This window comes from Equus przewalskii, chromosome 30, assembly GCF_037783145.1.
Source record: "Equus przewalskii isolate Varuska chromosome 30, EquPr2, whole genome shotgun sequence".
NCBI classification, from domain to species: domain Eukaryota; kingdom Metazoa; phylum Chordata; class Mammalia; order Perissodactyla; family Equidae; genus Equus; species Equus przewalskii.
Window position 1 is genome coordinate 7,599,753 of NC_091860.1, and position 60,948 is coordinate 7,660,700.

A 60,948-nucleotide genomic window follows, 5' to 3' on the forward strand; every position below is an offset into this window, starting at 1 on the left:
TCGTCTTGTAACTCCAGTGCTGGTTACAGTACCTTAGCACATGGTTGTTGAATAAAGAAGTGGAGAATGAGAAAACCGGAAGCTCTGAAACTTAGCAACAATAGCAGTTAATTCAGTGTGCAGCCCCGGGCAAATTATGTTTCATAGTCATCTTGTATTTTGTATTGTGGTCTTATGTAGATATTTTTCATTCTTCTTAACACTTACAAAGGTCTTAACCTTTTTTTTTTTTTTTTACTAATTTATACTTAGTTAACTTTAAAGTATTTTAGATAAAGACTATAATTCTTTCTTCTTCTTTCCAGCTGCTGCTGAATTTGAGCCTGGACCCTGCAGAGCTTCTCCTCTGGGATCTGCTGATGAGTCAAATCTAAATCAAGATCTAGTTTTGAAAACATCACAAGAATATGTACAGATTTTGAAGAAAAATTATATGATCTGAAAAATAAATAGCAAAAATTTATTTACTGGGCTGTTTACATAATATTTTGTTTCTCATTAAACATATGATGTGCTAATCTTAAGGGAAAATATTTTTGTGTCATATGTGTATGATAATTATTTATACAGTATTTTAAACTCTGTTTCTTGTCATCTAACTAACTTTTAAGCAAATTTTGGGAAGGAAAACCAGCACTATTGAGTTTTACATACTCAAACTGCCCACATGCCAGCTGTTTGAACAACACTCAAACAACCAAGTTGTCATTAACACTTTAATGGTGTTAATTGATAGATTTTTTTGTATTTTCCAATTTTTATCACTATATATAGACCTAAAGACATCATTTGATATACCGTTGCTGTGACTATTGCTAGTGTTTGGATGTGTCACAATTGTTATAGTGCCATAAAACTTATTATATATAATTTTAATTTAATTTAAATTTGTTTAAAGATTGGCACCTGAGCTAGCATTTGTTGCCAATCTTTTTTTTTCTTTTCTTCTCCTTCTCCCCAAAGCCCCCAGTACATAGTTGTATATTCTAGTTGTAGGTCCTTCTGGTTGTGCTATGTTGGACGCCGCCTCAGCATGGCTTGATGAGCGATGCCATGTCTGTGCCCAGGATCTGAACCTGCAAAACCCTGGGCGACTGCAGTGGACCACGCGAACTTAACCACTAGGCCCCGGGGCTGGCCCCTATAATTTTAATTTTAAACACCGATTCATAGATCTTTCCTCGTAGAGAAATAATATTTGCCTAAGACTGTTTAGCTTTTCTATTTATTTATTTTTTTAATTTACTTTTCGAAACAGTCTTAAAATTAGAGAAAGTTCCAAGTTTTAGTAAAGAACATTTTCCCCCTGAACCATTTGAGAGTAAATTGCTAACATTATGCCATCATCCCTGATTCCTTTAGTGTTCATTTCCAACAAGTCAATACCTTCTACATAATTACCATACAACCTTCACAATCAGAAAATTAACACTAAAGTATTCCGTCATTTAATCCTCATATTCTTTTCAAGTTTTACCACTTGTCTGTGGCGTCCTTAATAGCACAAAGATCCTGTTCAGATCCATGATTGCATTTAGTTGCCGTGTCTCTTAGTCTCCCTCAGTCTGGAACACTTCCTCAGTCTCTCCGTGACTTTCATGACCTTGAATCTTTTGACGGGTCTGTTCCAGTAACGTAGACCATCCCTCAGTGGGGATTGTTCTGATGTTTCCTCACGACCGGTTCAGACCACACCTTTTCACAAGAGTATCGCAGAAGTGGTCCTGAACTCTTCTCATCGCGTCCGATCATGTGACCCACAATTCTGATTTGTCCCAGTACTGCTGGTGTGAATGCTGACCACTGAGGGTAGTATCTGCCGGGTAATGTTAGTTTTTCACTTTACAATTAATTAGTATTTTGGGGGGGAAGTAATTCGAGACTATGTAAATACCTCTGATCCTCATCAAACTTTGTATTTATTTATTTACTTGTATCAATATGGATTCATGGTTTATTTTATTCAATGGGCTATAATTTGTTAATGTTATTTTTAAAAATTTGCTTTTCTGGGGCTGGCCCCGTGGCCGAGTGGTTAAGTTCGCGCGCTCCGCTGCAGGCGGCCCAGTGTTTCGTCAGTTCGAATCCTGGGCGCGGACATGGCACTGCTCATCAGACCACGCTGAGGCAGCGTCCCACATGCCACAACTAGAAGAACCCACAACGAAGAATACACAACTATGTACCGGGGGGCTTTGGGGAGAAAAAGGAAAAAATAAAATCTTTAAAAAAAAAAAAAAAAAATTTGCTTTTCTTTTAGAAACGTTCTGTTTTGACAATTTCAGATTTATAGAAAAGTTGCAAGAACAGCATGAAGAATCCTAGGATATCTTTCCCCAAATCTTAACATTTTACTATATTTGCTTTATCTTTTCTCCCTTCTCTTCCCCTCTTTTTAGATAAATATAAATATAGGTATATAATATAGATTTTTTTTCTGAACCATTTGTAAGTTGCAGACACGATGCCTCATTATTCCTAAATACTTATACTTTAGTGTATATTCCTGAGAACAAGGAATTATCTTACATAACTGTAGCATAATTATCAAAACCAGGAAATTAAAATTGCTTCAATATTAATATCTAACATATAGACCTTACTCAAATTTTTCCATGTGTCTCAATCATATCCTTATGGGCAAAGAAAATCCAAGATGCTGTGTTGTGTCCAATTGTCCTGTTTCTTTAGTCTCCATTAATGTGGGACAGTTCTTCAGTCTTCTTTTGATTTCCATGACATTTACATTTTGAAGAGTATAGGTCAGTTATTTTGTAGACTTCCTCTCAGGTGGGGTTTGTGTGATGTTCCCTCATAAGTAGATTCGGGTTATGCCATTTCAGCAGGAATGTCACATTAGTGATGCCGAGTTCTCCCCAGTGCAGCAAATCTGGAGGCACATGCTGGGTCCATTGCTGGCGATGTTGACTTTGATCATTTGGTTAAGAAGTGTCTGCCAGGTTTCTCTATGGTAAAATTACTATTTACCCTTTGTATTTCATAAATATCTTGCGTGGAGCTACTGTGAGACTTTGGAAATATTTGGTTACTCCTCAAAACTTCACGCACTAGGTTCAGCATCCAGCGATGATTCTTGCTTGAGTCAATTATTAATATGATGTTTGCCAAACGGTGATTTTCTTATGCTGTCATTCCTTCTACATTGATAAAAAAATAAAACAAAAACCAACCAAATAAACAAAGGAGGGAGAAGGCAAAGCTTATTATTTTGGTGCATAAAATGTTCCAGGTTTGGCTAGTGGTAGCCATGTCAATCTGACTTCATGTCTTTTTGACTTGTCCCCATCATCTTTGAGCGCTTCCTTACTCTCTGGTACAATATGTTCCAAGCCCAACTTAATTATTGATGGGGTTCAGGGCAGGCTGCCCCAGGATGCACCACTCTGGTATGTGGATTATTTCGAGCTGAAGATGACAAAGGCTCAGAAGACTCAGGAAGAACATTTGACCCTCCCCCTGAAACTGCCTAAAAGAATTTAGCATAGAAGGCCTATTCCGGGACGGAGCTCATACCATATGATAGCTATAGTATAATGTAAAATACGTGTGGTAGAAAGACACCAACAAACCCATTTTTTTGGCCCAGCAAAACCTGTTTAACAAACATTTGCATTTCCATCTCCATGGAAATTGTTTCCCCCCCCTCTGAAATCCCAAATCAATACCCCAACATCCTCCTTGTCTGTAGCTGAAGACATTTAAACAGGCAGCGTTGGCCAGACGGCTGAGTTGCTCAGTTTTTCCTGAGTTTCTCCCATGGATACATGTTATTAAACTTTGCTTGATTCTCTTCTGCTAACCTGCATTTTTGATTATTTGACCAGCCATGAGAACCTTAGGGAAAAGTGGGGGGGAATTCTCCCACTTCCCCTACAGTTTTGGCATAGCCAGCAGGATCTCCACTGGCTGGCAACTTGCCTTCTCTGGCTGGCAGGACTGCTTCCTCCAGGGACCGCTGCAGATGAGGAGATCCTGGGTTGCCTGACGAAAGCTGGCAAAAGGTAAGATTTCTTACCCCATCAGCCTCCCAGAATCTCTATTTGCGGGGTCCAGTGGAAGCAAGTGGCGAGAATTTTTTTCTCTTGCTAAATTTAGATTGGCAAGAGAAAACATTTGGGAAACGTTTCTTGTGCAAGTCTGGTAAATTTGGTACAGTACTCTTGGCTTTATTGCTCCTCTTCCTCCCTGAGATAGCCACTGTGTTTTTTCTTTTGTGTCTTGTGTCATAAGAAGGAAATACCATAGGGTAGGACGCAGGCATAGGCCCTATAAGCCTGTTATCCAGGCTGGCCCCACAGGCTGGCGAGTTTGCAGTCTCACCAGACTGGTGTCTATCTAGACAAACTGCTGTGGGTTAACATGCACGTGAAGTGAAAGCTATTGCTTAGGGCATCTCGGAAACCAAAAAGCCCGCAAATTTGGTGGGCGTGGGTCAAGTCGTTAAGAGCCATTAGGGTGCTCACCATCTCAAGAAGTCTCCTGTGGAAGAATGGATCGGGGTAGATGACACAGGTCCCCCACTGACTTCGAGAAAACATCCATGCAACAATGAGATACTCTATAAAACCATACACATTCCCCAACCCTGCAGCATCTCCCTCCTAGGTATTATTCTGGCTCCAAGAGATCCAAGGCTTAGCTAAAGCTGTCATTGGGCATATAAGAAAAAAACACGATAAGGTTTTCCCTCCCATCTTCGTCTATGTCTTGAGAGCTTGGCTTCTTGACCAGTGCAAATATTCTCCTTGGTCTCCATCATACGGCAGGTGCATTTACCAGGGTGCACCTTGACGGCCAGTCAAATAGACTGGGTTTCCGAGCTCTCTCTCTGTTCTGCTATGCCAAGCTCTCAGGGGAATCTGCTATAAAGGGTCCAGTCCATAAGGGCCTTTATCTTCTCAACCTTCGTTACTTGATCGTGCTGGAAAAATCCCATTCCAGTAGCACTGGTATCACAGATTAGCAGGTCTGGGACTGAAGGCGTCCCAGGCTCTCATGGGAGACTGGAGACACTGTTTTCACTACACCATCCCTACCACCAGTGCAATGAAGGTCTTTCCTTTTTCTGACTATTTCTGGGAGTACACTTTGGGATCGTGGGGGCCACATCATCTGCGTCCTCTCCAGGGACCCCTCTTAGAGATTTATTCTAAGCCCGGAAAGTTATCTCTGGGTCTTTCCTTTAAAAGGCTTACTGGAGAGGAAGATGGGCACGGATGTTAGCTCAGGGCCAGCCTTCCTCAGCAGAAAGAGGAGGATTGGCAGTAGTTAGCTCAGGGCTAATCTTCCTCAAAAAAAAAAAAAAATAATAAGGCTTATTGGATTGAGTCACTATTGGAATAAATATACAAATGGAGATCCCAGTCGTCAATGGCCAGACGATGGATGGATCTTTTGAATTGGAAAAATTTCCATGTTTGAAAAATATTTTAGAGAGCTCTCATAACAAGCAGCTGCCTTATTGGTATTTATAGGAAGATCAAATTGAAAAGAAACCCCCCAAAATATAATAGCTAGCCTTAGGGAATCTTTTAATAAAATGAAAGAACAGAAGTCAGACTTAGAACAAAGATTAAGAGGCAAATTTAATGAAAATTCCCCTTCTCCTCCCTCCTACGCTCCCCTATATCCCCAGCTCCCTGTCCCTGATTCCCCGGAAGATCTTTTGCGTCTCTGGGCCCCTGGTTCAAACCCTCCCCCTCAGGACTCAGCTCCTCAGCCGGCTCCTCAGCCAGTTCCCTTGGATCTTAGAACGCCAACTTCTCCAAAGGGCATTCAGCTGCCTGTTTTAACTTCTCTCTCTTTAGAAGACTTACGGGGGGCACTCAGGCCTGACCTCCTAGAGAGAGGTATACAGGTTACCTGTGTAAATGCTGAAAGCCGGGAAGTGAATTCAGCAGAAAAAGCCAGGAAAGGCAGAAAGGTTCCCTCTGCTGTCCCTTACAACTCCTCCTACTTTCCAGGGCTCTGTCATCAGGCTCTGCCAGCTTCAGGGGTTCCTATGCAGCGTCCATTGCAGATGTCTCCTGGACCTCTGCTGCAGAGAATTCGCGTCCCCTGGACAGCACCCAATCTATTAAATTATAAACCTCTCCTTCCTCCATTATCAGAAGGTCGTACTAAATTTAGAGAGGAATTAGAAAGATCAGTGGCTCTTCATAACCCCACCCACAGAGATCTGGACTGGCTGCTGATGGACGTTCTTCCGGCCCCTGATTACACTGTAGTTATCAGACGGGCCAGATGACCCCCTGCAGAAAACCCTCCTCACAGGGGAAATAGATGGCCAGACCCTCTACGGGTCCTGCACATGACCAGGAAGTGGCCCTGCTAGAGGCTGGTATTCAAAGTTTAGTGGGAGCAACTTCAGAGGCATTTCCTCCTAAAGTTAATTGGTCAAAAATTGAATTATGCACTCAGAAGGAAGGGGGACATGCAAAAGCCTTTGTTGAACATTTTATAACTTTCAAACTTTATAAACTTTCAAAGGCACACTGCATTAAACCTGGAAGCCCCAGAACATAGGAATCTCCTAATTTCTGCTTTAGTTGGAAATTTTCTTCTTGATATAAAAAAACAAATTCAAAGCAGTGTGGTTGCTCCGTCAGTGCAATCACTAAGCGTAATAATGGAGGCTGCTACACAATTCTCTGCAAATAGTCAGCAGGAAAGTAAAAGAAAAAGAATTAAAGGCAACTCTTCTCACCTTACAGGTTGAATGTTTTGAGAAGCAAAAGGCAACTCTGAGAGTAAACTAAAGCCACTCAGAGGCCTCCCTATTGGTCTCCAGACAATTGCAGGTGTTGCAAGAAGCCAGGGCGCTGGAAAAGAGAATGTCCCAGTCTTAAGAGAAACGAAAGTTTAAAAAATGTCCTCGCTTGGCCCCAGAACCCCCAGAAGGCTGGTTTTTCCCCTCCTGGGGGCATTTCTCCCTTAAATGATGGGCTCAGCCTGATCCTCAGTCACACCCCTGAGCCACCATTAACCTTAAAATAGAGGATCCGGAACTGGATTTTTTAGTTGATACTGGTGCAAATTTTCCTACTATCCATTTGGAGGATTTATCTCTGCCTGTCACCTCTGAGTCTATTCAAGCTGTTGGAGTCCCTGGGCAGCCTATTTCGTTGCCCATATCAGCGCACTCCAATATCTTTAGGTCCCCTTAACACTCATCCTGCCTGTCTAGTCTCTGACTGTCCACCAGCAAACCTCTTTGGCAGAGATTTGTTACGTAAATTTAATGCCTCTATAAATTGTAATGAAAAAGGTGTTTTTATCTCCTTTCCCTCTGATCAAACCCCAAGTCTCCTACTTTCCTTGCTACAGACTTGTCCTGATTTGAATTCTTCTGAAGAGGATGAGTCTTTAACAGAGGTCCCAATTAGTCTCTGGGCTACACAGGAGAATGAGGTAGGATTGTTGCTTAGTGCAGAACCCGTGCACATCACCTGGAAGAATAATAAACTATTTCCATCAGTAGACCAATGCCCGCTCTCCAGAGATGCAGAGTGAGGAATTGAACCCATAATAGACTCCCTTTTGCAACCGGGTGTACTAATTTTTACTTCCTCACCCTGTAACACTCCAATCTTGCCCATAAAAAAAAGAAGGCAAATTTTACTCAGACAGGAATGAAATCTATAGATTTGTACAAGACCATAAAAAGCCATAAACTCTTTTGTAATTCCTCGGCATCCCATGGTCCCTAATCCAGCTGTCATCCTGACCTCAATACCTGCTGCTGCAGCCTGGTTTACAGGTGTTGACCTCTGCTCAGTTTTCTTTTCAATCCCGTTACACCCAGACTCACAATTTCTTTTTGCATTTACATGTGAAGGGAGACAGTTAACGTGAACTCGCATACCTCAGGGATATTGTGAGTCCCCTCAATATTTTCCCAGGTCCTTAAAGCTGACTTGGATTCTGTAGCCCTTACTCAAGGCTCCACTCTTGTTCAATATGTGGATGACCTTCTACTCTGTAATCAGACTGAGCAGGGAGCCCTTACAGACCCCTCATTCTCCTGAAGGCACTCGCTGAATGAGGCCATAAAGCTTCCAGATCTAAACTTCAGTGGGTGCAAACGACTATTACCTACCTAGGGCATGACATATCTCAAGGCATTCAAAAGCCAACCCCCAAACGCCTTGAGTTAATTTTGTCCATCCTTCTCCCCAAAACGAAAAAACAGTTATGTACATTTCTAGGAGCAGCTGGTTACTGCCGCCAATGGGTTCCTAATTTTGCAGCCCTTGCTAAACCCCTGTATGCTCTTCTCCCAGATATCACCCCAGAGCCTATCTCCTGGCCTTCAGAGGCACTAAACTCCTTTGAAACCTTAAAATTAGCTTTGTCCATGCCTCCAGCTCTCAGCTTACGTAATTTTGACAAACCTTTCCATCTACACTGTCATGGAAATGATGGAATTGCTACAGGCACTCGAGGACAATCTTTTTCCTCTCAGATGCCCTATAGCATATTTCTCACACCAACTAGACCTTGTGGCACCAGGTATGCCCTCATGCTTACACACAGTGGCCACAGCTGCTACCTTGATTGACAAAGCCAGTACTTTAACATTAGGGTCACCCATTCATCTCTATGCTCCCCATGCTGTGTCCACTGTTTTGCAAGTTCATAGGACACAACATCTCTACATGGCAATAGACCATCTGTGAGCAGACTCTTTTGACTAACCCTTCCATCTTCTTATGTTGTTGTAACCCTTTAAATCCAGCTACTTTACTGCCCCTTCCTGATGATGGAAAGCCCCACTCCATCCCATGTGATTGCCCTGCAACTATAGAAATGGTCTCAAAGCCACGAGAGGATCTCTTGGACATCCCTTTAGACAATCCAGACTTAATTCTGTTTTGTGATGGCTCCCGTAAATGAAATTTCTGGGGAAACATAATGACTGGTTATGCCATAGTTCCCCACAAGAAATGCTTGCAGCTTATTCTCTGCCCACTGTAAAATCAGCCCAAGCTGCTGAACTCATAGGTCTTACTAGAGTTTGCACATTAGGAAAAGAGAAACTGTCACTATTTACACAGACTCCAGATATGCTTTCGGAGTCTGCCACATGGTTGGCACAGTTTGGAAATCCTGTGGATTCTTAACTTCTGCAGGAACTCCTATTGCTAATGGACACTTAGTCGCAGCCTTATTACGACCTATTCACCTCCTTTCTAAAATTGCTGTTGTTCATTCTTCATCCCACACTAATGAGACTGATGTCACACCTTTAGGAAATGACAGGGCTGACAGAGCTGCTAAACATGTGTTACTGCACAAAGGGCATGCTCTGCTCGCTGCAAGACAAAAGCCAGTCATCAAGAGGTAAGATGGTGGCAAAGGAAGGGCATTTTATAACAGCTTGCTAGCAAGAGGGAAGATTGCCGACCAATGTCCCAAAGAACCATCCTTAAAGGGGGCACAGAATCTTAAAGCAGTTATATAGGCCAGTGGGTTATAGGGGAGGGGGTCAGGAATGCTGACGCAGGAGTCGCCACACCTGATCTTTCAGTTGTCATTGATGATGGCTATCAGCATAGACTCTTTGTCCAGGGGTGATCACATTCCTAAGGAATTCAAAAAAACAAGGTCACTGCCTTATTGCAGCTAGGAGGTACATACACAAGCAGGGGTCATAAAATCTAGAGAGCAGGTGGCTCTCCTGGAGGGTGCCTATCCAACTGGGTTAGTTAGTCAGAGGTCATTCAAAGTTACAATATGTTTTCTTTCCCACAATATGGCTTCCCTTATGTTGACCTTGTGTTGAGCTAGTATCACATGCAGCTGACAAAAGACCCCTCTATCATTTTTCCACCCAGTTTCTAAACCTGCCTTTACCCTGACTGATATTATTAACTATCAGCCAAATGCCCCACAATCTGAAAAAGAAAATAGGATACAAAAGGGTGCCAAACAATTATCAGATGGATTATATATTGGGCCAAATAGACTCCCTGTAGTTCATTTTCTTTTGACTTTTTGGCTTGCACTTATCTCCCAGCAAATGGGACATATGTGCAAATGGGGGACAGTTAAGGAACTAAAAGACAATTGGTTTTACCGTCGCATCCATAAAATTTCTGAGCAAAGTATTTCCCAGTGCACTGCCTGCAAATCTTACCAAGTTTCTGGGAGTAACCAGCAAACCCCGGGAAGCCCTCCCAGGCCCACGCCGCCCTGTGCGGCACTCCAAAGGACTTTCTAGACTTGTCCCCAGCCTTAGGCTGTTCTCACTGTTTGGTTGCCATCTGCATGGTTAGTGGATGCACTGAATGCTATCCAGCTAGAGATGCAGACGCCACAACAGTGGGAAAGAAATGAATAACCGCGGTTCTTCCTCGTTTTGGCATCCCTTTGCGGATTGGATCAGACCAAGGAAATCATTTTACAGCAGAGATAAACCAGTTGCTTGTAAAAATTCTGGGGTACTCATTAAAATTTCATTCCCCGTATCGCCCTCAGTCATCAGGGCAAGTGGAATGTAAAAATCTAGACATAAAAAGGACAGTAGGAAAGGTCTGCCAAGAGACTGGACTTAAATGGCCAGAAGCTCTGCCCTTGGCCCATGTAAAGATTTGAAATACTCCAAATAGGAGACACGGATTAACTCCTTTTGAAAGAGTTTTTTGACACCTGATGCCTATGGCATCTCTAAACCTTCCATTCCTGGGTTAAATGAACATTATGGGAACTTAAGGGAACAATTTGTTGCTATGACTAGCTATATACAGAAATTAACTAGTCTACTTGAAGCATATCATCAACAGGTCAAAGAGGCACGGCCCCCACTTTCTGACAAGCCTTGCCATCCCTTTTGACTAGGAGATCGAGGTACATCAAGATCTCTAGAAGAAAACACACGTTGTCAGCTCACTGGGAAGGACCTTATGAAGTCCTACTCACCACCTACACTGCCGTCAAAATAAAGGAAAAATCTTCATGGATCCATGCAAGCCATGCCAAAATAGACCCAGGACATCACTCTCAAGACAAATGGGAGACAGTCCCCATGGGTGACCTTAAACTAAGGATTTCCAGGGCCAATACCCAGGCCCTAGATGCAGCCAGCCTCATGAAGCAGACAGCTTTTCCCAAGATCATGGATCAAGAAACCTTGCTTACACCTTTTTCTCCCTCTTGCATTTAAAAACTCCCTACACACTCACACACAAACTATTAGTGAATATGTATTCCTTTTAATCACTTATTAGAAAGTTGACTGGAGAGTGCTGGTCTCTATCTACCCTACTTCCCCTCTCTACGTCTCCACTATGGGCTCTTTTCCAACCTGTGTCTTGCTCTTATCCTCTCTTTTTCAACAGGTCGAGCTCAGACCAAACACCCCTTATGCTAGTTTATCAAGCGTTGGCCACACTATACTTATTTCCAGGACTGGGGAATTGGTTTAATGGAGTGTGCAGACATGTGCTACGATTTGTTCTTTTCTGCTTATTTATCCTCATTCTAATCTATGTTCTTCTCTCTCTTTGCAGATTTCTTATCACTCAGCTACTAACTCGATTTCTCTCTCCACAGTCACCAGCTCAGCTTTTAATATGTGAAACTTCCAGGGAAGTTCCAGAGGAGAGAACTGCTGGGGTTCAGGGCAGGCTGCCTCAGTATGCGCCACATTGATATGTGGATTATTTCGAGCTGAAGACAATAAAGGCTCAGAAGACTCAGGAAGAACATTGGAGCTTCCCCACAAACTGCCTAAAAGAATTTAGCATAGAAGGCCTATTCCGGGACGGAGCTCATACCATGTGATAGCTATAGTATAAAGTAAAATAGGTGTGATAGAAAGACACCAACAAACCCATTTTTTTGGCCCAGCAAAACCTGTTTAACAAACATTTGCATTTCCATCTCCATGGAAATTGTCTTCCTCCCTCTGAAATCCCAAATCAATACCCCAACATCCTCCTTGTCTGTAGCTGAAGATATTTATTCAGGCAGCGTTGGCCAGACGGCTGAGTTGCTCAGTTTTCCCTGAGTTTCTCCCATGTATACACGATATTAAACTTTGTTTGATTTTCTCCTGCTAACCTGCTTTTTTGCTTATTTGACCAGCCATAAGAACCTTAAGGGAAAGAGTGCGGGGGGGGGGGGGGGCGGAATTCTCCCACCTCCCCTGCACTATCATTCTTCCTCTGACCTTCACCCTGACATCTAAGTGCTGCTGAAGAACACTACTCAGCGAGCAGCCATCCAACTACTTTTATGCAGTTAATTGGCATGCCCTTTCTTCACAATGATGCTTTCAAATCTCCTCTCGCTATAAACTCCCCACTCTATTTCTTCCCTCCCACACGTACCAGACGATCTTATTTACCATGAGAAACTCTTGAAAGATTTGCCTGTTTCCTCATTAACAGTTTATTCCCGCCTTCTCTACTACGTCTTGTCCTGCCCCCACTCCCCCAACTACTCTAAAGTCACTGATGACTTCCACGTTGCTAGATCAAAGCGACACTTTTCCAGTCCCTGTCTAATTTCTCATTCCTCTTGGCATTCAATATAAAATGACCTCCTCGAGACACTCTTCTTTTGGCTGAGCTGGGCTTTTAATATTCTTTAACTTTATCCCGAATGCACACACAAGGTGTTCCGATAGAGACAGCGTTCTTATTGAATATCCCACAGTAAATAACATGTGCATTACTCCCCTTCTCAGTCTTCCCCCTGGGGTGACATGGTGAGATCTGGTCAATTGCCCTGCACCAGTAGGTGAAGGACAGAAGACTGACTTTCCCTGCTGCTTGTGAAAGGGCAGGGTCAGCTGCCCTCCTCTCCTGGGAAGGCTCTCCTCCTTACTCCAGCCCTTTGGTATGTACATAAAATCTCTCCAGGAGCCAGACCTAGAGACCTCTCCAACTTCCTGGGCCTCATTCCTCCTTGAAATGTAAATACCTAGGGAGACAGTGCACCTCAGAGGACCTACTCTGGGCTGTAACTATTTGGTTCTCCTAGGGATTATTATTAATCCTTGCAGCTCAGGGCAATTAACTAGACAAATGGCTGAACATCTAACTCTCACCCTGCATGAAGCATCTTATAGGGTTAGGGTTTTTCACAGAATCACCAAGAAATCCCAGGAAATTTTATTTCCCCATAATTCCACCCCTCGGTCCTGAGAGAGTTTTAGCCCCTGGGGAATTTTCCTAATGTTAAGGCAAATAATCCATAATCAATCTATAAATCAAAACTTGGGGTGAGTTTATTATGAGCCAGGTCTGAGGACTATAGCCCAGGGGACTTCCTTCTCCAAGGATGGAAGCACACCAAAGAAGTGGGCTGTACAGAGTGGTTGTGTATGTACATCGCATATGACAGGAAAATCCCTTTTAAAACAGTCATAAGATTGCTTTGCTAGCATAGCAGGTCAGTAATTCATCCTTAGTTTCCAGGAAGAGATGCTTATCCCTAAGGAAATGCCGATATGGGGGAAACCGACTCCTTATCTTTAAGGGCATCATTCTTGGCTTTGGGACATTGTAAATGTTTAAAGCAGATGTACAATGCATGCTCACCAGACCACATCAGGCCTTTCCAGAAGAACAGGCTCAAGCTGAATTAGTTTTAAACCAAATGGCTTCCTCATAAATTCCAATATATCTTAGTGTTTTTCATTCATTTATCATTAAGTGTTTGCCACAACACCAACCACTCTAACATGTCAAACTTAAATTGGCATTAGTGGTCACCAAATCCTTATGGCTTATCTTAGGCAGCATTTAATCAGGACTATGATCAGCTGGACCCTGAGCAACAGAAAGAGATGAACCTGTAGCCTTGGTCTCAGCAAAACAGCCAAGATGTCAGATTCAGGCATCTAAATGAGTCCTCAAAAGCATTAGGGTCTCTCTTGGAAAGCCAGGTGGCTTCCTCCTCATGTTTCTGTATTAACCTTTTCTCCCTGGCCCAAGGTACATATCCAAGGACAGCTACCTATGCTAATAGTTTGCACAGACTTGGCCTCTGCCTGTAAGGAAGGAATCTAGGGCAAACTCTGTTATTCATGTAACAATAGCCAGTGAATTAAAACTCACTTGCATGCCTTTTAGGCTGAAGTGAAGTCACTGTTCACTTCAGCAAAAGTCAGGGACAAAAGCCTTTCCAATGGAATATCTCCCAAAGTAGGTAAACCACCCACAGTGTACATGTCTCGGGGCTATGTGCACAAACGGGTGTTTCCTTCAGCATTTGAATGTTTCTGATAAACGTCCCTATGTGTAAATCATAGTGTTTTCACTAGAGAGCCAAGTTACCGCCTGCCTTTCCCACACACAACACAGGATTCTCAGAGGACACGCATGACTCCCCAGGAAATAGAGTGTCCAGTTGTTAGGAGCTGCGAGCTGGGCATAGATGAGTCAGGCAGCACAGTGGACAGGGCCCCAGCACGGCCTCCACCTCCCAGTGACAAGGAAAGTTGAGTGCCACCTTCCCCGGAGTTCAGTCTGAATAACTGAGGTCAGTTCAGCCCTGCTTTCAGTGGGGCTGCCTGAAGGCAGGCAGTTTCAAGCAGGTCTGCTGGCCCTCGTTGGGGAGGGGAAACTTTACCCCCATCCCTCTTGGATCTTTTGACTGGTCTAATAATTAAATTGACACAAGACAGAGTAATTGGGGGGTGGGGGGGGGGCAGAAATTTGATTTCATATGTACGGAGGTCTCATAGATATGGGACACAAGTAGTGAGCAAAGCTAAAGTTTAGTTAAGAAAACTAAAGTGTTTCTTTAGATAAAGAAGCAACAAATTTGTGAAGAACTGACAAGACAAAGAAACTTAGGCTTGGGTGCTAATTAGTGAAGAAAGTTAGCAGAGCTTGTTTACATAGCCTCCTCTGCCCTGAATTCTGGATCTCTGGCACTAAGGATGTCCTGCTACTTCCTGGTGCAGGGGGGCTACTTTTCACATGGGAGATTTATTTCCTGTTCTCAGGGGGAAAGAGACGAGCATCAGAGTGTCCTTCTTGCACCGGTTGTTTCTTAAGTAGCATTAATTCAAAATGACCAATATGCCACTTTGGCATTTTTGGGGCAGCCTGCCCTGAGCCCCATCAGCTTCCTCTTCTGAAACTTTCCTGGCACTTTTGCATATTAAAAGCTGAGCCAGTGGCTTTGGAGAGAATAATCAGGTTAGTAGCTGAGTGGTAAGAAATCTACAAAGGGAGTAAAGAACATGGACTAGAATGAGGATGAACAAACAGAAAAGAACAAATTGAAACACATTTCCCCATAGCCCATTAAACCAGTCTCCCAACCCTGGAATAGATCAGTCCAATGAACAGGCTCTGCTTCATTTATCTCATGGAAAGTGTTAACCTTCTTTTTTTGACAGACGTAAGTTACACACTACTTGTCCTGTTTCATTTACACAAAAGCAACCTTTTCCACCAGTGATCACACCAGCACCTCCTTGCTGGGTAGTCAGTGTATCTAGGGCAGGACAATTTTGGAGCACAACAGGGGCTAAGCTGTTAACTTCGGACTGGAGTATTTCCAAAGTTTGCTTAGTGGTGTTGAACTCTTGTTCTTTTACCACAGGAAGATTTAAGATGGCTCTTTCTGTTTCATAAGTTCCAAAGCTTGGAATAAGGTCCTCAACACCGAAAAGAACTTAGAGTGGTGACACACAAGCGTGTTTTCTATCACTTCTCGTCCAAAATGTTTATGCGGCACAACTTTCGGAACAAAGAAGCCTAAGTTTGTAATTTGGCTGTATTTAAAATGGAGTATTTGGTGACAGAATGAGCCAAATGTCTAAGTCCACATTGTCCTGACCATTTAGATGGGAACCCTTTATATCTCTTGCCACCACATAAGATAAAAATTCAGTGTGATTTAAAGATAGAGTCGGAGTTGAACCTGTAACTGCCCAGATTGGAGGCATTCTGTGACCTCTGCTACCAGTAATGTGAGGACCCAGACAGCTCCATTTTCCAGGTACTCCTGTCAGTCTGTAAGAGCAGAACATGTTACAAAATATCTGATACAGGAGGCCCTCAGTCTGGCTTGGGCAGCTGTAAAGCTTGGTTTTGTCACCTGGCCAAGTTGGTGCAGATTTTGGTCCACCCTTACACAGCTTTGGGTGTTGGGCCGTCTAATCAGGGGAGAGGCTGAGACACCCCAAGTTGCACTAGGATGGCTGTGAACCATCCAGAACATTTGGTGATTTGGCAAACATCTGTGCTAGAGTCGCTTTTAACCTCTGTCACAGATTTGAAGATGCCATCTATGGAATCAAACAACAGGGTCTAATCACAATATTATCCTGGTTTGTCACCCAGGAAAGGTCCAGTGGCATGTCTGTTTTCAATACAGAGGGAAAATTTTCACCTATTGTCTTTATCTGAGCAAGGACAGTCCTTGAGCTTCTACAGAGGTTTTCTGGGGCCCAAGTAACTCCCCAGAAGAAGAGGCAGAGCGATGTTTTTCTAGTCATGGTTCATCCACCTTCTGTACCTAGTCCACCAGGATATGGAGACAGTGGAACCTTCATACACTGTAGATGGGAATGTCAAATGGCTTGGCCTCTTTGGAAAACAGTTTGGTAGTCTCTTAAAAAGTTAAACTTACTGTACAACCCAGCAATTCCACTCTTAAGTACCTTCCCAAGGGAAATGAAAACATATGTCCATACCAGTGCTTGAACATGAAAATTCATAGCAGCGTTGTTCGTGAGAGCCAAAAGGGAGGGACTCTCCAAATGTCCATCACGTGGTAAGCAGATGGACACAATGTTGTCTACCCACACAGCAGAGTACTGTTCAATGAGAGAATAGACTACTGGTCCATCGACAACATGAATGAACCCCCAAGATGTCATTATTTTAAGTGAAGAAGGCAGACACAAGACACAATATGGATGATTCTGTTTATATGAAATGTCTATAAAGGGTAAATCTATAGAGAAAGAAAAGTAGATCAGTGGTTGCCTGGGGTTGGAGCTGGGAACAGGGACTGACTGCAAATGGGCATGAGGGATCTCTGTGCAGTGATGAAAATAATTGAAAACCAGATTGTTATGATGGATGCACAGTTCTTTAAATTTACTAGAAACTATTATACATTTAAAATGGGTTCATTTCATAGTATGTGAATTATACCTCAATAAGGCTGTCTTACAAAGGGTATGGGGCAGAAAGAAACAGAAAAAGAAGGAGGTGATAGGCTTGGTTAAAAAAAGGTTTATTTGTGTTGTTATAGAAGCTATGCATGTGTGTGGTTTTAAGAAAGTTTTCTTTCTGTATCATTTTAACATCCCCTGATAGAAAAGGAGAGAAGGAAACACTTAGCTTAGCAAGGATTGATCTCTATGTAAAATATTTCTATAGTGTAAAGCACATAGTACTTCTAAAAACGAAAGCAAAACTTGTTCTCTTCTCCTCGGAAAGATTAGTTTACAGTAGTCTAAGTACTATAAGACATCAGACAATGAGAGAGCACGAGGGAGAGAGGGAAGGAGAAAGGACCCCTGTTGAGGGATGAGAAGGCGTTTACCCTTCAGATGTTTAGTAGCTCTCCGTTGGCTATGGTTCGTCCGAAACCTTCTTTGCCTGGAAGAAGGAGAAGTCAGAACTGTTGACTTGATAGAAGGGTAGTTAGATTTCTAAAATACGAACAACTTTTTCTCTTAGCAACTTAGAAATAAGTTGATTTTAGAAGTTTTTTCTAGGTAGTGTATGGATACTACAGGGCAATGCAAATATCTATTATTGTTACTGCTCTTTCATGTAGTAAGTGAACATTAAGGAGCTGATAATTCCTAGCCTTCATGGCAGAGACCTGTTCGCAAGTATTCGTGTGTTGCCTTTGATGAGTACCCAGGCCTTGCTCTCCAGTCCACTCTTCCTCTCTTTGTTCTGCTGTGTGGACTGCCCAGTCATCTTCTGCCTTCAACTGCCACGTGCTGGTACATATTGAACAACGCACTTTCTAGGAAAAATAACCCTAGTTTGTAGTGTTTTGCTGATTCCTGCGGTGGTCCATTTTAAGCTACCAGCATGACCGTGGAGTTGGGAAGAGATGCACACAACTGGCTCTCAGGAGACTGCGTGAGCTGGTCCCAGCACTATCCCCTGGCCCTGCATCTGTTTCTGCTCTGAAGGCCAAGCGCGATAGAGGATACTGAAAATTCTGAACCTTTGCTGAAAAAGCATTTATTTCCCTCAGCAAAACTGACATGGCATCAGTATTGATAGTGCACAATAAATACTATTTAATAACCTCAATCTTTAATGTCCTATTCAGAAGCTTTTCTTAAAAGAGTACTACATGCAGTTCTGTATTGAATATGTTTTCAAAGTAAGTCACTTAAGGTAAAAGTGGTTTGTACTTATAAAGCCAAACAGTAAGCAAAACTGAGCCTTATAAGGAAATCGGGATACTTCAGAATCAAATTATAGAGAAAACATAGTTCAATATAAATTTTAATTGATTTTAATATTGTACTGGAGTTATGTAAGGAGAATATCCTTATTCTTAGGAAATACACAATGAGATATTTAGGGGTGAGGGAGTGAAATATCCATAATTTACTCTCAAATAGTTAAAAAAACACATATATGTAAAGAAAGTGAATGAACAAATGGGACGAAGTGTTAAAAAATTGTCAAGTCTGGGTTAAAACTATGGAGAGAGTTCTCTGTACTATTCTTGCAACTTAAAGTTTGAAATTATATCAAACTTTTAAATTTCCGGAAAAAAAGGTTATAGAACAGTGTGTTCAGAATGAGCGTTTATTGGTAAAAGAGCAATTTAAGAACTAACCTTTAATTGGTTAAGTCTGATAAAAATCAAACTAGTAATATATTACGGTGTTTTTCCATGTCAAGTATGGTAAAAGAAAGCTATCTTACCTTTTGGAAGCTTATCTCCGAGCCCAGTAAGTTTTTGTGGATTTTTAAAGAATTCAGCAATTTACTGTAATTCTTGTCTAGCTTCCTTCACCTAAAGTGACACAATTTACCAAATAATTTAACATAATGATAAGACTCTCATGGTATCCTCTTTGAAAACTGTAACTTTAATTAGAAATTAACTTGGATTTCTCTTTGTTTCCGTGAAATAGAGCTTCCTCCAGTTAGCAAGGACTGTTACATTCAAAATTCTAGTTAAATGTGTCAGTAGCATTTGATATAAACAAAAAGAGTCACCTAGCAATTTTCAAATCCAGATCTTTTTGGGCCTGGTCATAAGTTTCAAGGGCAAATTATGTGGAATTGCTATATGGTAATGAAAGGGAGTCTGTATTTAAGTTATAACATTAATTTGTGATTAGTTATGAGGTTGTTTTCATTGCAAACAAGTACTACTAGATTATAAATGGTTCAGTTCCTAACAAATGCCAAAGGACAATGGCTAAAGTTAAGCTATGGTGTACTGATATTGTTTATAAATGGTCACGGCAAAAGAAGTTTGGAAGATTTAATCCCTAAAATATAAACTTTTGTATATTTTCTCCCTAATAAATATCTTTTGTTGACTTTTGACAGTCTTACAAGTTTTTAATATTTATAGTTTTGTTCAAGTGTTGATTTCATGAAACTTATTTTACTCTTTTCTGTTTTGGTAGAGGAAGCAAGAACAAATGCTCCTTGTTAGATTCTGTTGGTGGGAAGCGAATCAAATCTCCAAAGCATCCACAGTCAAGGCCGACTATAAATCCACTTCTTGCTGAAATGGATGGGTAATGGAATTTTCTTCTGTCTCCAGAATATGGTGATACTTCTGGTAACATTCTAGAGATATGAAAACTGTCATATTTAAAGGCGACAGAATAGTCCCTCATGCAAGAAGTCAAGAGAAGCTTTTCTCAGTATTGTATTGTTTCTGTTACTAATGGCATCACTGATGTATCAGCTCCTCTTCATTGGTGATATTTACACCTTCTCTCATTTAATGTATCCTACTTAAGACAGGAAAGCAGTGACTCCAGCTGTGACTATTGGTCTATTGGAGATGGAAAGGGGAGACTATGCTGGTTCCACAGAATCCGTGACTAGCTTTAAGGGTTGTGGGAGATTTAAAAACTTGCATCAATTTTCATATTATAAAAAGCAAGAGGTGGGGTTGCTTTGAAAGAAGCAAAAGCATTTCATTATGTCATATGGGGCATTCTGGAAACATGGGAATTTTAGGAGCAAATAATTTGCATTGGTAAACTTGAAAATAAGTTTTCAAAAATAGGCAGGTAACCAAGCTTTGTGTGTCAAGCCATCTCTTCCTAAGTGGAACAAATATTTCAAAGGTGTGTAATCACAGGTGGTTTGGGGATTTATTACCAGCAGTTTTAGTGAAGTTAACGGGCTGACCATTGTTCCTTTTACAAACAGTTAGGGATGTCTTATCATCTTGGGCATAAAAAAGATCAATCCCTTTTCTTTGTTATTGTTCAGATTAATGATAAACAATTTTGTGTATAGTGTTTCTCTATGTGTGCTGTTTTAATTTTTAGCGAAAAGCTACTTTTTCCTTTTTTAGATTTTAGGTTTTGCTTTTTCCTTTTTTAGTTTTTTTTAGGTTTTTAGGTTTTCTTTTTCCTTTTGGAATGTGATTTCTTTGTGAAGAGCTGGTTTTAGAATTTCGATATCGTGTTCTATCTACACAGCTGTTGATCCAGAAATCATAGCTCGAGGCACTGTTGGCTTTTCCAGAGCAGAGTTGGAGAATCTTGTGAACCAAGCTGCGTAAAGGCAGCCGTTGATGGAAAAGAAATGGTTACCATGAAGGAACTAGTCTTCCAAAGATAGACTTCTAATAAGTAGGGTTTTTTTTTCCTATCTTATACTACTAATTATGTTGGAGAATAAATTCTTCTCTTTGAGGGAAAGGTTATAAAAAGAAGGCATAGGAACATGAAAATATATACTTGAACATAACACCCCAATTTGGCCTCTTCCAGAACAAATATAGCTCATATGATTAAACCATTTGGGTTTGGGGGGGTCCATGTGTTTGCTCTTGTCTGATATTGCTGATAAAAGAATAGTTAATTTCAGTTAGTCTCAGTATTTAATTTTGATTTTAAATCTTCAATTGCCTTTAAAACAGGTTACTTAGGATATTTCCGTTAAATTGGAAGTTTATTTTCTGAAAATAGAATTAAGCTTTCCCTCTTGATAGAAGGATACAGATGATAGTTCTTACAGTTTTGGTTTTCAGTTGACAAATTGCTGTGGTTTATGTGTTGTAGGGTGAATTCTACTCATTTTTTAAACTTTTACTCTGTTTCAAACATTTAATAATGATATTAAATCATGTTACTCTAAGAATGACTCTAAGGCAAATGCGTTTCATTCATTAAAATATACCTTCCTAATGGAAATTTTACTTAATTAAAGTTTTGTCCTTAGGGCCTGAACGTAGAAGTGTGGAAACTGATAACAAAAACAAAACCATCACAGCGTATCCCGAGTCTGGTCACGCTATTATTGCGTATTACACTAAAGACGCGATGCCTATCAACAAGGCTACGATCATGCCACGAGGGCCAACACTTGGACGTGTAAGCGTCTTGTAGTTTTTTCTTTTCTCTTAGACATCACTCCCCAGAAGCTTAAGTAGGAAATGGCCATTGAAACATGTAAAAAAAAATTCAGCTACTTCTTAACTTTATTGATACTTTCTTTAACATTCTGAATTATCTTGAAATCAGAGCACTTGTGGAATTTATCTGCTAATAAATAATTTTTTAAATATTTCAGATACTGTATATTTACATTATGAAATTTAATTCAGGAATGACAGCAAAGTATAATTTTTATATACGTAATTGTTCTTTTCCCACCAAAATGAAATTATATATCCCAGTGACTGGTTCAGTAGCTTCTAAGATTTTTCTCGTTGAGTACAAGTTTCCGTCCCTTAAATTTCATTCATTCATTAAAATGTCCAATTATAGACATTTTAAACATTTTTGTGCAATTAGAGATAAACAGTCCTATTGCAGCATGATCTCCCTCTTGTTTATAAAATGTACTTTTGCTGTATAGAGAATTTTCCTTATTTTATCAATTGCTGGTTTTGTCATCAGTCACTGATGACCGTCTCTACTAAATGTCCTTGAGCTTTCAGCATCATGGTGTTAAGTAAGGTCGTGAGAGACCAGTGATCATTCTGGTTATTAATATACATGTGTCAAATCCATGTCTGAGGTTTTTCTCTGTTTTTCAATTGTCTAGTTGTCCCTGCTACCTGAGAATGACAGATGGAATGAGACTAGAGCTCAGCTGCTTGCACAAATGGATGTTAGTGTGGGAGGAAGAGTGGCCGAGGAGCTTATATTTGGAACTGATCATTTTACAACAGGTTGGCTGTAAAGTGTGGCATTCCTTCAAGTTGTGTTGGCTGGCTTAAAGATATATTTTTAAATTGAGAGTTCCATGTATATTTTTATTTTATTTATTTTTATTACTTTTGTGATTGAAGTATAGTTGACATAGAATATTGTATTAGTCCCAGATGTATGACACAGTGTTTTGACATTTATTTACATCACAAAATGATCACCCTGAGAAGACTAGTTACCATCTGTCGTCATACAAAGCTATTGCAATACTGCTGAACATATTCCCTGTGCTGTACATTACAGCCATAGGCTAAGGACAGTTTATATCTGTGATTGTAAATATTCAATTCTGTTTTAGCTGCAAAACCATAACAGGTACTAGAAGGAGGGATGTTGATTATTGACTCTATTGCTTTCCCATTCTGACATATTTATTCAACAAATAGTATTATTTGCTTTGTGCCTAGCGGTGTCCAAGTGCTGAGCACACAGAATAAGCCCAACACAGGTCTTTTTGACTGCAGTGTCCACTAGAGATGAGGGTAAAGGAACGTGTAAGAGTAAAGCCAGCGAGGTCAGTTGGTACTGTGAGAGGCAGTCGTGGATAATGGGCGCTTGGATTAGAGTGCTGAAAGCAGAAACTGAGCAATGTAGGTGGATCCAAGAGATACTGATGTAGTGGAATCAACATGCCTTTGTGATGTTTTGGCTGAGAGAGAAGCTAATAGAAAGCTGTTTTTTAGAATATAAAGCTGATTATTTAGATTTGAAGTTTGGAAGATCTTAAAGAATATGGGACAAGTGTAGAGTGAAGAGGCTTCATAACAATGGAGATGATAAGATTACACAAGGTGAGTCTGATAAGAGTGGGGAATAGATTTGTTAGATAAAGGAAAGGCACAGAGAGAATATACAGAGGAAACAAAAAAGTTAGATGTCCCTGTTAGCTAATTACTGAAAAATGCGGCTAATAGAATTTGAGGAAAACATAGCTATATTATATGTTTAAAATTTTTAGCAATTATATTACCTTTCAATAAAAACAACCCATCTTGTTTGCATTTTACTTGATTTTTTTTCGTCTGCGTCACACCATTCTTCAGTATTATGTCTTTCTGATGAAATCTTTACTGTCCAGTTTGTGCCTTCCCTAAGTATGTACCAAAAACTGTCAACTCTTTCTCCTGTCAGAAAATTATAGCTTAAAAAAGTCCTTCACTCTGGCTGTCAAATGAATACACAGATATCAAAACAATAATCGCTACAAATTACAAAAAGTGTGCAGGATTTACATAAAGGAAAAGAACTGCCAAAAGCTAATGAGGGACATAAAAAGAAGTTAAACTGATAGAGCGGGGGTGCAGGATGAAGCAGACCATTCGATGGAACAGAACTGAAGAACCAGAAGAGAAAAAGCATACCTGTGGATTTAACGTAAGATAAAGTGGCATTTTAAACTAGGTGAGAAAAGATGGATTGTTTGGGACAAGTGAATAGCCATTTTTTAAAGTTCTTAAATGTTGCACCATGCTCCAAAATAAATCTTGGATTGATTAAAGATTTAATTGGAGGAAAATAAAGGCCAAAAACCCCCAAACAAACAACTAAAGAAGACGTTAAGGTAAGGTTGGGCTAAAGGGGAGGGTTCAGAGGCATGCGGAAACGCGTTTCCTTTCATCCGGAGAATGTGAATTGGTTTCTCCTAAATTGGCACTTGATGACAAATATGGCCACAGTCGGTGCCACCGAGAAAAGAGCTTTCTGTCGTTGCATCCCTTCAATTTCTCTGAACCCTCTGAGGCGCTCACGGGCACTGTACACCGCGCTAATGGGACAGATAGTTTGGGCTGAAAGATTCCAAAGCCCAGAACGTCCTTGCTGGAATGTCGTGGGGAGACAGGGTTGGCTCATTCAGAGTCGTAGGTATGGGCTCAGTTTGCAGCGGAAAGCCCAACGAAGAAGATTGTCTGCTTCGGGGTCAGAAGGGCGAGTAGCCCCGTGGCTCATCCTCCAGCCGAGGAGGGAGGGCTGCGTCGGGAGAGAGAGTCGAGTCGACTCACAGCCGGGGTACCACGTCCGAGACGCAGATCTCGCAAAGATCCACAAAGCTGCCAGCGTGGGCTCCGTTGCCAAAGTGCAGCGGATTGTATTGCGTGGGAAAAATGCCCTAAATGACAGGGATAGAGGATCAGGTAATAGGACTTTGAGGGGGGCGCGGGGGCCGGCCTGCAGGAGGGAGAAGCGCGCACCTTCCCGGGCGCAGCCTGGGGGAGCCCAGCCCGCCTGTCGCCGGGGTCGCTCGGCTTCTTCCCTCCCGAGGCCCCGCAGCACCTGGGCCTGGAAACTTTCCCGGGGTCTAGCGCCCAGGCCGACTTTATGAGCAGCGGGAACACACACTTGAGCCGGTTTCGGACCCACTCACAATTCCCTTATAGAGCACTTCACTGACAATTGCAAAGTGATTTAACTAAAAGTCAATAATACCGGGAAGAAATGATTAAGTATAGACAGTATTTTATTTTTAATGGGCACATTTTTGTGCCATAATGTATAGTCTAGAAAAGTGCATAATGAGAAAAATAATTCCCATAATAGGTCAACATCTGGGCTAAAATTTCTTCAGCTAAAATCCAATACCCGTTTTAAGTTAGTGTGCACCTCTGTACATATGTTCTTTCCTGAGGGGCCTTAGAAGGAAACTTTGAAGTGAGAAGATGGCTGTGTTCCTGAATAGGAGGACTCCCTTTCTCAAAATGCGTGCTCTTCCTGTATTTATTAATTCTACATCGACCAAATTAAAATATCGTGGTTTTAAAAGTTTTGAGTTACACATGCCGTCTTTTATTATTGTGCTGAAATTAAGAAAACGTTTGCATAGTAGACAGAGACTTGCCCTTCTAGATATTCAATGTGCCATAAATTTTCACAAATTATTTGTTTACTCACAGCTGAAAAGACATAAATAAATGGAACAGAATAGAAAATGGCCAAACACCCAAATACATATATGTAAGACTTTAGAACTTGATACTGGTAACGTTTCATATGAGTAGGAAAAGATGAATTATTCATAAATGGTGGATAAATACCTGCTATTTGGAGAAAACTAGCTAGATTTTTACCTCACAAAAATAAATTCCAGACGGAATATGGATTAAAAATTTTAAATATAGAAAATGAGAAGAGTTTTAGAAGAAAATACAAATGCCTATTTATAGCTTTTTATGTTGACAAAGACCTTCCTAAGAATGACTTCAAAAGCAAGAATGCTTAAGTTTGATTTTGCAACATAAAAAATTAAAACCCTCTGTATATCAGAAAATAATATGAATAAAAGACAATGTATTTGCAAAATATTTACAACATATTTATATCAGATGAAAAATATATCTTCATTTTACAGAGCATTATTTGAAATCAACAAGGAAGAAAACTCTAATTTGAAATTGGGCCAAGTCCTTTTTGGCATATCTACAAATGACCAATGGACATAGGAAATAATATTTAGTGTTCCTGGTAAGAAAGGGAATTTAAGTTAAAAGAGGAATGAAATACCATTTTCTGTCTGCGAAGTTTGTGAGGATGAGGAGCAAGGGTACTTAGACAGATGCTTAAGGTTTAAGCTGCTTTTGACTTTTCAAAGAGGCCACTGGTGATAAGTACCACATTTAAAAAAGATATGTTCCCTTTACCTATCAATTCTATTTATACTAAACTATCTTTAGGAAATAATTAGAGACTATAACATACAATGTGTTTTTCTCGGCACTGCTTAAAATAGTCATGTATTAAGAAGAACTCATATAATGGATTTTGTAAATAAATTGCCTTGCATCCATAGGCTGGAATAATATGTGACCATTGAAGGTGACATAGATATAGACGCCAATATAGATTATTCAGTGAGAAAAAAATCGGTTTGATTATATATATATACATAAAGACAGAGTGTGGTCTTGTGTTAGTCAAAAATATGTACAAAATGTGATAAAATTTGTTATTTCTGAGCATTTCTGTTATAAATGAATTTTTCTTTTCCTTTTTTAAAATCTGTGATTTCTACAGTGAACATGTATAAAAATTCTAGTAAAAGTTTATTAGCAGTGAAATAATCCTGAGGAAGAGCAGGAATATGAATCTTGCGCAGATAAAAATAATTTCTCACTTGCTATGTTTTTTTTTTACTTTTTCAAGGATTTTTTTTTTTTGTACAACTTTTACCCTCTTCAGAAGTAAAGGGAATCTTTTAATCTGTGCTTATAGATTTTATTATGTATACATTTAATTATATGCATATGTTTTTTTATTATATGTGGCTTTATTTCATATACATATAATATGTAAACATTTATAGATTGATTATTTTACTTTTAGTTGTGTCTTTATGAAAATAAAACAATAACAAATATAAGTCATGATTATTACAAAAGTTTATAAAATTTTAGTTGTATCCCTCTTATGAAAATAAAAAATCAAAAATAGCAAATATAAATGATTACTATTAAAAAATATTGCTTTACTTTATAAAAGTTTTCTTTAAAAATATTGAGCTCTCCAACTGTATTTATCCGTTCTTTCAATCCGTCTGTTCATCAGACATACCCTGAATACCTGTTACGTAGCAGACATATTCTCCGCTCCCAAGACCCTTTCATCCTTAAAAACTTCATGTTGCCCAGTCTGGGCAACTTAGGAAATTTAAAATGGAAGTATTAGGACCTAATCTCAGTTGATGCTTTTCCTCCCTTCTCTCAAACAAAAGCATCTCTGAAGGAAGGAAATGGTAAAAGATAACCTTTCCTTGCCTTTTTGAAAATTTCCAATAGTATTGAATATTAATATTAATTGTTGAAAATATCTGATTTTTATACAATCCATAAATCTAAATATTGAATAAAATAAGCCATCCCTATTCATTTGAATCCTGCATTTCCTTTGGCTTAAAGTTTCTGGAAAAGCAAAGTAAAAATTACTTTTTAAAATATTCTTTTTTTGTTGTTTTATTATTTTCGTCTTCTTTCCCTATAATGCATTTGTCAACTGAAATAACGAGTCTAGGTGCTATTAGTGAAGGAGTTTATTTAATAATCAGCATGAGGAGTTCAAACCCCGGGAAAACAATTCAACAGAATGTTGAACAAGTAGATTTCATGTGTGTTTAAAAAAAAAAGTGATAGAGTACATCTGGGCTTTTCTCTAGATTATACATTGAAGGTACATAAACAGGAATTCCTTGATTATACATCAAACAAGTTCAGAGCTGCTGATGTTATCTCCCTGTGGAGGGAGGCCAGGACCGGGGTCGTTAATTATTCTCTCAATCTCTAAGAAACGCAGCTACCCCTTTATCTTTTCCTGCTGTGGATCTGCCGGGCTGCTGTCTTCTGTCAGGAGATGTGGGGTCGCAAGGTCGTTTGACGCAGGCTGAGCACGGCCTGCGCGGCTGCTCCGCAGGACAGCGCGGATTTCATTGTGCTGACTGACAGCCCGTGCAGTTTGCTTGCTAGATTTGCCTGTTGGACCCCGGAGAAGGGCCCCGAAAATCTGTCCACGTGAGTTATCTCTCATTGGCCAAGGCCTGAGAGGGGAAGAGGGGAAAGGGAGAGCCATCAGACACCTGCAGGCCAATTCGGAGATCTGGCAAAGGGAGGAAACAACAACAAGAGGGTTTTTGCTTTTGTTTGTTTTCTTCAGTTCACGTGTTTAGGCAAAGTGCTCTTCAATTTTCAGGGATAATAACTCTTAGTTTGGGAAAGAGAGGGGTGAGCTGGAACCTTGCCTTGAGATCAGTTTTAGGAGGACTCCGAGGAAACCAGGTTGGCAGTGGATGCTGGTGAGGAAGTGGGAAACATGAGGGAGGAGCAGATAATTGACTGACCTCTTACCCGATTCTGGCAGAAACAGCCACTGAGATAAGAGCCTAAACTCTGCTCTCAAATCTAGAATGTCTTGCTGGGAAGTAAGGAGTTTGTAAATAGTGAAATCAAGTTGCATTTTGAGTTTACTAGTCCCTGTTCCAGCCCTACTCAGGAAGGTTAAACACAGTTTGGGTAAGCGATTCTTCTCTCTTAACACTTTTCTTTTTTCTGCCAAATCCTCAAAAGATAAAGGGAATTGGCGACTAGGTGAGAGATGAGACTGGTGATTCTCTTCTTCGGGAGTTCTCCCTAGATTTGTGCTGGTGAATCACAACCAGCTGAGAAAGTTTAAAAACATTTACAGGCGAGGCTCTCCCCTGATTTTTTATGGTATATTTTATAGTATATTTCTATATTGCTCTATAGTATATTTTAATAAAGATTTCAAGATTTTCAAGACTGTCTATAATTAATTTATAATATATTTCATATTTTATATTAACCTCTTAAGAATGAGCTTGAATTTTCCAAGTTAGAATTTATTTTGTTTTTAACTTTTTCTTCCTATGTGCTATAAATAACGGTATTCCCATTGGAATGTCTGTAAGCCATATGAGGTCAATCCTGGTTATAGTTGGATAGGTTATGCGTATTACACACAATATTATGTCTTTCTTCTCAGCATTGTTCCTGAAAAATGCAGGTGATTCAGTAGCTTTCATTATGCTAAAAATAATCCCTATAGATTAGTATTAGACTTTTTATTGATGAACCATTATATTTTTATTTCTGATTTATATTTTGCCTAAATTATAAAATAATTTTAAGTAGCAATTAAAATGGAAAACAGAATAAAAGCAGATTTAAAAAGTAGATGTGCAATAGGGCCTCAGGATTATCATTCTAATTGAGAATAAAATTTCATATTAAACTTTCTAACAGGTAAGGTAAATACCTCTCATCTTATAATAAGAGAAAACCCATGGACCATTTAGTATAAGCAGTCAAAGGTCATAAGCCCATCTCTTTTAGTTCAGCGCTCATTTCCTTAGGGACGCATGTGGAGCGGGAATGCCTGCTGTTGGCATCTGGGATCCTGATACCATCGATAGGAGAGAATCAAGCAAGTCTGTATGTACGACCTGGAGAAATCCTTCACCTTTACCGGAAAGCTCTCAGAGCTGTATCCCTGAGACTAGTTTCTCAAATGTTAGTGTTTGCCACAAAAAAGTATTGTCACATGGGGATTAAGCAAATTTAGAGAGATTTCTTTAGTACTAGACATATAATGCAGTTTTGTAATATTTCTCCAACATAGATGATCATAGAATCTTTCTGTTGGGGCACAGTACTTCTGGGAAGTACATATTCTGTGAATATAATTTAGGAAACACTACTCCAGAGACCATCATTTAGGTTATTAATTTGACAAAAATCCTTAAAGCATTTACTGCTGTTTTAGAGTTTGTAGATAGAGAAAGAATAGCCCCCACGCTCAGGAAGCTCTTGGTTTAGATGGCGAGCAATGAAATAACTACAGTGTTCGTGATAAACGCTGTGATGGAAGCGAAGACTCTTGGAACCGGCAAATGTTGGCAGTGGGTTTGGGAGAATGACTTTGCAGTCAGTCTGGGGAAGAGGCGGAGGAGGGCATCTTAAAGAGAAGGAGCCGCAGGGGAGCACAGCGGGGGAGGGGCAGGGGCTGCTTTGTATTTGCTTTCCACAGTTAGATGTTTAAGTCCAGAGGACCTTTTTTCAGTTTTCAAATTCAGTTTAGAAATACGTAATTTTGTAAATTATAAATTGTTTCTGCTGTTTTACAGGCTGACCTCACACCACTTTTGCTTGCTGTAAGTGAAAACAAACAGCAAATGGTGGAAGTTTTAGTAAAGAAAGGAGAAAATATACATGCAGTGGTTAAGATGAACAGATACAGTAGTTCATTCTCTCTCCTTTTTTAAGCCTTAGTATTGTTCTAGAGCGGTAACAATCACTCAAGTCAGAAAGACTAAATTAATAAGAAGAGGATTCGCTTACAATTATACAAGTGTGCTGCATAACAACGTTTTGGTCAATGACGGTTTAAAATAGTGAGGTTAAAATAATTTAGCTGTTACTTCTTATGTAGCAGGTGCAGTTTCATAGTTTGCTTCCGGCAGTTTTGGCATGGCGGTGAGTTAGTCCGTGTCATCAGCCAGAAACCAAGGAAAAGGCTAGACTAGTTAGAAGTAGCAGTGGGATTCTATATCTTAGGACTTTGAAGACCTTAATCCTTAGGGATCCTAATGTTCATTCATTTCATTCCAAGTATAACCCCTATGAATGGAGTACAATCATGTCACATCTGTGATTTTTCTAAATTGTTATTTGGGTCTTGAAATGTTCAATTTTTCAGAAAATCCTGTACTTTTTCCTGGGGGCTATCTCTTCTACTCTCCTGCTTGAATTTTCCAGGAAGCTGAGTGTTTCCCTAAGTCCAAGGGAGACAAAAGTCCTCTTTCACAAGACAAATGGAGGGGAAAAAGGACACTCTAATCATCCTGTTTCGATTGATTCTATTCCTTCAGGGTTGCTGTTGAAACTGGTCCTGCAGTCCGGACCTTTGCTCCAATTGACCTTCGCTCCCAGAATGCCCTTGCTGATGGAGATCTCTCAGTCTTCATGGTGACCCACACTGAGACGTCAAAGTTACAACTTCTTTTAAAGTTAAAGTGCATATGCTTGTATGCTCAGCCACTGTACCAAACCCCCACACCCTATTCTGGCAGCTGAGCCTCCTCTCCTTAACCACACGCTCCCTTCCCTTCCAATTCAAAAACCCTATGTGCAGCCCACATCTTAGCCCAGACTTTCAGGATGAGTTACTCTTGGAGGCTCCTGTTTGACTTTTCTGCTAGCAGTTGTTAGTCGGGCCTATTCTAAGCTGTCAGAGAAGTTCAAATAATGCTGTAGGAAGAGATCAAACTTTCCTTTCTCCTTTGTTACCAGATCTGAACCCCAAGGCTGCTTTATCTCCTGAGGAGCACCTTTTCTTAGGTCATGGAAGGTCCCCTATCACCCTTCCCAGAGTAGCGTGTGCCAACTTGCCTGAGATCCCATAATTAAGGTTGGCCCCTCAAGTGATCTGTTTTCCATAATAATGAAAACCTCCCAAGTGACTTATATCTACCTCAAGTTTGAAATATTCTCAGGTTCTGCCTCACAAGGAAGCCAGTCAACAGAAATCTCAGAATCTAAAGTAGGTTAGTTGGCATTGGGAGAGCTAAGCCCCATCCATGACTCATCAGTATTCATGTAAAAAGTAGGGTCATGTCTTCCAAGTGACCTGGAGATGAACATGGAGATTAAGCATCATTCTAACAAAGATCTGCCGCTTCAGAGTTTGAGTGGAGAGAGAGGGAGTAGTTGTAGTCCAAGCCAGGTCTTGACTTCCATGAGTTTTCTGCCCTTGGTGTGATGAACTGTAGAAGCATAGGACAATTATGTTATCTGATTTTATGAGGTCATGTATTTATAAATAAGTTTAGTTACAAATTATATAATAGCTGAGATGTCCTGAATTACAAACCACGAAGTAAGAAGAGCTAATAACCAAAATTAATAACGTGTTCTGAAAACTGCAACATTTGAATGTTAGAACCTATGAAAAAACACACATTGGGTTTCATTCGGATTTCCAACTTAGTTCCAGCAATAAAGTTCAAGAAGAAATCATTCCATTTTTTCAGTATTTCTATGAGCTTTTTTTTTTTTTTTAGGTATTTTCTTGTTAAATCCTCTTGACAACCTTGTGAAATAAGGCAGTAAGAGCCCTGTTTTATAGAGAAGACTTTGAGCCAAAGAGAAGCAACTTGTCAGGAACAAATAACTCTTGGTTATGGAGCTAGAACTTCTTCTGAGTTTAAGACACTTTCCATTATGTCCAGCAAACTCTAGTTAATTTACTGAGCTGTACTGCCCTCAATTCATGACTGCTTCACCTTACTTTTTTCTTCTTTAGTTACATGCTTAATAAAAATTTGTACAACTTACAAATTCCAAGTATATGGGATAATTAAAGTTCTGATATTGTCTGAAATACTCTAAGAATTTAATATATTTGGTAAATGTTTTTCATATCAGTATTAAATTAGTAATATTATTTATCACTTTTTTATACATAGCAATCGCCAACTAATTTCTGAATATAAAGAAGAAAAGAGACTAAAAATTTTTCTCCAAACAGCAATCCAGGTAAGGCTTCTGATAGTGAATTACTTTTGTTGGTTCTACCATAGATAAAGAAAGGAAGAGTAAGGAAGTTTTGATAATGAGAAAAAACAATGTGTATATTGTGTGGGTATCTTTTCTTAATTTCTTTTTTAATAGTCTGGTATTCAGCATTATTTAAGAAGTTAATTATAGGTAATTTAAAATCTGAGACAATATTATCTGAAAATAAATTCATTTATTTAATCATGGCCCCTAAAGTCTTATATGATATTTTTGTATAAATAAGAAAAAAAATTTTTAAGTTAGCAAATTGTATGTTTTCTCTATAATCACATTATAACAAATTTGACTTGTTATAAAATGGATCTTTTGTTTGATTGTCACAACAATGGCTTACATTTAGTAAATGATTATTAGTTATTATATAATGATTTATCTCACTAGAAAAATAGCTATCTTTAAAACCAGGAACTCAACCATACCTTCTTGGTACTATCAATAAATGGCAAACAATAAGAACCACGAAACTTAGCCAGTGTGCAGCAATACCAATAAGAGAATTTCTTTTAAAGATACCTGCTCATAGGACAGAAGTCAGAAAAGCAGTGCCTTGTTGAGAAGCAGAGGTTATTTCACATAGTGTTATACCAACAAGGCCTCTCTGTTATTACCTTCATTCTTCTTAAGTCAAAACAGAAGGAGATGTGTTGACTTTATTAAAACAAGATGTTTTCTTCTGTGTGTTGGATAATTGTCATGACACTGTAATTTTGTTAGAACAGGATGCTCTGTTACCATTAGTAAAAAGAGTATCATAATAAATATTAAAATAGCCCAACTCTGGACTCAACAAATTATTGTAAAAGTACAAAAATGCTTCACAATAACAGAAATGCTGTGTGCTCCCTGGATGTGGCACCGAGTGCCTGGTACACTCTGAACTGTATGAGAACACCTGGAACTTAGTAGGCCGTTATCTGAGACCTTCTGTAGAACTTGGTTTTGCAAGTTACGGGACACAAAGATGGAAAAGATGCAATACAGTTTGGTCTTCCAGGTGCTCATCCTAGAATAGAATTGTCCCTGCTTAATTTCTGTTTTCTTCTTAAAACAGAATTCTTAAAGAAATTATTATTATTATTTTAAAGATTTTATTTTTCCTTTTTCTCCCAAAGTCCCTGCTACATAGTTGTGTATTTTTAGTTGTGGGTCCTTCTAGTTGTGGCATGCAGGACACAGCCTCAGCATGACCTGACGAGTGGTGCCATGTCCGCGCCCAGGATTCGAACCAGCGAAACCCTGGGCCGCAGAAGCAGAGCACGCGAACTTAACCACTCGGCCACGGGGCCAGCCCCTTAAAGAAATTATTTTTATTCATTTACTCATTTGTCCAGTTAACAAATAGCTATCAAGTGTCTTTTAGGTACTAAGCATTCTGATGTTGCAGAATACAAATATTTTAAAAACACAGTCCCTGCCCTCTAGGAGCTTGTTATTATCATTATAACTTTTATTATTTACCCTACTTTATTCAGTGCCTACTATGTGCCAGAGCCCACTAGGAGCTTGTAGTTGTCATTAGTTATTATTTTTTTGTTGGTGATTAATATGTGCGAGACACTTTAAGTCCATGCTGAGGAATTAGAGTTTCTAAAAAGCGAGTAGGATTTAATTGCCAGGAAGAGGCAGCAGGGTGACGTTTGGCAGGAGGAACCTAGCCAGATTACAGATTTGGCAGAAGGAACAGCAGTGCAAAGGCTAAGAGAGATGAGTGACCTTTGCAGGATTAATGAGCAGTCCAATTTTGCTGGTGCAAAAAGTAATCCAGCAAGAATGAAGAATAAGGAATGGCTGTTCGGTGGGGAGCCAGCCAGATTTGCGGCAGGGGTTCGTTGGAGAATTTTGAGCAGAAGAGTAACGAGATTAGATTTGATATTAGGGCACTCTGCTTATGGGATGAAGCAGGAATCAGCAGGCTTTTTCTGGAAAGGGCCAGATAGTAAGTATTTTAGGCCATGCAGTCTCTCTCATATCTACTTAACTCTGCCGCTGTAGTATGAAAGCAGTCACAGACAATACGTAAGCACATAGGCATGCCTGCGCCCCAATAACACGATTTACAAAACCAGATGGCAGACTGGATGTGGCCCCTCGTGTAGAGGATGGATGGAAGGAAGCCATGTACGAGACTGGGAGACAAAGGAGGCTTTTCTTTGTTGGTTGATTTAAAGTATTGTTGATTTAAATATTGCTCAAATATTGTTGATTTAAAATGCATCTTACTTTTTTCTTGGATAGTGGATGAGAGGTCTGAAGAATACTCTTCAATCAGGTGGGATTTTATGGATTTTTAAAAATTATATGTTAAGTAGGGAATGCAGAGACAAGAAACTAACATTTGTTGAGTTTTCTACTCTGGTCTAGACATTACATTATGTGCTTAACATTCGATGTCCCGTAGAGTTTTCACAATAGCTTTGCAAAGTACCCTTGCAAAGTCTATTTTTTTATTAATTAGGCACCTGTGGTTCAGGGAGGTTGAATAATCAGCCTGTGATTCCATAGTTAGCAAGTGACTGACCCGTTAGCCTGCCTGGCTCTAGAGTCCATCCTCTTGTCCCTCAGCGTAGCTTGGCAGGTACCTGTGCAGCACTGGGATCAAGAGATAGATCCCAATCAGATCAACTCAGAAAGTCAGATTTAGTTACGTGTTAACATTAACTCTGATTTAGACTTTCCCTAGCAAACTCGGTTTGTCCAAGTATTTGTCCTAATATATTTGACACTTGGCAGTAGTAACTAGTACCTTGTTTTCACCATGAGAGGTAAGCTATGGCCACAGAACCAGCAGTTTTACATAAGCAAGACCTAATCGGGCAAGTCTTAGGTATAATGAGATCTACTCTTCTTGAGATGAATTATTTTTCTGTAAGTGAAGAATATCTATGTATAGACCATATTATGTTCATTAAATTCAGCATCTATTTAGAAGATGTTTCTAGTTGACTTCTCTCCTTTCTGCTTCCCAGTCTGGTTTTCCCTTGAAGTCAGTACCCTTGCCTAGTTCTGTGAAGTTTTTTCTTTATTCTGAGAATCTTTTTTCTTCTTCCATGACTTTTCCATAATCTTCTCTTGATTTTTTACCTTCTCTGCTTTTCTTAGTGTTTCTTTCATTCTATTATTTTTTACACTTCCGCTAGCTAAATATTCTCCGTTTTTCTATAAACAAAAATAAAAGCACATAGAATTTCAGGATTTTAAGGGATCTTGGAGATTCCTTAATCGAAACACCCTCTGGTACTTCAGCCCATGTTTAATGTCCTGGCTAAGCAGTTGTTTACATGGAGAATTTGAAATCCAAGGAAATTATAGTAACTTATTTGGACATAGTAAGTGACAGAAATGAAATTTAAATTCAGGTTTGTAAGTCCAGGACTCTTCCTTCTTTATCATCCTGTAGGTGAGTATTTTAATAATAGAAAGTCAGGGAGTGGTTCTAGTGAATGCAGTGGAAGAGAATAAGAATGGAATCAGCAGAGGAGGCCAAATTTCAAGAGGAACAGCATTGGGTTGGTATAGAAATAAGGGATTTAGTCAAGAGTTCAGAGATCAGATAAAAGAGATCAGAATATTGGGGTTTATGACAAGTTAGATAAAGATAAATCACATAATAACAGACACAGGATGTTGGGAGTTGTCTAGAAAGGCATGTTAAAATAGGGGGTTCAAGGGAGTATTGAACAGGTTGCTGTTTTGTCTGTTTGTTTAATTGGAAAAACTGTCAAATGCCAGGGTTTCTATTGAAAGATATTAAAATAATTTGAGTCACTGCAAAGATTCTTTTTATAGCAAATAGGAATGTGGCATCATCTGCCTCCACCCCAACTTCCAGAAGGTGGCTTTGATCCCCTCAAGTCCTAGGGGACTGGAGATTGCTGTGCTACATAAGTCTATGGCCCAAGGCAGGTGTCTCCTCCTCTCCACTTCTTTTCCCAGTTCACTGTTGTCCTTTGCATGTTCATGTAGGGTTGGGCAGGGGTAGGACTGGCTGTTGAATCAGTCATGGCACTTCAGTTGGGTAGTTGGTGACATGCCTATGTTGGGAGTGGACGACTGAGACTCCATTTAGCTTATTTCCAGGAGCAGGGAAATAGACAGCTCCTACTCTTGGTCATTTGATCCCATCCTTGTTTCAGGAGTCTGTGCCTTCAAAGGCTGAAGATTTAAAAAAAAAAATTTTATTGAGTTTATGATAGTTTACAACCTTGTGAAGTTTCAGTTGTACATTATTGTTTGTCAGTTGTGTTGTAGGTGCACCACTTCACCCTTTGTGCCCACCCCCTCCCCCCACTTTCCCCTGGTAGCCACCAATCTGTTCTCTTTGTCTACGTGTTTAACTTCCACACATGAGTGGAGTCATACAGAGATTGTATTCTCTATATGGCTTATTTCACTTAACATAATACCCTCAAGGTCCATCCATGTTGTTGTGAATGGGACTATTTTATTCTTTTTTACGGCTGAGTAGTATTCCATTGTATATATGTACCATATCTTCTTTATCCAATCATCAGTTGATGGGCACTTAGGTTGGTTCCACGTCTTGGCTATTGTGAATAATGCTGTGATGACCATGGGGGTGCATAGGACTTTTGGAATTGCTGATTTCAAGTTCTTTGGATAGATACCCAGTAGTGGGATGGCTGGGTCATATGGTATTTCTATTTTTAATTTTTTGAGAAATCTCCATACTGTTTTCCATAGTGGCTGCACCAGTTTGCATTCCCACCAGCAGTGTATGGGGGTTCCTTTTTCTCCACATCCATTCCAACATTTGTTACTTTTAATTTTGGTTATTTTTGCCATTCTAATGGGTGTAAGGTGATATCTTAGTGTAGTTTTGATTCACATTTCCCTAATGATCAGTGATGATGAGCATCTTTGCATGTGCCTATTGGCCATCCGTATATCTTCTTTGGAGAAATGTCTGTTCATGTCTCCTGCCCATTTTTTGATCGGATTGTTTGATTTTTTGTTGTTGAGTTGTGTGAGTTCTTTATATATTATGGAGATTAACCCTTTGTCAGATATATGACTTGCAAATATTTTTCCCAATTAGTTGGTTGTTTTTTTGTTTCAATCCTGTTTTCCCTTGCCTTGAAGAAGCTCTTTAGTCTGATGAAGTCCCATTTGTTTATTCTTTCTATTGTTTCTCTTGTCTAAGAAGACGTGGTGTCTGAAAAGATCCTTTTAATACTGATGTCAAAGAGTGTACTGCCTATATTTTCTTCTAAAAAGGCTTACGGTTTCAGGTCTTACCTTTAGATCTTTGATCCATTTTGAGTTTATTTTTTTGAATGATGAAAAAGAATGGTCAATTTTCATTCTTTTACGTGTGGCTGTCCAGTTTTCCCAGCACCATTTGTTGAAAAGACTTTCTTTTCTCCATTGTATGCCCTCAGCTCCTTTGGCAAAAATTAGCTGTCTGTAGATGTGTGGTTTTATTTTTGGGCTTTCAATTCTGTTCCATTGATCTGTGCACCTGTTTTTGTACCAGTACCATGCTGTTTTGATTACTGTAGCTTTGTAGTATGTTTTGAAGTCAGGGATTGTGATGCCTCCAGCTTTGTTCTTTTTTCTCAGGATTGCGTTAGCAATTCGGGGTCTTTTGTTGCCCCATATGAATTTTAGGATTCTTTGTTCTATTTCTGTAAAGAATGTCATTGGGATTCTGATTGGGATTGTGTTGAATCTGTAGATTGCTTTAGGTAGTATGGACATTTTAACTATATTTATTTTTCCAATCCGTGTGCATGGAATGTCTTTCCATCTCTTTATTTTGTCATCAATTTCTTTCAGGAAAGTCTTGTAGTTTTCATTGTATAGGTCTTTCACTTCCTTAGTTAAATTCACCCCAAGGTATTTTATTCTTTTTGTTGTGATTGTGAATGGTATTGTGTTCTTGAGTTCTTTTTCTGTTAGTTTGTTATTAGAGTATAGAAATGCTACTGATTTATGTAAGTTGATTTTATACCCTGCAACTTTTGCTGTAGTTGTTGATTATTTCTAGAAGTTTTCCAATGGATTCTTTGGGGTTTTCTATATATAAGATTATGTCATCTGCAAATAGTGAGAGTTTTGCTTCTTCCCTCCCTATTTGGATTCCTTTTATTCCTTTCTCTTGCCTAATTGCTTTGGCCAAAACCTCCAGCACTATGTTGAATGAGAGTGGTGATAGAGGGCATCCTTTTCTCATTTCTGTTTTCAGGGGGATGGCACTCAGTTTTTGACCATTGAGTATGATGTTGGCTGTGGGTTTGTCATATATGGCCCTTATTATGTTGAGGTAATTTCCTTCTATCCCCATTTTGTTCAGAGTTTTTATCATAAATGGCTGTTGGATCTTGTCAAATGCTTTCTCTGCATCTATTGAGATGATCATGTGGTTTTTATTGCTCAATTTGTTGATGTGGTATATCACATTGATTGATTTGCAGATGTTGAACCATCCCTGTCCCTGGTATGAATCCCACTTGATTATGATGTATGATCCTTTTGATGTATTGCTGAATTTAGGTTGCCAAAACTTTGTTGAGAATTTTTGCATCTATGCTCATCAGCGATATTGGCCTGTAGTTCTCCTTTTTCGTGCTGTCCTTGTCAGGCTTCCGTATCAGAGTGATGTTGGCCTCGTAGAATGTGTTAGGAAGTGATTCATCCTCCCTAATTTTTTGGAATAGCTTGAAAAGCATAGGTATTAAATCCTCTCTGAAAGTTTGGTAGAATTCCCCAGGAAAGACATCTGGTCCTGGGGTTTTATTCTGTGGGATGCTTTTGATTACTGTTTCAATCTCTTTCCTTGTGATTGGTCTGGTCATATTGTCTACTTCTTCTTGACTTAGCTTTGGGAGGTTGTAAGAGTCTAAGAATTTATCCATTTCCTCTAGGTTATCCGTTTTGTTGGCATATAGTTTTCCTAATATTCTCTTCCAATCTGTTGTATTTCTGTGGAGTCTGTTGTTATTTCTCCTCTTTCATTTCTGATTTTGTTTATTTGAGCTTTCTCTCTTTTTTTCTCTGTAAGTCTGGCTAGGGGTTTGTCAATTTTATTTATCTTCTCAAAGAACCAGCTCTTTGTTTCATTGATCCTTCCTACTGCCTTTTTTGTTTCAATAGCATTTATTTCTGCTCTGATTTTTATTATTTCTCGCCTTCTGCTGACTTTGGGCTTTATTTGTTCTTCTTTCTTTAATTCAGTTAGGTGTAATTTGAGATTGCTTATTTGGGATTCTTCTTGTTTGTTAAGGTGTGCCTGTATTGCGATGAATTCCCCCTTAATACTGCTTTTGCTGTATCTCATATGAGTTGATATGGCATGTTATCATTTTCATTGGTCTCCAGATACTTTTTGATTTCTTCTTTAATTTCTTCAATGATCCATTGCTCGTTCAATAGCATATTGTTTAGTCTCCACATCTTTGTCCCTTTCTCAGCTTTTCTCTTGTAATTAATTTCTAGCTTTATAGCATTATGATTGGAGAAGATGCTTGTTATTTGAATTTTTTTAACTTTATAGAGGCTTGCCTCTTTCCCAACATATGGTCTATCCTTGAGAATGTTCCATGTACGCTTGAGAAGAATGTGTATTCTGCTATTTTTGGATGGAGTGTTCTATATATGTCTATTAAGTCCAACTGTTTTAGCTTTTCATTTAATTCCAGTTTCCTTGTTGATTTTCTGTCTGGATGATCTGTCCAATGATGTGAGTGGGGTGTTGAGGACCCCTACTATTATTGTGTTATTTGTAATATCTTCTTTTAGGTTTGTTAATAGTTGCTTTATGAACTTTGGTGCTCCTGTGTTGGGTGCATAGATACTTATAAGCATTATTTCTTCTTCATGTAGTGTCCCTTTGATTATTATATACTGCCCATCTTTGTCTCTCTTTACCTGCCTTATCTTGAAGTCTGCTTTGTCTGATATAAGTATTGCGACACCTGCTTTCTTTTGTTTGCCCTTAGCTTGGAGTATCATCTTCCACCCCTTCACTCTGAGCCTGTATTTGTCATTGGAGCTGAGACGTTTCCTGGAGACAACAAATTGTTGGATCTTGTTCTTTAATCCATCTTGCCACTTATGTCTTTTTATTGGAGAGTTCAATCCATTTACATTGAGGGTGATTATTGATGTATGAGGGCTTAATGCTGTCATTCTGTCACTCATTTTCTGGTTTTCCTGCATTTCCTTTGTTTCTCTTTCTGTGTGTTTTGGTCTACCCATTGACGTCTGTAGTTTCTTATGCTGTGTTTCTTAGTTTTTTCCTTCTTTATTTTTTGTGTCTCTGTTCTGCTTTTTAGTTTAGTGGCTACCCTGAAGTTTGTGTTCAGAATCTTGTGCATAACATAGCCCATTTTCTGATGGCCTCTTATTTGCTTAGTCTAAACTGATTCAGTCCCTTTCCTCCTCCCCTCCTAAGTTATTATTCTCATCTTATTCCAACTTGTGTTGTTTGTTTGTGGTTAAAGTGACAAGATTGTCTATGTTTTTGGTGGTTTCCTTCCCTTTATCCTAATACTATAGTTGAATATTTGCTATCCTATTCTGATTCTATCTATCTGTCTCCTTACTCTGTGTTTTGTGACCCCTTTCTCCCTTTTTTTCTTTTTTCAGGTATGAGGGCCTTCTTGAGGATTTCTTGTAGGGGGTGTCTCATGGCTACGGAGTCCCTTAGCTTTTGTTTGTCTGGGAAATATTTAATTTCTCTTATATCTGAAGGATATTTTTGCTGGATAGAGTATTCTTGGCTGAAGATTTTTATCTTTTAAAGTTTTGAATATGTCATTCCATTCTCTCCTAGCTTGTAAGGTTTCTGCAGAGAAATCTGCTGAAAGTCTGATAGGGGTTCCTTTGTAGGTTATTTTCTTCTGCCTTGCTGCCCTGAGTATTCTTTCTTTGTCATTCATTTTTGCCAGTTTTACTACTATATGCCTTGCAGTAGGTCTTTTTACATTGAGAAATCTAGGAGATCTGAAAGCTTCCTCCATACACATTTCTCTCTCATTCCCTAGATTTGGGAAGTTTTCTGCTATTATTTCTTTGAGCATGCTTTCTGCTCCATTCTCCTTCTCTTCACTTTCTTGGATACCTGTAATTCTTATGTTGCATTTTCTCATTGAGTTGGATATTTCTCGGAGATTTTCTTCATTTCTTTTTAGTCATAGTTCTCTCTCCTCCTCTGTCTGGAGCAATTCAACATGTCTATCTTTGATTATGGTGATTCACTCCTCTATGGTGTCCACAGAAGCATTCAAGGAATCTGTATTTTGTTTTATGTCTTCCATTGTGTCTTTCATCTCTAGTATTTCTGATTGATTCTTCTTTATAGTTTCAATCTCTTTTGTGAAGTAGCTCCTGAACTCATTGAATTGTTTCTCTATATTTTCTTTTACCTCATTGAGTTTTTTGACGATAGCTATTCTGAATTCATTGGCATTTAGTTTACTTATTTCTGAGTCCTCAGGACATAATTCTGGGTATTTATTGTTTTTTCTCTGGTCTGGAGATTTGGTGAATTGCCAGATGCTGGAACTATGGGTTTTCCCCATTGTGATATTATTTGGTTGCAGTTACAACCTATTGCCACTAGATGGGGGTTGAGAGCCACATATTCTGAGCCCTCTGCCTTCAGCTGAGAGAGCGTGGCACAGAGCGGGTTGGGGGGGAGGGGCGTTTTCTTTTGCACATAGACCTGAGTTTCCCAATCAGCTTTTGCTATCTGGTCTCCTGGGGTCTTGGCTTGATGAGGTCACCCCATGTGAAAGCTTTCGCCCTATTAGAGGGCTTCCCTCTATGCTGCAAGGGCACTCGGGAGTCCTGGGTGATCCTGAGGACACAAGACTCGTCCCCCACTCCTTCCCTCATGGAGCCTCCCAGGGCAGTGACGACAGTCTTTAGGGAAGGGAGTGAAGTTGTCTCTTACCCCATTCCAGCTCCTCCGAGGGGGGCTCCAGCCTCTCCGCCCTCTGTCATTTGGCTACTGTGACTCTCCGAGGATTCCTGTGCTATTAGGATATTTTCTGTTGGAATATTGTTGCTCCTTTTTGTTGTATGTTGGAGTGGAGAGAGTCCCGGGAAAGCTCACTCTGCCATGATGCTGACGTCACTCCTAGAAAATTGTTTTTTAAAGGAGTATTGTAGGCAGCACAGAGTGTCTCCTTTTGGGAAGAGGGCTCCCTGAGCAGTTTCTGAAAGGCCAAGGTCATTAATGCCTCCCCTCCTCTGGGAGTCCAAGGGCATTCAGGGACCATGGTTTTCACTTTCTCTCCCTTGTTACAGAATCTGTGTGTCCCATATCAGTAACTGTAACATCACATTTTTTCTGGTCATCCTCTACTCTCACCCAGACCTTTTCCAGAAGGGCAGAGTCCAAGAAAAGCAAAAGTCTTTTCATTGAAGAACATTAACAAACAATTTAAGTGGAGATAAATCCAAATCCTCTAAGCTCCCTTTCAACCGAGCTAATTTGGGGTTACTGTTAGGGGAAACAAATATCATTCCCAGGGAAGTGGGCAGGAGGAAATCTTACATTTCCAAAATAGATTTATACCATCTCCCACCCCTTTTATCTGGATTGTGACTTAATAAAAAGTCAAGAGAGAAGATCAACTCTCTCTGGGAACAGCTCATTTAAAAGTCAAACTGCCTTAGTGAGGTGTGTGTACTGGGAGAAGGGGGAGGGAAGTAGAGTCAAGGATCAATTCATTGTTGATTAACTGCTGCCGCAAAGGCACCAATTGTCACAATGCAAATAGTTCAAAAGTCCAGCACAAAAGGCCAACAGTAGTGAGCTATCCCCAAGAGGGGTTCAAAATTCCAATCTGATTGGCTTTGCCCTGAGCAGGTGGAAGGCCTCACTCTTTGCAATGTGGCCCTCCCCTAGCTGGTGTCTTTGGCAGGAAATCCAGGAAGGAGGCTTGCTTCTGCAATCAGGAATATAGAATCAGCTTCCGTCAGCAGTCCTGTAGTCAGAGAACAGCCTGGCCGGGCATCTGTGACCTCAAGTTGACCTAGCATCCATGCTGCTTCACAACTCACCAGCCCTACAAAGGGGTGTCTTTCAAGGGTCTCAGAGCCCTAATTCTGCTGCCTGCACGTGGTGACCATGCCAGCTTTGGCTTCACAGACCTGAAAACCACAGCCTGCAGCATCTGCTGAGGCAGGCAGGCAATTAAGGGAAACCTCTTGCAAATCTAGGATCTCCAAACCAGTCCACAGCTTTTCCTTCCTTCAGGAACAAGGGCCCTTTTCTTGTGCAAAGCTGAGACACTGCTGGGCATTCCATATCCAAATTGATCTACCCCAAAATGAGTGCACCCATTTCCTGAAGAGCTCTTTAGCAAGCTTAAAAGTTGCTTTTCAAAATGCGTACATCTGGTACCTGTTTCAAAAACTCCAAAAGCATGTTTAGATCTGGAGTCTGTCTTCCATTATGCAAAAATCCATCACTTAGGAGTCATTCTTTTCCCAAACTCAGAGTCTATTCCTTGGTAAGGTCAGTCTTTTAACTTTAGACATTCAAATATGTGTGAGTGGTATCTCATTATGGTTTTTATTAGCATGTCCTTAATGACTAATGATGTTGAAAACCTTTTCATGGCCTCACTTTCCATCTGTATTTAGCCTGATGAACACTTTTTGAGTCTTTCCCCATTTTTTTCAGTGGGGAAAAAATATTGTTTTTTTATTGTTGAGTTTTGAGAATATTGTATGTACCTGGGGACAAATCCTTTATCAGATAGATGCTTTACAAGATGTTCTCTATTTCATTCTCCTAGCAGTGTTTTCTGATGAGCAAATGTTTTAAGGAAACCCAACTAAGCCATTTGTTCTTTTGTGAAACGTGCTGTTGATGTCCTATTTAGAAATCTTTTCCTGGTACAAAGCGAAAATGATTTTCTTCTAATAGTTCTATGATTTTAGGTTTTACATTTAGATCTATGGTCCATTTTGAATTAATTTTGTATGTGGGTGAGGCATCAGTCCAAGGTAGCTATTTTGCATATGGATATCAAATTGTTCCAGTTAGCCTTTGCACCTTTGTCAAAAATCAGTTGTCCCTATATATACATGTAGATTGATCTTTGGACTCTCTATTCTCTTTCAGTGATCTATTTTTCTGTCTTTATGCCAATACTACACTGCTATGATTATTGTAGTTTTATAATAATTCTTGAAATGTGTTAGCCCGCCACATTTGTTCTTCTTTACTTTGTTTCTGTTTGTTCTAGGTCCTCTGCTTTTCTGTATGAATTTTGAATCAGCTTGTCAATTTCTGTCAAAAAGCGTGCTTGAATTTTGATTGGTATTGTATGAATCTATAGATCAATTTGGGAGAAGAACTGATGCTTTAACAATGTTGATTCTCGCAACCCATGAACAAGGTCTATATCTTCATTTATTTAGGCCTTCTTTAATTTTTTCGGCAATATTTTTTAGTTTTAATCTATAGGTCTTTCACATATTTTGTTAGATTTATCCCTGAGCATTTCACATTTTTAATGTTATTGTTAATAGTTTTATTTTTAAATTTTCAATTTTTGATTGCTCCTAACATATAGAAAGACAGTTGATTTTTGTATGTTAATCTCATATCTTGCAACTTTGCAAAACTCACTTGTTGGCTTCAGTAGCTTGCTAATAGATTCCACTGGGTTTTCTACATAGACAATCATGCTATCTGTGAATAAAGACAGTCTTACTTATTCCTTTTCAATCAGAATGCCTTTTTTCTTTTCCTTCCTTTTTTTCTTCCTTCTTTCCTTCCCCCTCCTTTCCTTTTTCTCTAAGTGATTGCAGTGGCTATAACCTCCAGTACAAAGTTGAATAGAAATAGTGAGAGCTGACATCCCTGTCTTGTTCCTGATCTTAGGAGGAAGTCTTAATTTTTCACCATTACTTAAGATGTTACCTGTTGCTTTTTAAAAGATGCCCTTGAACATGTTTAGGAAAGTCTCCTGTATTCTCAGTTTGCTGAAATTTTTTTTAATCAGAAATAGACATTGAATTTTGTCAAATGCTTTTCTGCATCTACTAGATGATCATATGTTTTTTTATTTCTTAGTTTGTTAATACAGTGAATAACATTAATTGTTTTGGGGATTTAAAAAATAATATTTAATTCATTAAAATCATTTTTAAATAAATACGTTTTAAAATGTTCTTTTTTGAACTAAAAATCTTGTATTCTATTTAAAATTCCCTAAACTTTGTCAATCTTTTTTTTATTCTGGAAAAATATACACAGCATGAAATTTGCTATTTTATCCATTTTTAAGCATATGAGTCAGTGGCGTGAAGTACATTCACAATGTTGTACAGTCATCACCATTATCCATTTCCAGAACTTCTTCATCACCCCAAACAGAAACTCTGTATCCATTAAACAGTAATTTCTATTTCACCCCTTTTCCCAGTCCCTGGTAACCTCTATTCTACCTTCTGTCTGTATGAATTTGCCTATTCTAGGTATCTCATATAAGTGGAATCATGCAGTATTTATCTTTTTGTGTCTGGCTTATTTCACTTAAGCATAATGTTTTCAAGGTTCATCCATATTGTAGCATCTATCAGAACTTCATTCCTTTTAAAGGCTGAATAATAATCCATTGTGTGTATATATCATATTTAACTTATCAGTCATCTGTTGATAGATATTTGGGTTATTTCCACTTTTTGGCTATTGTGAAAAATGCTGCAATGAACATTGTTGTACATCTATCTGAGTTCCTGCTTTTAATTCTTTCAGATATATATCCAGAAGTGTAATTGCTGGATCATGTGGCAATTCTGCGTTAAATTTTTTGAGGAACTGCCATACTGTTTCCATAGTGGCTGGACCATCTTATCATCCAACCAGCAATACACAAGACTTCTAATTTATTCACATTCTTCCCAACAGTTTTTCTTTTTCTTGTTTTATAATAGCTACCCTAATGGGTGTAAAGTGGTATCCCATTGTGGTTTATATTTGTATTTCCTTGATGACTAGTGATGTTGAGCATCTTTTTGTGTACTTATTGACCATTTGCTTATCTTCTTTGAAGAAATGTCTATTCAAGTCTTTTGTCTATTTTTGAATTGGGTTGTTTGGGTGTTTCTGTTGTTGTTAAATTGTAGGAGTTCTTTGTTTCCAGATATTAATCCTTCATGAGCTATATGATCTGAAAATATTTTCTACCATTTTGTGTGTTGTCTCTTCAATCTCTTGATTGTCTTCCTTAATACATAAAGTTTTTAATTTTAAAAAAGTCCAATTTATCTATTTTTCTTTTATTTGCCTGTGCTTTTTGTGTCATATCTTTAATATTTTTTTCACTAATTTTGAGCAATTTGTTTATGATGTGCCTTGGTGTAGTTCTTGTCATGTTTCTTATTCTTGAGGTTTATTGAATTTGTTGGATTTGTGGACTTATGGCTTTGCTTAAGTTTAGAAAAATCCCTTCTCTTTATCCTATTCTTTGCTGGCTCCAATTACCTGATTTGAGTTTGTCTGAAATGTTCCCACCCACATCTGACTGATGATGTCTTCATTTTTTAATTCTTTTTTTCTCTCTGTGTTTAATTTTAGACAGTTTCTATAGCTCTGCCTTCATGTTCACTAATTTCTCCTGCAATGTCAAATTTACTGTTAATCCCTTCTAATTTATGTTTTATGTCAGATATTGTAGTTTTTGTTTTTTGATAGTCAGTTTGGGTCTTTATTTTATCTTCCATGTCTCTACTTAACTTTTTGAACATATGGAATACAATTATAATAACTATTTTAATGTTCTTCTCTGGTAATTCTAATATCTATGTCAGTTCTGAAAATGATAGAATGCCCCAGCAAGGAAATAGAAAGTTACAGCAAAGGAATAGAAGATATAAAGAAGAGCCAAAGGGAAATTTTAGAACTGAAAAATACAATAACCAAAATAAAAAGCTCAGTTTAGAATAGAGGGAACAGAGGAAGGAATCAGTGAACTGGAAGATAGGATGCTAGAAATTATCTAACAGAACAACAGAGAGATGATAAACTGACGAAAAATGAACAGAGCCTTAAGGAACTGTGGCATTATAACAGGATCTAACTTTCATGTCATCAGAGTCCAAGAAGTAGAGGAGAAAGAGGGCAGGACTGAAAAAGTGCTAGAAGATAATGGCTGATTGGTCCCAATTTGGCAAAAGACATAAACCTACAGACTCAAAAAGCTAAGTGAATCCCAAACAGGATAAACCCAATGAAACCAATGGCAAAACACATCACAATGAAACCTCTGAAAATCAAAGATTAGAAAAAATGTTTTTCTTATCTTTAAGTCAGAGAAAAATGACATCTTAGTTATAGGGGAAAAACAATTTTGAATGACAATGAATTTCTCATCAGAAACCATGCAGGTCAGAAGGAAGTGGTACATTTTTCAAGTACTGAAATAAGAGATCTGTCAACCCAGAATCTTATACCCAGTGAAAAGATCATTCAATAATAGAGAACCCAAGATATTCTCAGATAAAGAAACTCTAAGAGAATTTTTCATCAGAAGAACTACTCTCAAAAAATAGCTTAAGGAAGTTTTCCAAACAGAAAGAAAATGATAACAGGAATCTTGAAACATCAGGAAAGAAGGAAGAACATGGTCAGCAAAATATGGGTAAATACAATAGGCTTTCCCATACCTCCTGTGTTTTCTAAATTATGTTTGATGATTGAAGCAAGAATTATAAAAATGTCTGATGTGGTTCTAAATGTATTTAGAGGAAATATTGAAGGCAATTATATTAAAATAGGAAAGAGTAAAGGATGTTAAGGGAGGTAATGTTTCTATACTTCACTTGGAGTAGAAAATGAGGACATCAATATGTTATGATGAGTTATGGATATTTAATGTAATACATAGAGCAACCCCTGACAAAACTATACAAAGAGATATACTCAAAAACACTATACAGAAATCAAAATGGAGTTCTAAAATATTCAATCATCCACAGGAAGACAGGGAAAGAAATCAGTGAAATGAAAGATAGAACAAACATAAAACAAAAAATAAAGTGTAATGTTTAAGGCATAACCTATGGATAATTACATTATATATAGATGGTCTTAATATGCTAATTAAAAGACAGCGATTGGCAGAGTGAGTTAAAAACCATGGTCCTTTCTCATATTCATATGGAATTGCAGGGGTCCCTGAAAAGCCAAAACAATCTTGAAAAAGAACATAGTTGGAGGACTCACACTTCCCAATTTCAGAACATATTACAAAGCCATAGTAATCAAGACAGTGTGGTACTAGCATCAGGTTAGATGGCTAGACCAGTGGAGTAGAATTGAGAGCCCAGAAAAAACCCATATATCTATTGCCAGTTGATTTTTGACAAGAGTGCCAAGTCCATTCAATAGAGAAAGAATAGTTTCTTCAACAAGCAGTTCTTGGACAACTAGGTATGCAAAAGAATGAATTTGGCTCCCTACCTCTCACCATACACAGAAATTAACTAAAAACAAATCAATATAAGTTAAAACTCTCAGATTCTTAGAAGAAAACAGAGGGGTAAATTTTCATGACTTTGGATTTGTCAATGAATTCTTGGGTAAGCACGAGCAACTAAAAAAATTGATGAATTAGGCTTCATCAAAATTAAAAACATTCGTCCATCAAAGGACATATCAAGAAAGTAAAAATACAACCCCAAAATTGGGAGAAAGCACTTGGAATCATATATCTGATAAGGCTCCTATTCCCAGAATATATAAAGAACTCTTAAAACTCATCAACAGAAAGACAACTAATACAAAAATGGTCAAAGGATATGAATAGAATTTCTTCTAAGAAGATAGGCAAATAGCCATACCCACAGGAAAAGATGCTCAACATCATTAGTCATTAGGGAAATGCAAATCAAAAGCATAATGAGGTCCCACTTCATAGTGCTAGGATGCCCATAGTAAAAAAGATGGAGACTCTGAAGATAATACTTACTAATTTAGAGATAATATAGATTCATATGCAGTTGTAAGAAATAACACAGACAGATCCTGTGTACAGTGTGTCCTGTTTCCGCCAATATTAATATCTTGTGATACAGTTTAGGCACAGAATATTTCCATCCTCACAGGATCCCTCTTCTTTCCTTTCCCTTCTGCCTCCACCCCTGCCAATCCTAGCCTCTCCTTAATTCCTAGCAAGTACTAATCTGTTCTCCATTTCAAAAATGTTGTCACTTCATAAATGTCATATAAATAGAATCATACAGTATATAACATTTTAGGACTGGATTTTTGCACTCAGAATAATTGTATGGAGATCCATCCAGGTTGTTTCATGTATCAATAATTCATAATTTTTATTGCTGAATTGTAATCCATGGTATGAATTAACCAGAGTTTTTTGGTCTATTGAATTCATTCATTGAATTCATCCATTAAAGGACAACTGGGCTGTCTCCCATTTTTGGCTATTGCTAATAAAGCTGCTGTAAACATTTGTGTACACTTTTTATATAAACAAAATTCTTCGTTCCTCTAGATAAATGCCCCAGAGTACAACTGCTAAGTCACATGGTAGTTGGATTTTAGTTTTTGAGAAAGTGCCAAAATGTTTTCCAGAGAGGCTGTGCCATTTTACATTCCCACCATCAAAGTATGATTGATCCAGTTCCTCCATTGTGGTATCAATTTGCATTTCTTAGTGACTAAAGGTATTAAACAGCTTTTTATGTGTTTATTTGCCATCTGTATGTCTCTTTATGTCATTTATTAATATTCTAATTGGACTTGTTCTTTTACTTTATATATTTGATTACTTCAGACTTTTCATATAAATGGAATCATACAATATGTGGTCTTTGGTGACTGGCTTTTTTCACTTAGTGTTGTGTTTTCAAGGTTTATCCTTATTGCAGCATGTATCAGTCCTTTATTTCTTTTTATTGCCAGGTAATATTCCATTGTATGGGTATACCACTTTTTGCTTATCCATTCATCAGTTGATAGACATTTGGGTTGTTTCTACACTTTGAATATTCTGAATAATGCTGCTATGAACATTCCTGTACAAGTTTTTGTGTGAACATATGTACTTCTTGGGTAAATACCTACAAGTGGAATTGCTGGGTCATATGGTAACTCTGTTCAACCTTTTGAGGAACAGTCAGACTGTTTTCTGTAGTGGCTATATCATTTGGCGTTCCTACCGGTGGTGAATGAGGGTTCCAATTTCTCCACATCCTTGCCAACACTTATTTTCCATCATTTTCATTATAGTCTTCCTAGTGGTATGGAGTAGTACCTCATTTTGGTTTTGATCTCTATTTCCCTAATGACAAATGATGTTGAACATCTTTTCATGTACTTGTTAGCCGTTTATCTCCTTTGGAGAAATGTCTATTCATATCCTTTGACCATTTTGTATCGCTTGTTTTGTTGTTGTTGTTGAGTTGTAGGAGTTCTTTATATATTCTGGGCCAAATGTATTTTTTATTACTGTTTTGCTGTAAACTTTGTCTAAATCTCAATGTTCTTTATTGTTACTGTGTTTTAAACTTTTGTCACATCCACTTCTTTACCTTTTCCCAGTAATTTGCTACTAGCAGAAACATATTTCTTTATCTCAATCTCATTTTCATGATTTGCTTCCTTGTCAAAAGTAAGAGAGAGGGGCCGGCCTGGTGGCATAGTGGTTAAGTTTGCATGCTCCTCTTCAGTGGCCTGGGGTTCGCAGGTTTGGATCCCAGGCATGGACCTACACACCACTCATCAAGCCAGACTATAGCAGCATCCCACATGCAAAGCAGAGGAAGACTGCCACAGATGTTAGCTCAGCGACAATCTGTCTCAAGCAAAAAGAGGAAGATTGGCAACAGATGTTAGCTCAAGGCCAATCTTCCTTACCAATATATATGATATATATATAGAGAGAGAGAGAGAGAGAGAGAATTTCCCACCCCAGTCATATCCACTTTTACCTATAATCCACATCTTCTCCTGTAGCAAGGGATTGGGAAGATTAAACTTTTCTTGTGAGAGAACTTCCTAGAAATTGCATTCATGAAGTTCTCCAGTTAGGAAAACCAAGCAAAACCAGGCATATTGCTGTTTTGTGCAGGAGGGCTGGCTTATGTGCCTTGTAATGGATTTAGTACACCCTGGACAGATGACCTGTGACGCTAACAGCTACCATCTCATTAATCATCAGGATTACTTATAAATGTTATAAGTAACATTTAGAAGTTATAGGTAAAACCCATAAACTACAAAGGTGGCAAATATTTGTCTAGAACTGCAATATTAGTCCAAGTTGACAAAATTGTAGTCTAGTCTCTGTTTTTTCTCATTCTTTTTTTCCTTTATGCTATGTTTCCAGGTGTCGCTTCTGATAGGAACTTCAAATTACCATGCACAACTCTGTAGAGATCATCCAGGACACTCATCTCATATGATGAATGAGACATCTCAGATGACATGAGATGGATATAGTAGCAAAGAAAGAGACTCTTCCTCCTTCCATACTGAGGTTTCCCCCGTTATCTCAATGTGCACTATAAAAACCATAAATCAGCGTCCATTCTTTAACCACCAAAATAAAAATATTCAAGATAAAGCTATTGTGAGAGGAATCCTCTTTCCAAAAGTCAATTATTTTGGTGCAACCTTCAGCATATATTAGATGAATGCGAAGAAGTCCATGGTGAAAGAAACTTCCTTTTTCTCCCATCACATTTCTCTCTACCCATAGACAAGAACTTCTGTCTTCTCACTAATATTTAATAAAAACACTGCCAACTACTCACCTTGAACCAGCTCATTCCTGGAGCCAAGAGGAGTGACTTATTTGGTGGATAATAATAGCCTTCCATTCATTGGCCTACATTTCCCTGTCAGTGAGGTTAATAAGTTAATGGGTATAAAGGCATGGTCTCCCTTTCTCTCCTGGACTCTGCGCAGGAGGGGTGTAAAGCCGGTGAAGACTCTCCATGCACTGGCTGGGTTGGATTCTGTGAACCAACCTTCTCTGTATTCAGGCTCCAAAGTCAAGACCTGGAGAAAGTATTAGAAAAGTCATTTTTGGTCATAGGGTCAAGCGATGTTTTCCAAATCAGCTTTGTTGTTGTTAGTGCCATTGATTCAATTCTGACTCCCAGCAGCCCAGTGTATAGCAGAGCTGAACCCTGCCAGGTGTTTTTGCACCATTCTCTCACCTTCTGGCACTCTATCAGACAATACTCTGCTGTTATTCACAGAGTTTTCATGGCCACTATTTTCACAAGTGGGTGGCCAGGGCCTTCTTCCTAGTATGTCTTAGCCCAGAAGTTCCATTGAAACCTGTCCACTGTGGATGACTCTGCTAGTATTTGAAATACCTGTGGCAGAGCTTTCAGTATCACAGCCACATACAGCTACCATAGAATGACAACTAACAGATGAGTGGTGTGGTTTCCTGATGGGGAAACAAACCTGGGCTGTGGCAGTGAGAGCACCTAATCTTAATCACTATACTGCTAAGGCTGGCTAATCAGCTTTAACAGGGGATATTGGTCTGATCTCTTGGTTTATTTCTAAATTGGTTTAGAACTCAAAGGGGAGAGGTGTGTTATCAGTTTATACCCGTAAAGCTCCGACAGCCTTGTATGCATTCTAATGGAAACTAGACCTCTGAGAAGCAGATATAAATTGTTTATCCCTGTTTGAGGGTGATTACTGTATTTCAAACTCCATTGCTGACCAGAGGCAGAGGCTTTGTGTGTGTGGCTACTGCACACACACCGGGGTCCAAAGCATTACATTTCCATCAGGGCAGGCATCCCCAGGATGCCCGAGAGACACAGGGCAGAGGATGGAACAGGCAATGGTCTTCAGATCATTCCAGTAGGACATTGGATGCACCTGCTGGCTGGTGCTTGGAACCAGGAGGCCTCAGCAAGTAATGAGCATGTATAGACACTCAAAACGTGAGTCACAACAAATTTCTATAAACCAAACATTTTTAACTCTGCCTTACCTCTGCAAAACATTCCAGGTTAATTGCTCAGAATAGCTTGCAATAATGACAAGAGGGCAGTGGAGAGAAAGGATGACTCCTGAAATAATTATAGGTATTATCCCAGTGTACATAGAACTGTGGAGATAGCTTTGCAAAACCAAAAGAAGCATTTCCAAGCCTTATTGCTGAGGAATTTTTGTGACGTTTTTGGTCTCCTCCCAGTGAGCCCCAAGCCCTGGTTATGCAACGTGCGATTAGTGCGAGAACGTTCAGACGCAGGCAAGCGAACATCCTGCTGTGCAGGGTGCCTGCGCCTCCGCCCTGGAGGGCCAGCTTTGCCAAGGCCTCTCTGCAGCCAGATTGAGAGAGTAATGGACTGCATCTGCCCGAAGTGAGTCCCAGATTAAACCAGGGACGTAACGAGAGGACACACATGGACTTTGTTTCCTTGTCTCAATTTAGCCCATCATTGTAGACAAGGCCATCAAACTTTAATTCTCTTCCCTGAATTATGAGAGGACCATTATAAAAATGCTTAATGCTTTGCCCTTTGATTGTGCAAGATGCATATTTTGACCTGTGTTTTATCCCTCTGTGTGTCTGTGCTATGAAATGTGACAAAAAGTCATTATGCTCTGAACAAAAGGCAAAATCTTCTATTTTCCTATTCTCTGGCCCATAAATCCCAATACCTCTTGTGCCTTGAACTAATTCCTGTTAAAAAAGATAAAAATTATAACCCACAATTGGCTCCAAGCACTTTTTGGAGACCTGAATATAATTTTAAACTAGTAAATAAAGATCTAAATTCACTAGGACTTTTCCTCTTCCTGGCCCACGCTATTCCTAGAGAATAGATTTTGAGTAGGGTAATGAAGTGGTGTTTGTTTTCTGTAAGTTGCACAGAAATTTCTGGGTTAGGGGAGCAAGCAAGGGGCATGTATAGGAATTTTCAAGTAGATCTTCAAATTGGAAGTATTATAAGCCCATGTTATAATACTAAATATTCGGGAAGTAAGTTCTAAATCTAGTGTTTGGGGGCATTAAAGTTTCTGGGGGTGGGGAGGGTTTGATAAACCCCACACTGTCCAGAACTGTGAAGACTCTTGGCTTTTACCGACTTATAAGCTAACAGGTTAGCCTGCCACAGTTTCGCTGATGCTGGCAGAAGACACGAGACCCCTGCATCAGAGGGAAAAGAAGCGGCAGGTTGGTTACAAGTCCTCTTTAAAATATTGGGATCTCCTAAGCTTGGGGTTCCTGGGCTGTGACCTTAACCCGCTGGCATGTGCAGCTTCCTACTCGGCTGTTCTGCATTGTGTGGTAGGACCTGGGGACCAGTGTGGACATGAAGCTCCTGCTGGCTGCAGTGCCCTGAGGAATAAAGTCCTTTGCCTGCACATGCAGTGAGTGTGCATCATAGCCAAGGAAGCTGAAACTTGGGAAACCCCAGTATTTAAAAGGAGCTACTAATGAATCAGCAAAATTTCTCCCCTCCCCAGGAAGTCATTGTCTGTACTATCCTGCTCAGCACACAAATCTGCCTTCTGCCCCAGTGGGGGCCACTGCCCCTGTCTATTTGCCGTGGAAACATGCTTGAAAACATAAAAGATGTAGTGAGATGTGATGCGCTGACACAAGAGGTGCAAAATGCAAGAAACCCAAGAAGAATTGTTAGTTCTGAAAGGAATGTGGTGGGTGAATTGAGTGATTTACCCAAGCTCCCATGGATTTTATTGTTTATTTTATTTTTTTGCTTCATTGATATCTTTGGTTAACTCCTAAACCAGTACAGAACTATTTGATTATAATAACATTAAAATATATTTTAATATCCAGTGGTCCCTACTGCCTCTCCTTCCTTCTTATTCTTCTATTTCTAAATGTCCTTGTTTGTCTCATATAGGGTACCGAATTTTAGAATCATTTTATCTCATCTCTTCAAATCTTCTTTTAAATCTCCCCTCCCCAGTTTATTGAGATATAACTGACATACAACATTGCATTAGTTTTAGATGTATGGCATGATGATTTGACATATGTATATATTGTGAAATGATTTCCACTAGTTTACTTAATACCTTCATCACCTCACAGAGTTACCTGACATAGTGTTTTTTTCTCATGATGAGGACTTTTAAGATCTTCTCTCTTAGCAATTTTCAATTATACAATACAGTGTTTGTTAACTGTAGGCACCATGCTGTATATTACATATGTAGACTTATTGATTTTATAACCAGAAGTTTGTGCCTTTCGACCACCTTCACCCGTTTCCCTTACCCCCATCCACCGCCCCTGGAAACCACCATTCTGTTCTCCGTGCATTTGGTTTTTTAGATTCCACATATAAGTGAAAGCATACAGCATTTGTCTTTCTCTGACTGACTTATCTCACTTTGCAGAATGCCCTCAAGGTCCATCCACATTGTTGTTCCCATTGGTTTTTTAATTTGAAAAAGTGACTTCACTTATATTTCCCCCATCTTTAATTCTTTTTTTTTAGGTGCCAATAAAATTAATAAAACAATGAAAACACGTGATGAGGTTGCGATTGTGGGAATAGGATGCAATTTTCCAGGAGGTAAGAGCAATGATAAGGAAACAACAACAATAATCCATGGCCTATATAAAGCCTAAAGAACTAAAAGGACGTTTGTTATGAATGTCATGCTGTTTATCATAAAAGCAGGAGGAGCTCACACTTGAGGACTTACTCTACACCAGAGCCACACTTCGAATGAACAACTATAATGTCTTCATTTTAAAGGGGAGGCGTCTGGAGTGCAGAGGGTAAGGTGCCCAAGGCCCTGAGAGCCAGGAAGCAGAAAGAAGCAGCCTGCCAGAATATGCTTCCTGTGAAATGCTGTCCTTCATTAGGTCATGTGAGTGCTTTGGGAAAATAAAAAAATCTTCTGGAAAGCATACATCCAAGGGAGAGTCTTCCTTCAAAACACTCTGGGAAACTAAATTCTCACATCAGTGATAACACTCAAGATAGCTGTAGAACGCCTCTTTAGAAACCATGTTCAGAAAGAAATTCTATTTATCAAAAACTTACTAAATTTCTGCCTTCATATTGGAGAAGCCCTTTTCGGTAAAGGGTCAAGGAATTCCCCTAATGTAGCATACAGTGTTACTTAAAAGAGCGTCCTTGATAAGGAAACATAGTTTCAAACAAGTCCTCTGAGCCCCTCCCTTCTTTATTTCAACTAGAACATGGTAATACAAGAAGCATATGTTTACAAAACAGCATAAACAGGAAGAAAGCCAAATCTAGACATATGTAATGAAATTGCAGATACCAAAGGCAAAGGAATGCTAATAATAGAGGGAGAAGTGTGATTACCAACAAAGGAACAACAGTTAGCTGGCAGCACTTTTCTAAAGGCAACAATAGAAGTCAGAATAGAGTAGAATAATACCTTCAAAATTCTTGCAGAAAATAATTCACAACTTAAAAGTGCTCCAGAAAATCTATCTTCTGTGAATGCAGGTAAAATAAAGACATCTTCAGATAAACAGAAACCAGAGCATTTAGTACCAAGAGACTAAAGTCGTTTCTAAAGGACATATTTTAGGAGGTAGGAAAAAAGATGCAGAAGTAACATCTAGAATATACAAAGAAATGATGAGCCGAGCACTTGCTAATTATATGGGTAAATCTAAGCAAACATCATCTGTAAAAATAATAATCATGATGATGTGTAATTTGGGGTTAAAAAAGGGGACATATAAAATACTGGACAACAATAGCATGTAAGTACAGAGGGGGTGATGAGAGTATTTTTCAGGAAAGGGGTTAATATATTAAATTTAGACCTTGTAAACTCAAGTATTCAGGGCATCGTTTCAAGAGTAATCACTAAAATAGTACACGTAGAGGGTATAACACCTACACCAGTAGAAAGAAATAGTGGATTGAGAAAATCAAAATGAAACAATAATTAATCCTAGAAACAGGTGAGAAAATGAAAAAGAAATTGAAAAAAGAAGGAAAAAATAGAAAGGAAATAGAAAACAAAATAGAAATAGAAAATAAAAAGTAAAATATTGGAAACATCCTAATATATCAATAATCACAATAAATTGAATGAGCTATAGTTGCCATTTCAAAAATAGAGATTATCAGATTTAATTATAAAATAAAATCTGGCCATGTGCTATAAAGAGATCCACTTAAAACATAAAAACAGAAAGATTAAAAGTAAAAGAAGGGAACAATATGCAAGGCAAATATTAACCAAAATAATTATTAATGTTAACTATATTAAAATCAGACAAAATAAACTTTAAGAAAGAAAGCATTGTTGGGGAGAAAGTAGGTAACTATGATGATTGCAGAGAATTCCTTTTATCAAGAAGGTAACAATTCTAAAGTCATATGTACCTAATAAAATAGACCCAAAATAAATAAAGCAAAAAATGTAGAGTTTTGGGGAGAAATCGGCAAATCCACTATCATAGGGGATTTTCCAACATATTTCTCTTAATTATTGGTAACTCAAGGAAATTTTTTAAAAATAGTAAAAAAAAAAATATGTAGATGATTTGAATAACACAATTAACAATTTTGTCTTAACAGATAGATGGAGAGCTCAGTACCCAAAATTAAAGGATACATATTCTTGACAAGTACACAGGGGACGTTTTTAAAAATGGGGTAATGAATCTGCCTATAAGCATGTGGTAGTTAAGAGCACGGGGTCAGAAGGCAGCCTTTTTGTATTTGAATTCCAGCTCCACTTCTTACACGGTTTAGCACTGAGATGTCTTGCAAAATATTTTACCTCTGTTAGTTTCAGTTTCATCACTTGTAAAATGTTGGTAAAACTAGCATTATAACTACTTCATATGAAGAATACATGATATAGTCCATACAAAGGTTTGGCATAGTACCAAGAACGGAGCGAGTGTTCTGCAAATATTATCTTTTTAAGTATTATCATTATTAATATGAATGAGTAAACAATGCATAATGTAGGATAGAAGGTAATCATCAAAAAGAGGTTTGGGTAGTGAATTCAGACATTTCTCTTCATGCATATCTATCCTTGTTCCTGAACCTTTTAGTTAACATGAGATAACTAGAAAGCAGCTTGATTTCATTTATAAAAATTCATCTTAGAGAAGCGATAACTGCTTAGTGAATCAGTTCTTGTGACCCTAACTTTCCAACAGTTCCCTGGCCTGGAAATTTCCTTATGAAATGAGTCCATATAGGAAAATTATAAAATCCAGATAAGCAAAAAGAACATGTTTAAAATCAGCTACAATCCACATAGGGATACTATTTTTAATATTCAGGCTTATATTCTTCTAAATTTAAAGAATCTGTTTGTATCATTTATACCAATATGCCAAAGTTAGATTATGCAGTGCCTACTATGTGATTCACCCGCAATGAACATTTTCCTACATCAAAATAATTTACCCTTAGACGGTTTTTGTTGTTGCATAATATTGGATTATATCGATGCACCAAACCCTATTGGGATAATTTTTCAATATTACAAATAATTCTGCAATGATTAGTCACACAAATATATCTTTGCATACTAGAGCAATTACTTCTGTAGGAAAAGTTATTTGAAGTGATGGGGCTAAGACAAAAGGCAGGCATCCTTCCTACCCCTCACTCTTTTACATACCTACCCACTATTCAAAAAACATTCGTGATTATTTAAGTCTTTGTAATCCTAATATGAAAAAAGACATGTCATCATGGTTTCAATTCGCATTTCAACTTGCACTTTATTACAAGTGAGTTTATTTATATTTCGTTTGTATTTCTGTTTATGTGTATGTGAATTACTTATTTGTGTTGTCATTCTTCTAACAGAATTTTCCATTTAATGATTTTAAAGAACTCTTTCATATACAGGACATTAATCACATTACATTTTTCCCATTAATGGTATCATTTATCTTTTACTTTCTTTATGGCATGTTATATACGTCTAAAATTTTGCAATTGAATATGAAAATAATTGGGCTTCTGTTTTTTACTTCTCCTCCTCACAAAGGCTTATGTTATCCCAAGATTAGAAAAATAATTATTTATATTCTATATTTTTAATTTCCCAATGTAAATCTTAGTAGATCTGGGATTCCTTTTGGTGCATGGTGTAACATTTAAGAACTTTATACTTTTTCAAATGCTTATTCACTTACCTCAAACCAACCTTCCTTTCGCAAGTAGTCATATAGTAAATAGGTAGGGTTTTCCCTTTTTATTTCTGGATTTTCTATTCTCTTCCATTGAATTATTGGCTTCTATTTACTTCAGTACCCAATTGTTGTAACTATTTATTTACAGTATAAACTTTAATATCTATTTAATATCTGTATTTGATCTCTGGCAGCCTCCCTCCTATCCTTTGTCAGATACTGTCTTCGTGATGTTCACCTCTACATTATTTCAGATGAATTGAAGAACTGAAAAGAATCCTCGATGAGTAATTGATGTTAATGGTCTTAGAGAGTAAGAATTCGTATCTTGAATGAGTTTAGCAAGGAAGTGGCTGTATCTCCTCATTTTTTCAAGGCTTATTTGATGCCCCTCTTCAGCTTTGGTATTTTTTTTCTTCATATAAATCCTGCTTATTTCTTGATACATTTATTCTTGGGTTTTTCATTTTTTAATTTGATAGTATACTTAGTTATAATTTCTAACTCATTGATAGTTTATAGGAAAAGTTTGATTTCTGTGTATTTATTTTACAACCACAGTGAATAATGTTTGAAACTACAATTTTGTAATAGGAGAAGGAGTGGACAATTTCCAGGAAGTGCATCTGGAAAGCAGGAACTGCACGGGAGAGATGTTACCAGAAAGGTTTAATATTGAAGAATGGTGTGATGCAGATGAAAATAAATCAGATAGAAGCCAGACAAGAAGAGCTGCTTTCATTGAAGGGTGAGATCGTTGTTGGCATTTCCAATATACATAATCTAGTTATTAGTTTTCCTTCAAATCCTGTTAACCAAATTCTTCAATGATTAACTGGTAGAGCCTTCTAACTTTGGTTTCCTCTTAACATGCTCTCTGTTCCTTTACTTTATCCACCCAAGTCTAGTCCCTACTCCTATAGCTGGCAGTCCCATAATCTCCATTTTATGCCACCTTTCTTGCTCCTCTCTTGTCTCATTATATTTTTCACAGTTGTCCAAGCTTGAAATCGAAACGATCATTTCCCCTCGCTTCCTTCTTTCTCAATCTGCAACTCCTGTTTTCCAGCCTTTATTATCTTTCTTAGAAAGCAAAATGCGTTGACTCCATACTCTACGGTAACTGGTATAAGCAGGTGAATGTATACAGAAACTCCTTTTAATGTAATACTTGGCCCAGTCATTCCATTTGAACTATCTGCAGTATTGTTGGTGAAGCAGAAGGGAGCAGGAGTAGGCCCAAAAGAAATTGCCTAATTTATGATGTGTTTGTTAACTATCTCATGTTAAACAAAATAAAAAGTAACAGAAACTATGGTCACATGAGATGAACCAGCCAAATCTGAAAGTTTGGCAACCA

The 60,948-nt window shown here is 38.6% G+C and overlaps 2 long non-coding RNA genes across 2 annotated transcripts; one reads left to right on the forward strand and one right to left on the reverse strand.

Moving 5' to 3' along the window:
- Positions 1–2,239: 2,239 nt before the first annotated feature.
- LOC139080509 (uncharacterized) lies at positions 2,240–6,134 on the reverse strand. Its single transcript, XR_011535066.1, has 2 exons — positions 5,884–6,134; positions 2,240–3,158 (listed from the first exon to the last, which is right to left on the reverse strand). It is a non-coding gene; the product is annotated as an uncharacterized lncRNA (long non-coding RNA).
- Positions 6,135–27,586: 21,452 nt separating this feature from the next.
- On the forward strand, positions 27,587–52,014 carry LOC139080548 (uncharacterized). The gene is made up of 3 exons (XR_011535133.1): positions 27,587–27,882; positions 32,352–32,421; positions 51,801–52,014. It is a non-coding gene; the product is annotated as an uncharacterized lncRNA (long non-coding RNA).
- Positions 52,015–60,948: the final 8,934 nt, after the last annotated feature.